We start from the raw sequence: 57406 nt of genomic DNA on the forward strand, positions 1-57406 counted from the left end.
ATTCCTTTACAAAGAAGAGAGAACAGGGAAAGATGAGGGCCAAGCCAGGGAGGATTTGACGGGACGATGGCGTCGTCACATGTTGTCGACGGCTGTTGTTGTTAGTATTGCTCTTTCAGCCCTTCAACTCTCCAAGATGGCTCGGCGAAGGCGATGTGCCCCCCGTCCCACCTCCCCTTCAAGCCCTACTGACTACTGAACTTGTACCTCAACCCTCCCAACCACCAACCAGGTCTTCATGGCCGATCCTCTCGGACGGACTGAGGAAAGAGCTATAGAAGGTCTGACGGACGGACGGACGGACGGACCCATTCAACTTAGATACAGGGAATTTTGGCTGCGAGTTGTGGACTTCCAGTTCTATCGAGCAAAGTACTCTGGCTGAGGAAGAGGGGAGGGGGGCAGTTGCATTGGAGAGCAAGAAGTTTTCTATCGCCACGGGTTTCCTCAGCTTTGCACTCTTGTGTATCTGGTGGCATGTTGCAGGATTGCAGCCCATCCAGAGGCAGAAGTGCAACTCCGTCCTGTGCTCTGGTGCGGCCGTTCCCTGCTTAGCCAGAGAGTGATCTCCTCGGTCCGTCCGTCTTTGACTACTGATATGGGTGCCATGGCAAATGATTAATGATATTTCTTTTCCCCGGCGAAGGGAATGAAGAGGAACTCTGTCGTTCGTTCGTTCGTTCGTTCGTTTTCGTTCTTTGGTGCACTGTTAACCAAGTTGGCCACCTCGCTGCCATAGCTAGCTAGATAGTAGTAGATAGCAAGCTAGCTTGCTTGCTTGCTCGAGATCTGAGCAACTCCCTTCTGTGGACAACCGAGAAGCTTTACATTCACAGCAACGAAAGAAAGAGAGGGAGAGAGAGAGAGAGAGAGAGAGAGTAGGGCCAAGCAAGCTGTTGGATGGAGTTGTTTTCTGTTTTCAGAAACATCCACCCCACTACAACACATTTCCCGACAGTTTTCATGAAAATGCTTCTTACCAGCAATGAGTAAAGCTATTCATCCATATTTCCAGGCTCGAAAGCCAATCCGATATTTGGAAATGTGCAATTGCAAGTAACGACAGGAATAAAGTAACACATTGAACGGATTTGATTAGGTGAGGATGAAAGTAAGTTCGTGGTTGAATTAATGTACTGCTCTAACATATCAAATATCAAAAGATGATAAAGCAATATAGATTCAGGAACATCCCAAAAGAGAAGACTAAAATTTGAAATACATTTTGGTATTCATTTGAAGAAGTAGCGTTTAATATTTTTATTCAGAATTTCAACGTTCGTACCTAACGCTACATGGCAAATATTACAGGCAATTAGTTGGGGAAAGTTTTTTCGCCGCCCAGGTTGCTGATGTGCAATGTCTTATTTCCTAAATTTTGCGAGTTATATCGCTTGGTTTATTCTAAAGACCAAATGATAGTTTTACATTTGGTACCAAATTTGGATGAGGAGGGTTGAGACTGATTTTCAATGATTTTATTGCTTGTTCCAGAATTTCACGGTCAACCAGAGAAACCACCACTGAACATACCATCGATCATTACATTATGACCGTGACTAATTGCTTTTTCTCGACTGAAAGGGCAATAACATTTAGGGCAATAAAACTTGTCCAGTTTCGATTAGGTTATTGTCCTTTGCGGAAACAAGGACTTCGTCGAGGGGGCCAAGTGCCAAGAAATAAGAGCTCCACTGCATTAAACTAAATCGATCTTACGATTTGTATTGATGGAACTTAACTTGGTAATTGAATTGATTTTCATGACAACGTTGTGCACATTTTTTTTGTCCTTAAACCACTTTTAGGGTATGTGCTCTAGGATCGATGTCTAGGATCGAGGGAAGGAGGAAAGAATTTTTTCTTTCAATTAAATTTAAATTGTTTAATTTACTACCTGTATTTACCAAACATATCCAAATTTGCAGGTCCTCCAAACATGATTTCAAGAATGATAAGCATCTAATTGTGAAAGCATGCCGTGAGCAAGTTTGAAAAGTATTTAGGCTCACCATAGATCGTTCAATTGTTCAACGAAATGCAAATAATTACAATTACAGGACTTAGCTTAAGTATGGCCACTCATTATCATAGCTCTAGCCCATTAACTTTGGGATCAAGAACGACAAATGTTGCGTCATCAGGAGTGCATTCTCTTTGCAATGAAAAAAACTACGACTAAACGAACCCTTTTTTTAAACATCGATCGCCCTTTTGATGATGATACTTTTTTCTCGTTGCCAAAAGACTTTTAGCATTCCATTTTTGACAGAGCTGCAATTCTCCTCGGTTCAGGGTGACGCCCTGGCTTGAAATCTATGAGGTTCTGGCCATATGGGTCTCTGGAGGCTATGTGCAATGCCAGAGACCAGCCCAACATAGAAACACTTAAAGGCATCCTCCTGAACGCAAAGATGTCATCAAAAACAGGCGAAAAGAATGACAAGAGTCGTTCGGTAACGAGACACAATGAATGCCATGAAAAAGGTGATACCTCAAAAAAGGTTAGTCCAATCGTCCAAAATCACCCCTGATTGCAGTTGTAATAACTAATAACATACTTTTTTGTTCTTGATCCAGTAGTTATTGGACTAGAGCCATCTAAACAATGACTTTTTGCACTTTAGTTACGCCCTGTGAAATCATTCATAATCTTCGAATTAAAAAAAACCATTCCGATAACAAATTTGTTGAGTCACATTCTTGTCAATTGAAATTTTCCCAAGAAATCCGTCTTAAGATTACATACAAATGTTTTGACATAAAGATCTTGATACAATTCGAACATTCGTGGCTTCAGCAGTTTCTTGCCCGGGAGAAGATAATCGGTTTTTTGTTGGGAAGTATTTTTTAAATCAAAATTGACAATTATTAGGCCTAAACATTTAATTGATTTGAATTGGGGAAATATTTTTGCCTTAAAGTAACTCCATCTCTGAGTCTGTTGTTATGTGATGACAAGGGCTCGGAGATTTTTTTTTAAATCTTTTTTTTAGGGGGGGGCTTTTTCTAGGCATTTCATTTTTTGTTTTCTCAGAGCCTCTAACTTTGATGAAAGGGGGGGGGCTAATGGATTGGAGGGCTCAAAAGTGTAAACCATGACATTCACTACAATTGATTCTGAATTTTGGTTGAGGAAAAAGCTCATGGATACTTTTGAAGTGGTATTGTAAAAAATACCTTTGCACCTCCGTTAAATACTCCATACTGCATTGTCCCAATCTTTCTTGGTTTGTTGCAATATAGTGGTCATTATTTCTGCTTGCCTTTTTGGCAAAAGCTCGAGCTTTTTTTAAAATTGCAAATAGAACCTCAAAACTTTACACGAAAAAGAGCAAATATAAAAAGATTTGCATTTTAGCCCCGGTCTCTTCACCCTGAGAGAAAGTTGAAATAAAGCACCCAATGGAACAAAATGTGATCTACGTAGAAACCTGCATGGTTTAGGGTATTAGTTTAGGGGTCCAACTTAGCATACAACTTCAAAGATTTTGAAATAATGGAATATATTGAAGCCTTTGGTAATTGCTTCAATCTTTTGCAAAATTAGTTTAATGTTATCTTTTTATGTGACTTTTTTGCTTTTAAACAGGCTTATATCTTTGAGTTTGAGAAATGTTTTTCCTGTGAAAATGAGTCATTTGGTGCTTCAAAACATATTTTTAGTGATTACTTGCCCCTCAAAAACAAACTTTTTTCTGAGGCATCATCATTATCATCAATTAATAGCCATGTAATGTCCTATAAGATGTATTCTCACAAATGAACACTTTAAAGATTAGATATCATTTTGGAAACTAGAAAGGTGGAAATTATTTGAATAACCATAAGAGGCAGAGAGGGTTGGGACCCTTGTATAATTAAAGACTTGTAGGCTAGGTAAGATTGTTTCCAGTAGGTTCATCGAAGCAAAATGTATCGCCCTTCCAATTCCCGTTAGTTTTTCTCTTTAAGTCCGTTTAACTTTAGGGCTAAGAGAGGGATTGTCTTTACTGGTGTTGAAACCAGCAAGTTGCAACTTTTTTTCAGCACTTACAAACATGGTTCTGTGTTCAGACTGAAGTTACGCCTTAATCTAGGGGTTACCCACATCTTTTGTTATACCATGTGGCAATTAACTATGGGACTCTGGTTATTTTGCTTTAAGTTATGAACGGTAAGATATATTTGACTGGCTTTTAACACATTGATAGAAAACACTACGGATTTCAACAAAAATTCAGACACTTTTGATGTGCCCATGAAAGTGTTATCAAAACTCTGAGACTTGCAAGGGCCTCCATCCCCGAGGACATTGTAATCCGAAACTATTCTCAAGTAACACTTTGAGCTCGACGGATGATTGCCCATAAATGCGAGTAACATCAAAAAGTGCAAAATAACCAGAGTCCCATACTTAATTGCCATACTCTAAATTGTGGAATTATCGTGGTCTTGAAAGGCTCTCTCACGTTAAAGTCTTTCAACTACTTGACCTTCACAGCAGATGCCACCTTGGATGTCATCAAATGGTCCAAAATACAGCTTTAGTTGTATTTTAAGAACTATTTGTATTGTTATTTTGCTCGAAGCGACGATATTTTTCCTGCAAAATCAGGCAAATGTCATTCAAAAATTGAATGTCAGCCAAAGTCAGACCAACATGTTTTTTGCCCTGGAAATGGCAATATTCAATGTAATTGGTTGGTAATCGGTTAGCGGATAGCAGAATCCGTGAAAATCCAAACCCAAAAACGCTTTGGTCTCGCCCACTTGTAAGAAAAAAATTGAAAATCTTCGTTTGACCCCTCGGTTTATTTCACATAGCCGTGGTAAACCACCACTAGCTCAAGTGGCCGTAACAATTAGAGGACGTAAGACGATGATTGATTTCAATCTGCTCGATTCAATCATCAAAATGGTCAAGGGTCACAACGGCCCCAATCATCAGTTGGCAAGATTTAAAAGCAGAACTTGGGGGTTACAGGGAGGGACAGCAGCATTTACATTATACGGGTATAATATACATATATATGTTTTATAATATATCATATATGTTTTAGTGGAATAGTAAACACCTTCTCCATCCCCTAGATATTTCAAAACTATTCAACATTTTTTTCTAGATTACAGATCGAAACCCTATTTGTTAGAATTTTTGGTGGTTTTTTCTTTTGGGTCCTATGCATGAGGACATGAGTAACCTAAGTATTTAGTCTTGCAAGTGAGTAGATTTATGTAAACGTGCCCTCTTCATTTGCTTTTCAACTTCGATGATTCATAGCCGTGTTCTTGCATCATAGTAGTAGACAATTTGTCTACATTTTTTAATCATGAAATTTAGTGATTGGATATTTTATTCATATCAATGATTTTAAGACCAATTTCCTAATCATTAGTACTGTTTCCATTCTTTTCTCTACAGGAAATTGGTTGCAACATCTGAATAGCCACTGTTCAAGACCCTTTTTGTCCCAGCAAGAATAATATATTACACCCAAAACGGGTTGAGAGTTGAGATCTGAATTGATCCAACAGACCCCACAGCAAAATTATAGGTCCAAGTCAGTCAAATAGCGAAAAAACATCCGTTCGAAAATATAAAGGAATACTTTCAATGCTTTCTTTAACTTGGGGTCTAAAAAGACGCTATAAACAGTTTACAGTGTCTTTGATGAATTTAATTTGGGCGTACAGGATCTAGGAGCATGACTGGTCCAACTTTCCAGTTTAGTCGAAGTAGCAACTTTGACATCTTCTTTCGCTTTAAAGATAAGTGTTGATGCTTTCTCCCCCTTGAGCTTCTTTGACAAGAGTTGCAAAAAATTCAGTGCCTTATTTCTCTATGATATTAGACTTTCTTCCAATAGTAAAGACAAATATTGCCGACGAAAGTTGCATTTTGGAATTGCGATCTTGTCAATCCCAAATATCGTCATCATTATTGTATCGTAAGTCAATCTGAATGCATCAAAAAAGTGATCAAAAAAGAATGATTGAGCCAGATTGTGCTTCGGGCCTCGACAAATAGACTTGATTGGTGGTCGATGATGTTAAAGAAACGAGTCTTGTCTATGTCTGGAACTCTTCGTTCTTTCTAATCGTCACCCGGTGAATAGTGCATTTAGATGAATTAAGCGGACTCAAAGTAAGTACACTGCAGCATTGTTAGTCAAGAACCAAAATATGCATGCGTGTACAAAGGGAGTCACTCTATTGCATGTGCCCCAATGGCGGATTGTATGTACAGTACACTACATACACGAATACGTCCGTCCGTAGTCTGAAGATGAGGGAACCGATCAACGAACCAGCGAACGATTTACTATCGAAGCCAGCGTTGTTACAGGCTTCTAGTTTGTCCATGGAGAGGGAGGGGGGAGCAATGGGGGGGCCAAACGGCATACAAAGAAACTCCCATAAACCACATGGAGTGCTGATGGCTNGGCAGTGTGTGGTTAAAAAGCGAGGTGGAAGGATGAGGGGGGGAGAGGGATATGAGAGCGCGAGAGTTGGCTGCTTGTTCTTTGTTAGCCGAGCTTGAGTCAGTGAGGCAGGCAGCGTTGCGCTTCTTACTCGGACAGATCTTGTCATTTCGCGAGCGAGACTCGAGGAGTGAGCTGCTAGCAGGGGAGATTCCGTCTTTTGCTCCTTCCCTAGTTCCGTGAATCTAAAATGATAAATGACCTCTCCCTGTCGAATTCGATAGTGCTGTGAATGCCCGCCAGGAGTGCTACGAAAGAAACCAAAGAGGCGGCCCAGGGCTTGCGGGCGGAAATTCGAGGCTGAGCCGGCAGAAAAGAGTGGAGGAGGCCTGTTCAAGTCAGTTCGAAGCCATTGTGTGTGCATGTGTGTGTGGGTGCGTGCGTGCGTGCATGCGTGCGTGTGAGTGAGTGGTGACGGCGGTGTTGGCGATATGCGATTGCCATATGCGTTCTCAGTCAATCTCAGCTCTGATTGGAGCAAGCAAGTCACGTGATAAGATGAAAGGTGGAGTTAAAGAAAAGTGAGGCGTTAAGTTTGAGCTAACGATAAATTTTACTACATCTGAAATACAAATACGTTTATAGTGCTTACCACCGAAAATGTCCAGTTTTCTAATGAACAGTGGGTCATACGTGGACCCGAAGTTCTTAACTGGTGAAGATTATTCACAAGCTGGTTACGTGCATCACCATCACAGCACCAGTGATTACTACGGGCATCAAGCCGCAGCAGCTGCAGCTGTAGCCGGAGTGCAATATCCCAATTACCCCGGAGTGAATAGTCAACATGCAGCGGCAGCTGCTTACTCCAGAGAGGCTGCGGCCATGGGTTACGGGGGTTACTACCAACAATGCGGCATGTCTCCTCACCAGCAGGCCATGCACATGGCCGCTGGCCATCTCTCTAGTTCCAGCTCACTGGTCTCAAATTCTGGTTTGGCATCGGGGGGCTCGGGAGGGGGTGGGGGCATGACCCGATCACCAGTCGCATCTCCGCAACCCCCGGGCTCTACGGGTTCTTCAAATAACCATCCACAGCTGCTTGGATCTTACCAATCGCCGCAACACAACTCAACCCCCCAACCTCAGTTAACTCCCATTGGACATGATGGGGGCATGTCATCAGATTGCTCAGATGATGATTGTGGGGGGGAGGGGGGAGGAAACGGCCAAATACCTGTTGTATATCCATGGATGAAGAAGATTCATGTCGCCGGAGCAGGTAGGAATTTTTCCAATACATTAGTAGCAATTAGTCCGTCATAATGAAACTAAACTGATTGGTCTCTCACAATCCTCTATCCAGTGGTGTTACTTGAAGCTATCAATACTAGGCCGACTAGCAGTTTAAATGATGTCGGACATCATTAACTATTTGTATGCCTCTGGGTCTAGAATATGTCGATCACAGGAAAGAAATCTAAGAAATTGCGGCACAGATTTGAGCAACAAACATACATAATTAAACAAGATCCACAAGGACTAAATATTTTTGTTCTTGAAAATCACCCTTTCTTATCTAAACTGGCTAAATTTTAGTTGTTCGTTTTAAGCAGTTTTCAGTAAGTATACCGATTTCGATCTATTACAAAATGAAATTATCGCACACATGTAGCAGACGGAAGTTACGTTAACATTCTCAAGCTGGAGTACAGCGTACCCAATGGCGTTTCAATGAATCAGATAGGAGAAAAAAGCGCATTGAAATAATTTCTTCTTGTGACAATTCGAAAAATGTTTGAATAAAGCAAATTGAAATGGTGTGATTGTGGGAAAAGGCGGCGAGAACAAACAATGTTTAACAAGATTTGGTATTCTCAAATAAGTGATCACGATACTCTCGGGACTAATCAATTCCAATTTCTAATCGATTACGACTGAACAGGATTGATCAAAGTTCGCGCCGGCAAAATAATCGAAATTACGTTTCTCCGCCTTCTTGGCACCGTTTGGAGCTCAAATGTTGAGGTTACAACTAAAATCTCGTTGATTTTTTGTTGATATCATTCGTTAGATGCAATTTTATAATATTTGATAGAAAAAAACGAGACAAAAGTGTTGAAATGCTACAAGCGAAAGTTAAGTTCTGGGTATTTGCTTTACAAGAGATTAGTTAATTTACTTCTAAACAAGGAGGTTAAATTCACGGTTCTACGTGAAAATGTGTCAACCATGTTTTCAGCTAATACTTTGGAACTATCGTTTTTTATTTGAAGGCTTCAATCGCCAAAATGGGGGTTGCAATTTTGTACTGAATTTTGTTTTATGTTATTTTCTCACTTGGTAAAAAGTGCTTGCGATTTTGTTCATGGCACATAGAAGAAATCATAACCGGTATCTTTGGCTGTGCCTGTGGCTTCCTCGCATTTTCCTGAAAAGTTCGTTTTTTTTCTTTGATTCCCAGTTGCTGTGTCTCAATTTTAAATCAACTACTTCACATTCATTTTCCAAATCAAAAATTGCATTTTGGGCCGTACTTGTAACGATAAAAATGGGAACGATCATTTCGCTAAGAAAGACAAGATAACCAAAAACTGCCTTACGCGAGAAGCCTAGGCTATATAGGATATTTCTAGTTTATGCACATTAAAAGAAGCCGAAAACACAATTGTCTTTTTTTCGTATCCCAACCAACTTTTGAATTTGGTGGCATAAAAAAGCTCTGTAGTAATACTTCATGACCTTAAAGAATATTAATTGTCAGGCCTTTTTATCAAATAACTCGGAACTCGTGATTATTTTGGTCCTGAGGAACAATTATGATGTATGGTACGCTTCTGGTTAGGCCCCTGTCTCATACTGCATAGGCACATTAAAATCATCGACCACTTCCAATCCAGAGAAGCTATTGATCAGTTCATCCGTTGCACTCTTGGAGCAGACCTGCTCGTCACGTACATGACATGGTAGGGATAAGCGGAAAATCAGGAGACCAAAAGGACCAAGTTTATTTTTGGTGGCACACGACGAATTCATTTGCATTTGAAAAGTGCATTTTATCTTTAAAACACAGTTTGTAATATTCAAGACCGTGCTTTTTCATCCATTTTGTACCTTGTGCCGTTGGGCTTTTGCCATAAAATTAGAAGAAGATTGATTGCCCCTTTACTTTGTTATAGCACATTCAAGGCATTAAATTTGCCTAATATTTTGATTTATTTAAATCAATTTTGAGAAGAAAACATCTCGCGGATATCTTTTGCATTTTTGGATGATGTGTCCAGTCACCCAAGCTAAAAGAGGCAACAAAAAACGTGTTTTAAAGAAACTTGTTCCTTTTAGTCGTGATTTTGATCATAAAGAGCACTTCCTCATTTGTTGGCCCTTGTTAAGCTAATAACTCTGCCACTAACATTTTCTTTGAAAAATGATAAAGAGAACATTGCATTCACATTTTGTCAAAAACAGATAATTTCAAAACACTTTTCAGTATTTCAGCTTCAAAATGGCTTCTGATCATCAGTAATAGCGATAGGCGAGCTCGGACTCGTCCAAAAAAAATATACATTTTTTCCTATCAATTTGCAAGACTTGCTAAAATTGACTGTAGTAAAGTTTACTTTTCCTCTCTCGAGTCCGGCCAAAAGTCAAAAAAATCAAACGACTCGTGCCGGACTCGTCCCAGCCCTAATCAGTAATGAGTAAAAGGTATGTTAAGAAAAATCATTCTTGAAATTATATATTGAAAAAATCATTTGAACCCTCTAATTGTCTAACCACCGAGGATTCCTAGGTTCTTATTTTTGTACCATTAGTCTAGACTTTAGGTACTTGTATCCCAATGGATAGAAATTACTCCCCAAAGACAAAGAGATAAAAGAGGTCAGATCACTCGGATGTCGGTAAATACATATTTCTTCTTTCTTTAAGTCTTCTTTTGCAAGTTAATAGAAATATTTGCATCGTAGCATTTTTGGAAAAGGTAGGTAATCATGGAACCAAATGAATCATAATAAAGTAGAAGAAAACAACTGCTTTATTTGCTTATTTCTTATTGCGAGGAACAAATATTTATCGATATCATTCCATTGCAGGCTATAGATAGCTGAGATGGTATAGCTATTATACATGTGACTGGTTGGTTAGCTATAGTTGTTGAGGCCTATTTTAAGTGGTTTTGAGTAGCCACTCGAGCTTTTGCTCGACTTTTCGTTTATGAATTGCACTGCAATCACCTCCTTTAAATTTAGGGTCCTAAAACATTTCTCTTGGATCGTTCAAATCATATATGTATTACCTTTGGCAATGAATATTGTCACGAATTGAACTCTTTGGGGAAGACAAGTGGGGATTGACGTCGTGAATCATCATGCTCCCACTAAAAGGCAATTAGTTACTGTTACCGAGTAAATTGGAGAACCAAAAGTAAGATATTGCCCAATTTGTTGAGTTTTCAGTGCAAAAAAAAAGATTCAAAACGACCTTGCCTTCTGTCAAAAATAAAATCAGAGCCATGAATTTGTCATCTAATTAAACAATTTATTTCGACTTTTTTCGAGTTAGGAAGGATGCTTGCCAATATCATCTTAAATTTTATCTATTATTATTGACCCCACGTCAAAAGCACTTCAGTACAACTCAAAATGCAACTCTGCACACTGTGAAGTAAAACTAGGGCTACGTCAAAGCTTGGCCTTGATTTTGCACGTTAGTGCTTGATCTGTTAAGGACTTTAATTTTCCTGTGTGAGGGCAACTCCAGTTTCCAACCTCCCATAAAAACCTTGAAGAATTTATAAGATCACATGCGTATATTCTCAGCTAGAGCAGTAAAAATCCTCAAAACTTTACTTTTGTCCCACTTGTCTTCTTGCCTATCGAGCAAAGTCTAGAACCTGAGTTCTATAATTCTTTTGTAGTTATAAAAGACAAAAGAAATGATGCCGAAGCCCGTGAGTCGAAACGTCAGTTGCCACTTCATTTTTCCTAGTGAAGGCTTCCATGTACCTGAAAGTTAATTCTACTTCAAATGAAACAAGTTATGTAGCGTTATCACCCGTCGTCATATCGATATCAGAAGTCCAAATAAAGAGACAAGCTTCAAAAGATATTTGTGTGTATTCATCCCTTCAATCAAAAAAAAGAGAAAAAGTAATGAAAAATTATCTGAAGAGAACATTTTGCTTCCAAAGATTTCATGCATTGGGGCATCAGTGGTCAGAAAATCCAACCCAGAAAAATATCTACAATCTTTAACGATAGTGTTTCTCCTTTACTTTTGAAGGATACATTTACATTTTTTTCATGTATTTTGTTCCTCAAGTTGTTTAGAAGTAAAATTAAAAAGGAAATCTCGTCATACGTAGAAATTGTTATAAGTTTGCTGGAATTGGGCTTTTGGTCAAATTATGCGACACCTTTCAAAATCTGCGCTCCCAAGTTATCTGTTTTCTTAAGAACCCTTGGTCAATCTTTAATCGAGAGGCACGAAGGATGGCCAATCATTGGATGTTTATCACATCTATACCATGGGGAATAGTTGCTGAATCATTTTATGGATTGTAATTTGCACTTGACTGATTTTGCCTTCCTTTTGTTTCAGGTAATGGTGCTTTCCAGCCTGGTATGGAGCCAAAGAGGCAACGGACAGCATACACTCGCCACCAAATTCTGGAACTAGAAAAGGAATTCCATTTCAATCGATATCTTACTCGTCGAAGAAGGATTGAAATCGCACATGCCCTTTGTCTGTCAGAACGACAAATCAAAATTTGGTTCCAAAATAGAAGAATGAAGTACAAAAAAGACAACAAATTGCCGAATACCAAGAATGTGAGACGGAAAACAAATCCAGCTGGGGTGACCACCCACATCAATCCCAAAACCTCTGCCTCGTCATCCTCGTCATCCTCAACTAGCAATCAAAACAACCGAACTACTTCAAATATTTCAATAAGTGGCACCAACCCTGCGAGTGGACAGCTTCAATCTCCGCCTCATCAACAACAGCAGCAGCAGCACCATCACCACCACCCACAACAACAACATTCTTCATCTAGTGATATGGGGGTGGGAGCCTCAGCTTCCATAGCCTCGTCCTCCAGTCCAAATCTATCCCAATCGAGCTACACCAGTAACCAAGTTCCTTCATCGCATAGCGCTCAAAACAACTGTCTACCTCCTGGAAATAATCCACCTCTTAAACAAGAACAGCCCTATGGCCTCACTTCGCTCTAATGATGATGATAATGATGATGATGATTAACAAAGAAGAAGAAAAAGAACAACAAGAAGAAGAAGAAAAAAGACGGAGGAGAGGAAAAAGAAAAAAATAAGAAGAAAAGCAACGGCAACGTACATCTCTCTACAAGCAAGCGAGCAAATGCTCTAGTAGGTTACTTTTCTCAATTGTCAAAAACACTCATTTAACTGATTGTTGCCTCTGTAAGCCCAACCAACAGCTCCATTTTCATGCTCCCCCCCTCGTCGGCCCCACCCCATCCCTCTTGAATAGCTCTGTCACACTCGCTTTTGATCGGTTGAACCAGGAAGTCAAACAGATACGGGAACCACAGCGACCAGGCAGAGGTTAGTTATGTCGAATGAAAACAGTGTCTCATATTGCTTGATTGAAGTACGGCTGCCCAAAATTGTATCGTCCTAAAAGTGCATGACTTTTATTGCCCAAAGTTTTAAAACATTATACTTGGTTTACTTCATCAAGCCAAGTTATAATGAGATGTCATGATCACTCCATTTTGATCAGTCAATTAGGCTCTCTTTGTCAAAGTTGCCCCGTTTATTATTAATAGTTAGGCATTCATTCAGTCATTTATTGGTGGCAATAATATTCCTTCAAAAATTTAACTATCAATTTGTCCGGGGGAAGTAATTTCAAAGCCAAAACCAATAGGCAATATAAAACTACGTTCAACCATTCTCCACCAAAATCATCTGAAATTCATGATGGGCATAGTGATCAGAAACAGCCCAGCGCTGTACCACTTGACAGGACGACAGATGGGGCAAAAGTGTTCATTATCATTATCCTCGTTATTATCGCTAGCCTGCTCTTCTGGCTTTGGCATTAAGCAAAACATTCAAGGCTACCACTTGGTTACGACAATGCCCTCCTGACGGACCCGTCTCAAATAGGAAATTCTTTACATGGGGGATTGTTTTGGGCACAGAGTAAAGATTCATTTGGCTTAAGGTCGATCTTATGAGTGAGTGTGACAAAGAAGATACGGGAATCTAATCAAGAGGGGGATGAAAAACTGAAACCAATTACCCAGGGAACATGGACGTTGGCAAAAGAGCTCCTTGATTTGGTCAATTCATCAATTCGAACACCCTTTTTCATTAGCCTTTTTATCCATGAAATTGCTGCCCAAAAATGTACTTGTTTTTCTTCTTTATCATTTTGACTATTGTTGTTACCATTATCATTATCCTCACTATTTCTGATGCTACCCTCCCTTATCCACAAACTTGATTCTCCCCCTCCTTCTCCCGTCATCAAAATTTCTTCCACACTTTTTGTTGCTTTACTTCTTCTTTTCATTATTGTCATATTTATTTGATGATGATGATTATCATTTTAATTATATGATTATTTTATTATTTTCCCCAAAGCCTTTGTTAATCTGATTGTCAACCACTTCCTACCAAACGGGTATAACTGATGTCTGTATCGAAGATGCAGTGAGCTCCCCTTAAAACTGAAACCAACATCAAACGAAAATGATGACCACCACTATGACGACGACGACGACGACTACGACCTTGTAAAAGCGGGCGACGGCGGCTTAATGACCCATCTACCCACAAACTCATACATAAAATGCCAATTACTTTTTCAACACTGGTACTGCACCTTGGTTTTATTGCTCCTGTTGTATTTCTTCACAATTTGGTTCCTTTTCTTTTCCTGCTATTCTCTATCCAGCAAACCTCTTCCCTTTTTATGGTGGGCCGTAATGCTGACCTGTTTGCATTCCCACAATAGTTTCATATTGTCAAAGCCGTCGCACCATTTTCGTTGTGATTTGAGTCAAATCACCGTGGGTCCAGCTAATACCTCGATTTGAACACTGACTTCAAGAGGAACTAAGCCATCATCGTACAGCCGGCATGGAGCTTTTATGACCGAATTACTATAAATAAAATCAAAATATTCTTATCGGGTTTCATTGCCGCTCTTTGTTTGTTTCTGTCCAATTCAATTATTAAACCAATGTAATGTTTTGTGGCCATATTCATGAATATATGCGAAAAGTGAATAAAAAAATGGCATTCATCATTCAGTGTTACTCATATCAGTTGATCGATCATGCTAATGTGCTGAAAAGCCCTCCCTAAGTCGAGGCTTTGAAGAGCTCAGGAGGGCTATAAAAGCTTTTTTAAAGTAAGCGTTGTAAAACACGGATGAAGTTTGTCGAACTGGACCAGTACTTTTAAATTATTACTGAGGCATTTCAAAACAGACAGGACATTAGTGATTGAAATGCTTCAACGCTTTTACAAAAACAACCCTTTTCGACTAATGATGTAAAAGAATATTTGGAAAACATGCACCAAAGCCATTTTTTTATTTTTTTATTGCAACAGATATAGTTGATATGTAGGATTAAGGGATGACATTTGTTACTTACTTTTCTAGCTTCTCAATTGAAATTTTGGTTTATGCTTCGAATCATTGACATGAAAAGATGTAATTTAATCATAATTTCATCAAATAAAGCGGCCATTGTAAATAAATTGCAGGAAAAAAAATAGAAATTGTTAAGAAAACCGTAAAAGTTGCAAGTCACAAGAAGGCATTGGAAAAGTCAAAGACATTCAATATTTTTTCTGCAAAAAGCTAATGTTGCAAATTGACCTTTGTGTGTGACCAATTTTGTGGTCCTTTCTCGTGTTAAGCACAAGAACATATTTAGGGATGCATTCAACTTGAAGCAATTACGTAAACATAGTTGTTTAAAAAAAAAACTCTTTATTGCGAGAAGCAAGTCTCATTGGATATACATTTCTTTAAACAAGCTTTCATGATACATGAAGATGATACAGTTTTTATCGTTGTCATTTGTTGGAGATTGAGGGCCCGTTCTCAGCTCAAGTTGTTTCATTTATATTTTGAATTCTTACGTCAACCTAATTTACAGATATTGAAAAAAATTATAATCTGAAGTAAAAAAATGGGTAACGGATCGTCAAGTTTAACTCGAGGAGTGAGATTTTGAAATTATTATGGCATAAATATTCGAAAATAAGGTCGTTAGCTAAACCTTAATCCATATTGTTAAAAAGTTATCTGGCATAAAAGAAATGTTACTAAAAGGCTTTCTATACTCTTTATTGAAAAATGTTTGTCTCATTGCGCAATACAAGTACATCTAGTTTGTTTCAAATAATTGGTGAATTTGAAGCTCACCCTGGTGAGTAGAATTGAAAACACTTCTTCTTTCTCTTTCGGTCACTGTTGAATCGAGGTTCCGTGAACATACAAGATACAAAGAACGGCGATTTTTCCTTTTGGTTTCCTCATGGATGGGTTTCCTCCATACAAAACGAAAAGAGCCGATAGCATGACAAGACATGGAGTGGACAAGATAAAAAGTACTCGTTTGTCAGCTAAACCTAGCTGTGACGTCACACTTCAGCTCAAAAAGGAAAAATATAGATGGGCAAGTACATCAAACACTTGTCAAATATAGCCCCGAAATTCTTAAATGGATCACTTTTTGGCAACTTTGAAAAGAGTTATGTTGTTCAGTAATGTTAGATGACCAAATTCATAAATCCAAAAAAGTTTTAAAACGGAAAGCATTATGACTGCATGGAGTGAATATACGAATTCAATTTTTACACCGGATTAACCTTGATGTTGATTCATGTCGCCATTATATGCTCAAAAAATTTGTTGCATTTGTCATATATAGTCTTAGGAAGTCACGGCAAGTAAAAGAGTGCAGATATATTTGACAAATTGTGCTTCATTAGGCAAGTCCCAGCTTTTTTCTTTTGTAACAGAAAAGTTGCCATCACCAAAACCATTCATCCTTAAGGGTTTGCCTAGGTTGGCCAGATCTTCAAGTTTTAATGGTTTTTTTTATTGTTTACAATTGAAAAAAACATGAAATTATTTCGTTGGATCATATTTGGATCAATCATGGATCAATTGGATCACAGACCTTTCAAAATTATCAAAACAAAAGTAAATGAATCTAATATGTAGATGAAATAACAAATTATATTTTTTACAATGCATGACCATTGTAGTAAGAAAAAATATTTACTTTTCGAGACGAGTGCATTCTTTACCCCCAAATCAAGACATTGTTTTGTTGATGTTGGTCTTCTCTTGGAAAATTGAGGATCAAATATTCCCCGTCAATATGCTCTCAGACCAATATTCATTAAAAGTCTGTGCTTGAACGAATGCATCAGTGTGCATGTGAATGCATGGCGGACTCCATGCACTATTTAGGCGTATGTAAGCTTTCTAGGACACACATATATGTGGACGGGCGTCATAGATAAACGCGAAATTATAATTGAGAGCTGCCTCTTAACAAGATAAGCTCATTGTGACATTATGTGAACGAAAAAAAGCCATTGGCCTTGCGTGAAATTAAACACAAATAAATTGTATTTAAGATGTTTTCGCTATATTTTACAAATAACTCATGCAAAGTAGGCATCGATGTGGAACAATCTGCTCAGTTAGCTCTACTTGTCCCAGAATAAAGTTCACAACAACAAAGATTTTGCACTCTGATGGTTTAAGATTTAAATCACTTTTTGTTAAGCTTAGGGACGGAATATTTTTTTAGCGGAAAAAAATATCCAACGCAAAGATGCGAGCCTACCTATAGGATAAAAAAGAAAAAAGACACATAAAGCAAAAACATAAAACTAATTTTGCAAAAGTTTGAAGCAATTACCAACGGTTTCAATATATTTCATTATTTCAAAATCTTTGAAATAAAAAGCCCTGAAAGCTGGCTCAATCCTCAAATTAATACCCTAAACCATGCAGGTCTCTAGATCAAATTTGGTTCCTCTGGGTGCTTTATTTCAATTATCTCTCAGGGCAAGACCTTGGCTTAAATGCAAATATTTTCTTATTTGCTCTTTTGTGTGTAAGGTATTGAGACTCTAGTTGCAATTTTAGGAAAAGCTTGAGCTTTTGCTTTTTTTACTTAAAATTGATTGTTTTTTCTCTGAGTCCAGTTATGAAAGTTATGAATAGGAGTCGGAAAAATAGCTTGTGATCAGTCATAATAAGTTCTGAAAACGTAAAGATAGGTTAAAAAGATGGTGAAAATAGTTTTTTTTTCTTTGGATATCCAAGTGTTAAAGTGCTATTCAAGGTAGAAATTGCTTGATTAATATTTTTCACGGGCTTCTTTCCTTTTCAGCTCATTGCAATTTCAGATCTTTGCCCTTGGTCTGATATGTTGTCTGTTGCAAAAGGATTCGCCTTTAGCTTAAAATTAGATCATTTGCGGTATGACACTACCATAGGCGTATGACACTACTGTATGTACTCAACAATTCCTCTTATTGAAAGCTTGAGGTTTCATGTCAAACAAATTTTTAAGTGGGGACAAACATTGCCCCGAATCTTTTTACACCCACCCTGTATTCCTCTTAAATTTTCCTTAAACTTGACCAAAGCCCTTCAATCGCCCCAAAAATCCTTGGCTTTAGGTTATTTTATGGTTCAAAGTTATGAAATAGATGTTTGCCCAAAAACGACCAAAACAGTTGAGAACTTAATTCAACATAAAAAGAAATATCTTTCCGACCCCTGGTTATGAAGAATGAAGCGTTTAATTGGTTGAATTTTTGCGCAAGTTAATTAAGCCTGGTAACGCAACCTATCGACAGTTTCTGCTCAAACAATGAATGCCCTATTTTGTTCAAACGGGCGTCTAGTAGGCGTAAGGGAGTTAACGATGTACGTAAAAGTTTTAACTGTTTCCTCGTCATAGTTGAAAAGTCTGGAAATGTTATAAGCGAATATTTATTCGATGGCTGGCTCCAAAGCTCCAGACTGATCAAGAGCACAAAATCCAAGCTGATATTAACCGTGGTTCTATCGCCATTACCAATCATTTCTTGCAACACTTCAAGCAATGCACAATAGCACAAAAATGGGAAGAAATAAGATGAAATTATCAAGATGATGCAGGAAGTGTGAGTAAACGGGAAAAGGGTCATCAAATTCGGCACCAATCCAAGACAATAAAAAAGCCAATTATAGGAATAACGAGGTAAATTGATTTGAAAGGTCAATAATTTCCTTTGTGAAGTCAGTCTACGAAGCGATGCTTAGAAGCTTAAAAAAAGGCATTTGAGAATCCCATCATTTTGTTAATGGAGGACGTGTGGCGTAGTGCTCACCTTTTGTGACAACTGAATCCCTTCGGAGTATTGGCGGTCATGCACCATTGTCCGGCTCCCGGTCTAATGCCATCAACGACGGGAGCTGACAAAAGATCTGTTCAATCTGACCCACCCACTCTACTGCAATAACCAAGATTTTCATCATTTACCTCTACCCACCTGTTTATGTACTATCTGCAATTTCCCTCTTCACTTTTTTCATGCGCACTGAACCAATCCTAGTCAAACTTACTGTGACATCACTCTCTAGTCAGCTATTTTATTGCTTTTACCGTTTTGACGTTTTGTTATTTATAATTTTTTTAGATAAATTCAACAATGTTTGTTAAATGCTTATAAACTACATTTATATTTAATTTTACACCATGACATGACTAAGAGTCACAAAAAAGATTTAAAAAAATTCCCAGACAGAAGTCGTGGAGGAGAATCGGGGATAATGAGTATCTCTCCCTCTTGAGAGTAATTCACGCCAACCACAACGTCACAAGTCTTTTGCAGGAAATGGAAGTAATATTTTTGAAAAAGCAAGCAAGTTTTTTCGGTCTTCTTGAATAATGTCACGCTACAGTAAGGCTGTAAATTGGCCAACGATTGACGGAAAGTCAAAAATATGTGCTATCGTCAATGGCAAGTATCCATCCACTTCTACCTAGTCAAGGACATTACAGCAAGGAAACTCTTGAAATCTAGTGAATGGGATGTTGGTATTACTTTGTGCACCTGGAATAATGCCTGACTTTTATGTAAAGTTCCTAACAAGCAGAAATTTAACTCTACTCAAAGAAAACTCATCCATTTTCCTCCAATGGCTGATATTTGTTTTGCCAAATAAATGAATTAAAATAAAATTAGCAATTGTCCATCCCAGATATCAAAAAAGATCAATATTCATGTATATGTACTTTCTTGCCTATTTCGTACATTTCTTTTGCTATTTGTCAGTTTTAGTTCCTCATGAACTGATAAATTAATTCTTGTTTCTGATCTTCTTTCTTTAACTGTTTTTGAGCAATTTTGCCTGTTATTTTACTGATTTGAGAGACTTTCAAATCGATTTTGATTGCTTTGCTGTTTATGGCTATTTCATTTATTCTATTGATTTATTAAAATAAACGTAGAAATATTTGGAATATGAACCGAGCTGTATATCAAGGAAATCAATATTTACTGAAAAAAAACACCACTTAAATATACTATTTAGCATGGCCAATCTTGTTTTATTGATACTAGAGCTATTGTCTTAATCCAACACAATGGCCTAACTTGGCGGGCCAAGAAAAGCCGTGTCGTTTCCTCTCTGAAGAGTCCCTGACCTAGTACACAACAACGCCTTTGGAAAATATGAAAAGTGTAACAAATTTTCAGAAAAAGGTCATTTTGAATGGTTGAACTTATGCATCGACAGGTTTCCTTGAAAAAGGAGTCTCTTTGAGTGTTTTCTGGGATCCATTTACTGCACGGATTTTCGACCTTTCGATAAATTTCCGATTGATTTATGTCGGGTGAGGCAATTTCTTTATTACTTCTTAATACAAGTCAACAGAACAGAACAGGGTGATCTGGAAATTAAATCATAACAGCGGCAATAGTATAGACCAATAAAACTGACGCAGATTTCTAGGGTTTATGGTGTTTTGAGTCAACGAGATGTTTTCAGAGTATTACCCTCTCATTGCCTCGTTTTCCACTAGCAAGTGATGGTCGTGATGTTTGTAAGACAGAAAAACAGAAACGGTCTATCAACGGGAAAATCGACATTAAGAGTAGGAGAGAGTAGTTGTGATGTTGCGCGGGAAAAAAACATTCATTGCCTACGGTCGTTATCAATTGCTTTGTTTGATCCCTTGAATGAGAGATGACTCCTGTGGTCACACGTGGTAAGCTGAATTTGATCAAGATGAGGAGGGGGCAAATTCGCAGACTCTCGACAACAAATCGGGAAGGAAACAGAAGAATTGCTTGCGGAATTGGTCGTTAAATATGCAATGAAAGTCATGATAGTAAATGACAGGAATAACAGCACGTAAACATTGGGCCAAATCCACGCTTTTTTGTTCTTGCGCCTTGAAATACTCACAATTGAAACAAAGCAACAACCCTATCTAGTTCAGCGATAGAAGATGTTGTTATATGGTTGTAGTAGTAGTAGTAGTAGTAGTAGTAGTAGTGGTAGTAGTAGTTGTTGTTATTATCATGATGATAGTAGTGGTTGAGGGGGAGGAAGAGGTGGTGGTGGTAATGGTAATGGTAGTTTTCATGATAGTAATGGTAGAAGAAGTAGTAGTCGCTGTTTTAGTTGTATTACGATGGGGGAAGTAATAGTAATAAAAGTATAAGTCTTGAAACAATACATCAAGCGCGCTCAAAAAGTTGTGCGAGTTGTGGCACCCAAATGTACGAAGTCTTGCGATGAATCCTATATTTGAAAGAAAAGAATGATAAATTTCGGGCCAATTGGTGTTGAGGGACCAATCAAACTTATTCGTCACAATCCAAGCGATTATGTGAGTGGGCCAATACATTTTTTTGTCCTGTTTGTTTGTCCATGAACATTCAAAAATCAGTTTGTCAGGGAATCTCTCTTTTCTTGGGGATAGATAGTCATCTGGTTGGGGCGCTGAAGTGCATTTAAACCCAATCAAGAAATGACACAAGGGAGTTTGTTCTTGCGAACCTTCATGACCAGTAAGTCCTAAGTGTGCGCAGTGAAAATCGCAAAAAGCCGTCAAGGGGACCGTTCGTTATTTCCTTGGTTTCTTTTTGCGCATTTGTTTGTAAAAGACTGTACAATTTGTTGTCGCTCCTTTTAGGGGGAACAACTTTTGCTCGCAGTCGCTTCGAATTAGAACCACTCCGCATCAGCGCGCTTGTAATATTGAGAGATCTTCAAGCAGGATTGGAATTGACAAGGAGATCCTTAATTTTTGTTTCTTCTCTCTTCACTATTGTATCCCATATCGGTCAAATTGAGCTTTTGCTTCGCTAGCGGCCAATCCGGAGTGCATGTGCTCAGCCGCAGCGGCCGCGTGAAGACCAAATCCATGCATCCCCATGGATTGAAGGTGGGCGTGGTGTTGATACGCTAAAGCGGGATGCATCTGATGCATGGGCATTGCGTTCATACTGGCCATCTTATGTTCCTTCTTCCATTTCATCCGGCGATTTTGAAACCAAATTTTGATTTGCCTCTCCGTCAAACACAGGGCATGAGCGATTTCAATTCGTCTCCGTCGAGTTAAATAGCGATTGAAATGAAATTCCTTCTCCAATTCGAGGGTTTGGTACCGGGTGTAGGAAGTTCTCTGGCGTTTGGTTTCCCCGTTCTGATTCACAGCATCTGAAAACAAAGACATCATGAGACATGATTATTGAGCTCGAAAAAGACCTATTCATTGAAAGCCTCTACAAATACGAATGTCTAAGACTAAGCCCATTTCCTCTGTGTGTAGAATTGAATTGCCCAATAAGAAAGAGGTTTAAAAAGTTCCATATTCAACCAACATTCAAACTAACGCCAATCGACAACTTTTGGCTGGAAAGAAATCTACTACTACTCAATAACATGTTGGTTGGGTGCTTTATTTATAATATAATATATGCTCGACGTTGATCAAAATTCAAAATTATTTAGTCCATAACACATCAAAATCTAAATTTGGAAGGTTATCGTGGTTCCGTTTATTCATAAGGACAACTCTATACGCATTAGCTTGGTTGGTGAATGTGTGTGTTTTGGCGAGCAAATACGTGCAACCATAGTTGTAATGTTAATTTAGCAACTGTCTTTTGAATGTGACCTTCTTTTGTGTCGCTCAATATGCTTCAAACATTATTTCTTTTGAAATTCGATAGTGTTCAATTAACCATGAAGGCAGGAAAGGTGAAGATGTTTCTGACAACAAATTTGTAGAAATAAAGAAGTGAAATTTCTTTTCCTGGACAGACCTGTTTTGATATCATGTGTTAGGATCGAGGAAAGCCATCCTTTATATATACATGATTTAAAGGAGAAAAGTGTTTTGGATCACATGTGCTTTCATTCGTGCTGAAGTACTGCGCTTGAGCTAATTTCAAAGTTGCATTAAAGTTTTCTCCTAAAGTACCAAGGCCAATTGTGGGATAGCTAAACAATTGAAGCCTGAATGACTTATTGAATGCTTAAAGAAGATTAATTGGCTGTTCGCAAACTAATAGAAACTGGAAAAATTTCAGACAGAGAAAGTATTGATTTAACCCTCCAGGTATTCAGTATTTTTCGTTTCTCACATTCAATTAGTGCACATTGCTTTCGTTTCACCTTTAAGACACATATACCAAAACCACCAATCCCGATTGAAACTTCGTCCACATGTTTTGCTTGAGTTTATAGTGACTGGAATTGTATGGAATGCCATTACTGGCAAAAACTTAAAATGCAAAAAGGGGATCTCCAAGTGCAATTTCAAATTTATCCTCTTCTTTATTTCTATTTGTGGAATTTCAAATTATGATAAGCGATATAATAGATTTTATACTTTTGTAAACGAAAAAATTTCATAAGGCAGTTATAATTCAAAAAAATGTCTGCACCTTCTTTGCTTTGTTTCGATCGGATACAATAAGTTGCATTCTGTGCCTACGCTGGATAAGATCTCACCAAAAATTGGGAGGCAAGCAGGAAAGAATGAAGGAAGTTACGAGATGGGTAGATAAAGGGCGCTACAAGTACAAAACTTGAAGGGTATTTGTGAGTAGTCCGAAACTTGGTCCAAACCCTCCAAATATATTATAGCGTTTGTTGGTCTCTCTTGGTGTCTGAAAACTCCAAACCGAGCAAGTGATTATTATAGCAACACGAAATATTCTGATTATGAAATTTCCAGAGTAAATACGTTTTGCCCCATTCATCTTGCTTGAGTTTGAATTTTGTTTCGTTATACACAATGTCTTGAAATCATAATCGATTTAGCGTGTGCCTAATACTGTCAAATAGTTTTGAAAAACGATTTCGGAATGAAATTCAAAATGCAACAGCTTACAAGTAACCAAATCATCAATAAACACTAGAAAATGAGGCATTTTATTCTTTTCATAAATTAGTCCAACAAAAAATGTCTGTCTCAATCCCCACTTGGGCTTACTTAAAGTGAAAACACAATGAAGTGACGAACTCCTAAAAGTGAATTTCGATTTAGGACCTTTTCACTCTGAATATTTTGGCAAGAAAGTCACGATTCGTCATTGACCTTCCCTAGCTTCATGATTTTCTTCAAGCGTGTTTGTCAAAGGAGCTGTGATTTACGACCTGGATGTTGCCCACCCTCCCGTTTCGATGGCCAACAGACGAGGCACCGAAATCACTGGGCCAAACAAAAAAGCAACGGTATGATGGACACAGCTCCAATTTCAATACCTTGAAATGTTCGTATTCACAAGAAAACATGAACTAATAGCTGTGCATAAAGTAATAAAATTCAACTGTACCTAAACATCAACATATTTGTCTACGTAAACGGAAGATTCCTATCGGTGTAAAAACGGCCATGCACGGTAATTTATACTTTGTTTAGTCATCCAATTCGCCTACTCCACACTCTATTTGTTTCTCTTGATTGCTCCTCAAATCGAGGATTTGTGGGAAGATTTGGACATGATATCTCAAATTTTTTAATGATGAACGAACACCGCACCATATCCTATTAAATGACGCTATTTTTCCCTGTTATGAAAATTGATTGTAATTTCGCTAATTTAAGTGGCAAGTTGAATCTGGAATCTCAAAATGAATCTGATATAGTAAAAAAAAAAGTGGTTAGAATGTTAGTCTTAGAAAACATGTCTACCGTAAAACCCTACGTATGAATCTGCTAACCGATTTGAAATGAAATTTCGTCCCATCTCCAGGTAAAACAAATGAATTGACATAACGCCCACTAAAGATATATTGTGACTTTTGCCGAAAGTACACACATTAATCTTAGTAAGAAGCAGACTTAGTGGCATCTCAGCTCATTATATATTTTTTGTTTTCGATCATCAATCGACCAAAATACGCCACCATCGTTAAACATAGTGTCATTTCGAGGGCCAAGGTCAATGGAGCGTACAGCAGAAGAGCTTGAAATTCAGCAAAGAAGACTTGCCCGGGCAAATCATGAATTTATATGGTCTGATATTCCCGTTATTACAAGAATATCTTTCTTCTAAACTTCCACGAAATTAGAGTTCCAACAGCCCTTTATTGATTCTCCATTCGGCTTCATAACAAATGCTAATTCGGTGTCGATATATATTGTTTTTGTTTGCTTTTGTTTTTTTTTGTCTTTTTCTTACACCTAGATGTAATATAATCCCCCCCCATGGACATTCATTAGCATTGAATTTCAAAAAAATTAGAATTTTTTTTTGGGAGATTAGGAAACCTCGAGGAACAATTCAGGCCTAGAACAAATACTTTTTGAAGAATTGAAGAAGGTTATGGAAAAAATAGAATGTTAAGAAAGAGTTTTAAAAGCTCAGGAAGAAAAATGAACATATGCAAAATGATGTTTTCATCTAGTTTAAAAATGCGTAGGTATTGTTTATGTAATAAAGAGACTCAAAATGTTTTATGCAATACTGTGAAAAAAATGGTGATTAATGTGAATTGACATGATATAACCCTGGTCACATCTTTTTACTATTTATCTCGTTTATATTGGTCCCTAGGATTATCAAAAAATATGTGAATTTCTAAGCTAGAATGTAACTGATACTAGGCCATATCTTTGGGGCTGAAACAAGCTCAGTAGATTCCACTAGGCTGCAGAAATTTCCTTCAAGTTGTAGTGACGTTTCGACGAAGTTGCGACCCCAAACAAATAAGTCTCGGAACTGTAACGTAACCGAGGTTCCGTGACAGAATTTCCGATTTCCTGCGCCAGTTTCGAACAAGTCAGAGACCCCTCTATAGGCTTAATTACGGCAAATGTGCGAGACATATTTTACATCAGCTTATAGCTTGATTGGGAGTGAAGAGTCACTTCAACCAATACACTTGAGGCATTTTTAAACATATTTTGAACTGGTTATTGTTGTTCGGTATCAGGGTGTAGGGCCGATCTACTTCCTCAAAGTTACTGGGTTTCAACTAGGGTGACTAGCCCTCTAGTTTCAACCAAAGCAGTCTAACAAGCCATCAACCCACTGGCTCCCTGAATTCGGAACTTTATTTTGAGTATCACGTAACTAAACGTGTTCAAAGTCAATCCCCATCCCACAAACAGTCCAGACATGGTAATTGGGGAAGCCAATTTCTTTAGATTTAGAATATGATTGGAGCTACGGAAAGCTACTAGAGAGCTGTTTTTGTCAAATCTCACCCCCAGGATTTCAGATTGGTGAATTTGATTTCGAGCTCCCAAGAGCATGAAAGAGGGTTGGTGTCTGTAAAATGCTTCATTTCGAGCACTTTAAATGTAAAAGTAAAAGAGTTACTTTGTTTTCTTTTACATTTCTCCACAATAAAAAACGTTAGGCAGATTTGCCAACTCTAATTCGTTGGTGAATCAAATATTATATGAATATAAAATCAAGGAAAATAAATACCTTGATGGTGTCTTTTCAACGGAAATGGGATCCCCAGCAGTTAAAGACGGAAAAATTAAGATAAATACCTTCTTCTGTCTTGAAGTGTTGGGGGATCTCATTCCCAGTACTGGTAAGGAAGTCCGCAAAAAAATAGAAAAAAAGTCAAAAGGCCACTTTTTCCTTAAGTGAAAAGACATGTAGATGTGTAGAGTCAGGAAAACCATTTTGTTGCCCCTTCATGTTTTGATCAACACAGCCCCTTTTTAAACAATTCTTTCCGTCATATTTTTTTAAAGAGGGCTATTGCTTGTATCTGCCACTATTGACACATTAGGTGTTATCCCTTACGATATTTATTACACCTACCTGACTACCTTGATTAATTGCAATAGGAATCTATCTCAGTACAAATGTAATTAAATACAACTACTGTAATGCAATTACGCGAAGGTAATTTTGTTACAAGTACGTCACAGGTCAGTTCACTTGATATGGATAGTCACCTCAATTAAGAATATGAATATTTTGATGCTGATGAACAATTGCATGAGAATACTTGTTGCAATCGTTTTCCCAAAATGTTCTGTTGTAACCAAGGTATGCAGAAAATAAAGAGAAGCACGGCAGTGCATGGGTGTTGCAAAAGTAATTACATGCTCTGAATTGTTTAAATGTACATTGATGTAATAAATCGAAAGGTTATTCTTGGTACACAAAAGAGGTCACCATTACTTATTAGCACTATAAGCTTTGAATTGATCTTCTTTCGGACCAGTTATCTTAAAAGACTAATGGTCAAAAATAATGTCTAATGGAATTGGTCACCAGGCCATAACTTTTGCTCATCACTCTCTGAAGACTCAAAAATGTTTTGAATGAATTCGAATAAGGTTTTAGGACGTTTGTGAGGAGCATGGCCATGCGTCATAATTTTTGCATCTTTGAATGCTTATAACTTTGATGGTTCAAAGGTTTCCAATTGTCATAAATTCGGAACCTCTTGAAAAGCACCTTGAAATGGTATGGTTCAAAATTCATCCGTTTATGCAATCAAATTTGGTTTTGTCGATGTCTAGAGGGATTTAAAGGTGTTACGGACAGAAATGCGAAACTAAATAGCAATTACGTTTATCATTCTGCTTGCAACATCTACTTTTTATCAAATAACTTTGGGTGGTCCACTTCTTTTAAAACACCCCATAGAAACGAGCAATTAGTTGATTATTAAAAGCTGTCACGTCAAAAAGAGGAGAAATCATGTGGTAAAACACGTACCATGCACTTCAAAAATTGGCTTATCACTCTTGAATTGGTCACTTTTTAGAATTTTGAGTTATGTTAGTAGACCAAAAATCTTAACATCAAAAAAATCTTGGAAGCTGAGCTTCTCTCCTGCATGCCTGCAGGGATAGTGTAATTCAAGCCTCATCATTAAGGTTTCTTCATTTTGCCAGTGAATGCATAAATATAAGAAATCATTGATGCTAACAAATGAAAAAGCACACATTTTATTCAAATCTGTCAAAGCCATTATTTATGCATTCAGACAATAAAACTCATTTTTCGAATGTACTGAAAAAGTGAACCAATATAATTTTTGTCTGAATTTTTGTCTGGCCAAAGTTTTCATAATTTTAATCACATCTTAAAATTTCAATATTCTTTCTATTTCTTTAGTTAAGAATTGTGAAGTTGCCTTTTTTGGATCATTATACCTTACCAAACTATATAAAAACAAGGTTTTTGCTCTGCTAAATGTAGATGTAGTTACAATTTATTTCCTACATTGACTATTCATGCTTTGGCTAGAAGCACAAGAATGAGCTCTGAGACGTCTGATTTAACAAGGTATTATTTAATGAAAAAAATATTGCTGATGCATTCTAAGACAGTAAATACATCAATAACTATTCTGAAAGAACTTCAAATCCAATAAGGCTAAAATTACAACACTTTTTACATCCAAATGTGAATAAACAGGGAGCTATATATTGCATACTGGTAGCATGCCAGCAACTTTTCAAGATCAGTTTTTTCCATTAAAGTTTGCCTAAAAAAAGTCAAAGGTAAGTTTAGTAAAAGTGTTGTTTTTAAAGCTAGCCACCAAAAATGCACCAATACTGTGCTTTTCCTCATACCACTGTGTTGGAAATTATTTCAAAAGTGTTGCCGTGTTATCAACAATACACTACATATACAACATCCTATTTCATTCTTACTCACATGTCATAATTGATTGGAATTTTACCCATAGAGGATTTGAAAGGTCGCCCTGAAGAGCTGTGTCAAAATACGTAAGCAATGAATTGTCCATTTGATAATACCTTAATAAAATCTGGCATCTTAGAGCGTATTCTCTCGTTTCTATGTTTGTTTGTCCGAACCTCAACAAAGCAGAGGGCGGTACCTCTGCTCAATGAAAAGGACAATTGCAAGTATTGTTAGTGCAAAAGGCATCAAATTTGTGGCCTGCTATGGGAGGACTGATGATCAAATCTACACAATCATTCCGTTCTTAAACCAACAATCTTCGAGATTAATGTTATTGCTCGAATAATTACATCATTTGGCAAAAGCTTCCCAAGACAACAGCGCAGAAAATGAAAGTCATAAAAAGACCCGTGAAATTCTCCTTCCTCCTTTATTGCCACCCATTATATTTTGTTGTTATGCCACTTAACCGATGAACTAAAAAGGCTTGGTATTTTGAATTCAGTTCTGCTAATCATATATCTAGCTGAAACCAAATAAGCCGTGCGAAAATGACGTGAATTGCTCATTGTGGTTGGATTGTTAACCAGTGCATATTTCTTTAAATTTAATGCCACTTGAAAACCCAAGCAATTACTTCGGTTTTCATTCTTGCTATTTTCGAGATTAGTCGTAGTTTGGTTGTTTGCCACATTAGTTAGAAACCAGGTTCGCATAACTCATTGCCAATCAATCAATTGATTATAAATCTATCTGCGTAACTGATGTCAGGATTGTTTCCGGGTAAACATGAGGGCTGCAAGGGGAATTCAAACTTGTCAAACCGTCAGCGAAAGAACGGATCAATCAAAGTTTTATTCTAAATTTCTGTAGTGCACCTTTTAGGGGGTAGCAAACGAAGAAAACAATGATCCCTCTTGGTACCGCCCTAAAACGTCTTTCTACATACCGTGCATAAAACATATTTGTAAACGTTAAGAGTTCGAGCCGAATGAGGAGGAAATGGGGGGAAAGAAATTTTAGAGAAGCACCTTTAAACGAACTGATCTCATCGTCATCGCAATTAAAGTAACTAGCCTAGTGGGCTGGTCTTGGAGGAGACAATGATCTACATTAGGGCATCAAACCAAGATTTGAAAAAGGCGAACGTCCTCAAAGTCACCACCTGACTTAATGTACAAAAACAAGTTCTTTCATTCCTTTTCAAGTAAAGGCCTTGTGGCGCAGAATTGTTGTACAGACATGACAATATACTTCATATTTAGAGACTTGTGTTCACAATGCTTAATGATGATCGAACTTTAATGAAAAAATTCAATGGTTATGCTAATGACATACAAGCAAAGCTGATTTGTTGTCAAATCGAATTCATCAGCATTGCTTCGGCATTTTTGTTCCTGAGCATTCGTTTTAATGGATCCACATAGAGTGCACTGAAACTCATACTCTTACTTTGGTTGTTCCTGGGCAGCTCGAAAACACATCCTTAGGTGAATGTCACTGAGCGCCTAAGTCACAACATACTTAAACATGCCTCAATGATGTTTCAAGACTTCAAAAAGACCTCAAGCCAAGCTCCGATAAGATTCCAATACCCAATGGTGATCGATAAACATAGCCAGGGAAAAAAGTTTCTTTGCAAAGCTTCCTCTCTCTGCTTTTGATTTTACTATATAGCTTTTGTACTTTGGGGTCAATCAGACAAATCACATCTTTTTAATGACAGATCATTGGCCAGCATTCATAAAAAACTCATTAATGGATATTTCAATGGGATTTGTAACTGCAATATCTCACTTGCGCTAAAATGTATTCAATTACGATTGCGATGAAGATTAGTTTAAATGCTATCATTGATATCAATTATCATGCACATGATAAAGGCCTAATTGCAAACTTGCAGAGGTTTGTGTCCTGATTGTCATCGAAACAAATCTCAAGTTTGAAGCCTCTCACGTCACTACATTGATGGAATTAATGGATAAATCGGTTACGTAAGGTGATAACTCGTTTCCCTTACTAATACGGTACATGGTCACTTGACCAAGATAAAGAGAAACAAGTTTCAGGCTTGCAACAAATAAATCCCTCCAAGATCATGCAAAAAAGTTATCTTAATTCAACAATAATACACGAAACATCAATCCTTTACATCATTCTGGATTTTATCTCCCTTTAGTATCTGGCTCTAAGATAAAATTCTAAAATATTAGAGTACTTGAACGATTGTTTGGGTGGGTTTCGATCAGTGAATATGGATTCATCACAAAAACAGCGTTATAGCATAGTTGAAACATTGACCTATGTGCGATATTATTACATTAGCAAACTGTCTGCCACAATGACGTTTTTCCAATTTCAGAAGCAATATTTAAAAAAAGTGGGAAGGATAATCCACAGGGTTCAGCGTCTTGGACAATTGCGTAAATGGGCAGGTCCATGGACCTATAAGCCAAAGCATACCGCAGAAGGTCAACACGAGGGGAAAATTGCTAAAAGCTGCTTGAGAAAGGCCAATCCTCGAATAATGCTCAGTTATTACCAAAGCAAAGAACAGATTTCTCCATTTTCAATATTATGCCTTTTTCTCCAAAAATTAATCTTAATTTTCAAAAGTTGAAAAACATAACACGAGCATTATGAAGAACTCTTAACTCAAAACAAAACTAGGATCTGATTAAAGAATATCACATCTCTGGAGCCAAAGGCCTAAACTGACCCTTTTAGCAAGCTTGAAAAAAGCGACCAGTTAACATAGAGTAGGCCCTAAAATCTCAAGCCAGCTTAGACAATGCAAGGATCTAGTTTTGGGTATTTTCTTGACCTCCCTTTTCTCATTCGTGGCATCCTTTTGGTACATAGTGGCCCGTTTCAAATTGTTACCCCCTCTCAAACGCACGGGGAAATAAAGACTTTATTTATGTCCCTAAACATTTGAGGGAAAACGAACATTAATTCAAAGTCTCAAGTCAACTTGGCATCAACTCTGGATAAACATTAATGGTCGATTTTGATTTGACATTCATCTGTGTGTACATTGAAGAAGCTTGTCAGATAATAAAAAGAAGTAAAGTGATTTCTGTCATAGCAAACGTTTGTCAACAAATTCAGTGTTAATCAAAACTAGCTCCACCAAACTTTAATCATAAAACCGTGTCTATGGGTGTAAACAAATATCATTTAGTACTAAGGTTGAGTTGAGATGTTGCAATGCTATTGAGCGCTTTAAAGTTGCAATTAGAAACTTGATTTTTCTGACATGAAAAATAGACCTTGACAAGTCTCGCAACAAAAACCAGGGTAAGTGCAAATTGACACATATCAACTTTTATTTTCAGGGAAAATTGCTTGCCAAAAAAGTAAGATTATGTCCTGTTCAACTTAAAATTAAATGCTTTTGGCTATTTGAAAAATGTAAAGATCATGAGCTTATGGAAGACATTGAAATACGTGGAAACATTTTGCGACAAGTTTGAAGCTCCAATTCGTCCAAAATTGCTTCATGCAAATTTAATTTCAGATGTTATCAACACCCAAAATATCTTCAAATTCGGTTAAGACAACTTGTTATCTTCGTAAAAGAAATGATTTTTTTTACCATATTTTAGTGAACTTATAACCAATCTCAGAAAAGTTGAAATTTCCAACAATCCACTCGAAAAGAGTTTAAACAAAGAACTCCTTAGGATTCAAATTAGAACAAGACGTTGACCATTTTTCTTTGAACTTTTAACTGAATAGTTAGTTTGAACGTATCTGCTGGTGTGAGCTGGTTCATCATCTTGCTAAGGGATCCATCAAAGGACGCAATCCTCAGCCTTGAAGGCTACCTTTTTTAGCGCTTGAGACACTCTTATTCTGAAATGATGTGTATTGTTTGCCCATAAGTTCCCTCGAGACTACGGCTTGTTTTTTTAACAGAAGTGGTTGCTGCTAGTGGCTACTTTATCCAGAGTTCATCAGAATACTTTTGGTAGTTTTAAATTGAGGAAGCTTCTGCTTGATTTTAGCGGTTGGGAAGTTTTGGCGGACCCTGTAATTGACCAAGACGTTGATAAATTGGAAGGAGACAGCTTCCTGGGTTAAAAGAGAAATGTAGAAAGCTGAATAACTATTAGTGACTTCTTATCTTCATCACTTAATAGCTAAGAAGTTCTAAAGAGTTGTTAAGTCCAACAAGTGCATGCAGTATAATGATATTTTTGTTGCTTTTGATTTAGGCTCAGAAAAACAACTGACTTGGCCTTAATCCTCTTTCCGTTCAAACTTGCGCAAGCCTATAAGTTCTAATAAAAAAGTCATTCATTGCTAAAGCAAAGTATATTAACAGATTGAGATTTCATTCGAGCCGATTATTTCATCACCAGAATGAGAAATGAGCATGAGGTTATGAACCTTATAATGGCAAATATGCTCCTCACAAAAAGGCAGAATTCTGCTGATATCTTCCGCAGGATTATCGAACGAAATATTTGATTATCATCAACTCATTATGCTCTTTAAACACATACTAGGGCCCACAAAAAGGTAAATTGTTCCCTTTAAGGGGGTTATCCATGGACCCATCAGAGTGAAATAGCGTACTGAGTGGCGCCATCGTGCTTTTCAGTTATTCAGATTTGTTCGGAAGTAACTCTGGAGCGGACATGGCGTTGCAATGAATTTGTTCATGAAATATGTAGGACACTATCATATGGAAGTTAGAACTTTCCCCTCCACTACAGAGGAATGTTTTAATCCAAAGTTGCCATATCATGTTGCAATTCCATCCGGAAAATGTCAGGCCAAAAACAGTATTACTGAGAAATATTTCATGTAAACGCGCTTTATTGATGGCTCTTTGGTCCCCATGCTGAGATCAAATGTCGTGTGGTCAAAGATGATTCAGAGAAAACAAGAATGGTCAGCTTTTAGTTTTTTAAAAGAAATTGCATGTAGCATTGCATCTGGCCGTCTTTCAACTACTTTTGATTTTTTTATTTCTTGTTGACTGCCTTCTAAGGCAATATTGCGCAATTTAAAAGTGAGCCTTTACCTATGCAATATAAGCTGATACTTGTTTGGGATTAATTGAGTTGAAAGTTGAGGAAAATATGACTAACGACTAGACTTGTTAAAAAAGTCCATCAATTCAAAAATATCCTAACCAGAGGCAAAAAAATTGCCGCCATATATTTTCCGACCTATAAAATTGGGCAGTGCAAGAAGTGCGAATTTACTTTTGGGTTTTGAAAAAAAAATCTACTCTGCATAAACAATCATAGCAATGAGCTGGAATTTACTTTACAATAAAATGTTTTCCTTTGTTATTATGAGAAAAAAATATTTCTTTTTTTCGCCTAAAACGGGACGATTTGTCAAATATTCCATACTCTGATATTCTGAAAAATATCAATCCGCTCCCTTTAAATAACCATGTAGCTTTCAAATCAAGAGAGAGAGACTTTTTTGCGGCATTACGTTTTGGATTTTGCCAGGGACTCACGGCTTAGAAGCCGAGGAGCCGACCGACCCTTTTCAAGAATCTGGCGGGAGCCAACCCCTCAGGAAATAGCCGGCCTTGCAAGAAGCGGCTCCTTAGTGGTGGTCTTTTGACGTTTATGTTACCTCACATGGCGTTTCCAATATTTTTTCAGGCATGTCAAATTCTCTTCATGCCAAACACAATCGATTGCTATCACCGTTTGTTGCAAAATCAAGGGTTTTTTCATTTGCTTGGATTGTGTATTTATCAAGATCAAAGCAATGGCTGTTTAAAGGTTTGTTTGAGGGCTTAATAGCAAACTGAGAACGGCAAAATATGTATCCGATTTGTGCTGTTTAGTCAAAGGGACACATTTTGGAGCGTTATAGTCACGATGAAAGAGACATGGAAGTCGGTAACATAGGTGTCGATCCAGCTCTTTTACCAACGGAAAACCAAGTTACATAGGCTAAGAAAGAGGCCGCTCAGTAACGACTAAACTTAGATTACGCCAATCTTAAACAAAATTTGAAAGAAACTTTTCATGATTAATCATTAATGGGTTGCAAAAAACACATTTGGACAACCCACTCACTCAGGTCAAATATCCCAAGCCAAGGACGTCGTCATCACTGTATCAATGTGGTAACCGGGGAAAATCAGCAAATTTTACCTCAATTAATCAAACGCTTTCTCCTTCAACTTGGATTGGGTCTTTTGGACTGGATTTTCCCAATTTGAGCTCAATCAAATGTCACTTGTCAGACGTAAGCTACATCTAAACCTCAGCCCAACGAAGGCACTAAACGATTGAGCTAGCACCATGCCGTTGGTAAGATCTTAACAACGTAGGACAAGCTAGTTCACCTTTTGCCCTCGTTGAGCTGAGTCAAAGTAGAATGGCACATGTCAGATATTATTTGGCCGTCAGAGGTCGCGTGGGTGGAAAGTACCCAGAAACCCAGGACGACCCAATGATCTGCTCTAGAAAATCCCAGACTCGGGAATTGTTAGAGTAACAGTTCTAGCTTGAGGTAAAAGAAGCTAGATTGCCAATTTCAACACCCTGGGCATTAAACAGGCTACAACAGGCGCAAAAAGGTAACCTGTTTAGAAATTGCGTTCCTAGAACTTCACAAATCAACCTAAAGAAACCGTTAGGAAATTGCTTATTGTTATTGTTTTTATTGGTATTGCTATTGTTAAGTTAGTGATGCCTATATGAAACTTTCCATCAAAATCAGGTCCAGATGGTCTTGGAGGTGGTCTTCAATACATGAGAAAAGCTTAGCTTAGGTGCTTGGGTAAGGCGTTTTGCTCTAGCCGTAAGTGCATTTCTACGCCGTGCAGCTTTGCACTTTGTTGGCACTAGGGACTCTAGTTGGGGCATCTCTCTAGCTCACCCTTGTGTCAAACCTCAGAACGTGATCTCGACGTCTGCCATTGGACCCTTTGTTATAGGGGATATCAAGTAAAGGAAATTGAAGGAAAAATGTGGTCCGGCACCCTTATTTTGGGCATTATGGGAGAGAGAACAAAGACAAACATTAAAGTCAAGTTGCCCCATTCGCCCATTGAATTTTCAATAATCGAATGATTTAGAGCAAGTTGTGGTACAAAACCCTACTAAATGAGTATGTTTGGTGTTAATCAGCTAACGCACAACCAAATTGGCTCAATACCACACTGCTAATTGCCTAGACAAGCATGTAAAATGGAATAAATGTCAAAATCCAATGCATGCACAGTGCGGTTTGGCTGAGCATGTTGTCTTTGGTTTTACGCCATGGAATAACGTCAGTTGTCCATGAACGCGTTTACTTGACTAGACCGCGGACTTCTAAAGATATAGACTGCAAACGGAAGCAAAAATATCCTTTCTCCTAAACCGCTCATCTTATTCCAAATAAGTACTTCATACGACCACAAGGTCTTGTTGAATAGATGAACTCAGCCAAGTTTGAGCCCAAACTTATGCATAGGGAACTCAGGAGACATCTTCAAAGTTATGTAGTAAGCACCACATAAGATTTGAATTTTCGGACTGCTCTTGGTCAGCTACATAAGCTTTTGACGACATGACTTTGAAACGATCGACTTTGCATGTAAATGATATAAAATTGACCTACCGTTAATCAAAGAGATCTACGTATCTTATTTTATAACTTTAATTCGAAGGGTGGCTCAGAGTGGCTGACCAAGAGCAGGCCGATTTGCCGGGAAGCTCGCTCGCAGTCCATATTTCTAGAAGTCCGTGACTAGACCTATTGCCATTGGACGATTTGTTGTTAAGCAGTTGTTGGGATGCTTTTCGGCACGAGTCGGAAACTGTGCAAAAAATATTGCGCAACCTTGCCAAACAGAGTGAGAGGTAGAATGTTGATCAGAAATCCGAAAAACCTAACCGGTTTTCTTCCCAATGCCCCGGTTCAGCTCTGTCGCACATCCGACCCATCAAATTTCTGCAAATTTGGCTCGATGTGAAAACACTATTTTGTCGGAGTCCAAGTGATAAATGATATTAATAGCGCTCGTCACCTATTGAGACAGGACAGCTTTCAAATTTTAGTTATTTTGTTTTGTAAGTTTCCAATGGTAAGGCAAGCCCTTTTGGTTGCTGATACCCTAGCCGTGCCGTCTATGAGCCTCGATTAAGCTTTTCCCGAGAGGCGCACATGGTTATGTTTTTTCAGGAGGCAATGTCAAATCCCGTGTCAGATTGGTGCTCCGATTGAGAGTGTGAATCTAATGTCTTAAAATTTCCTTGAGAAGGGACTAAGCGCCATACAGTAGAATTGACCCAAGGGCATCTCAAGGGCAAGTAGTTTGTGCTAAATTGCGGTTATTTTACGGCTGTAAGTTTTCCCCCTGTTGCAACACAGAAATAAGAAACCGCCATTATTTTCTAGTTCCTACATATGTTAGAACAATCTTTTGGAAATGACCTAATGTGTAATGACCTCCAAACCAAAGACTGCTTGGCGTGCTGAGGGCACAAGACTCTCATCCGTGTTGCGCCATCTGTTAACCCTAAACAACAGTTAGACACCAAGCTTCATAGTTGCTGTTGACAGGTGAGATAACCGTTTTGCTTGTTGAAGCTTATCTAAATGATATTTAGCGAATAAATAAGATTATCTTTGCAGTTAAAGGCATCTATGAATCTAGATGTCAAGTTTTCGATTCACACCTATACGAACGCTCCAGGTCATAAGTGTATCTAGTCTGCTACGCCTTATATACCTATAATATATGTCCCCACCCTTAAATTAACTCTGAAGAAGGAGGCGTCAGCCAAATAGACCCCCTCAAGCGATTTCTCTTGACTATTAGCATCCGAGTCCAAATCATTATTCATTTAAGTACTTGGGGAAACTTTTTTTTGATTTGGGTTTTCACGGACTTTTCAACCGCTACAAGGAATGTAATCCCCAGTACTATTAAAATGAAAGGTTATAATTCTTCTACTTATTACCTTTCAATCTTAATATGATATTTGGTCCACCAACGAATTTGAGTTGGCAGACCGAGCTAGTCCTTGAATGTAGAGTTGATCTGGAACGCTACTTAAATATCTAAAATCCATATTATAAAACCCCTAAAATGAAACCATTGTCAAGGCAATCCTATGTTAGCTCCTAAAGGAACAAACACCCACCTAGAATTCTCGCGCTCTCAGCTGAATTCCAGCAATAGCATTTTTTGACCGCCTTTTCCCGTTTTGAGACTTCATTTGAGCGCGAGACGGTCAAGCTAACAGCCTTGGGTTGTCAGGAAAAGAAAACTCTTTGCCCTTGAATTGCGATCAAAAAATCCTTCCTCTTTCATGATATTGGTAAAATTTAAGGTAATTGTGGCAGAATTATTCCTAAATTAAAATATTGCCCCAGGTTTTGTGACTGGAATTTGTACTTTAACTGCATTTTTTGGTCTGTTTTTGCTTCTTTATCATGAAGACCGTTGAAAGATCTTAACATTATTTGAAAGGAATTTCGCCTATATCTAGGGTATTTTGAATTTACTATCTGAGGGCAATATTATAAAGCTCTGCCTTTTGGTCGCAATAGACACCCCGTGCAGAGTGTTGTATGAACAAACAGCTGACGGAAAGTGTTTGCATCTCCTGAACCATTCACTTAATCCAAAACAATTAGAAACCTCTTACAAACAATTAACTAACCAAATTAAGTCGGAAATCTGGTTCAGGGAACTCTGGAGATGCAGTCATATTATGATGCAATGTCTACAGAAATTAGATCAGTCACAGAAGCTGTTAAGAATTCAATTTCGGAACCAAACATTTTCCAAGTGATGAAATGAATAAATGATGTAAGAAATGACTAAGCCTTGAGTGCAACGGTTTATAGTTTTATCAATACATTTTAAAAAGAGACTTAGAGCTGCTCAACTCAAATAAAGCGCGTCAGAGTCTTAGTAAAGTGCATCGGTGAGTGTATGAAAAGTGACTACTTCACTTCATATGAATGAAAACAACAAAAGCAAACTCTTGTGCCCGCTAAGTTACATGAAAAAGGGCTAGATTTGCAAAGTAGATTAGGGTTCAAAGCTTCCACGACTAATGTTAGGATTTTTCTCTAAAATCTTGCTTGGAAGAAAGCAAGTTAAATTGAAAAGAGGTTTACAGAGATTGAGAAGTCCGTCACCAGCACCTCCACTCTGGGAACTCTGTGCCATTGTGAGCCCGGTCAAAAATTACAAAAAACGTCTTTTAGGAAGGGGAAATGGTTCATTATGTAGACATAAACCACTAAGATATGTGGGCCAATGTAAATATGACAAGGACACAAAGATAGGCAGAGAGGAAACCTTAATGTGGTTTCAGAAGGCTCTAAAATTTTGTTTTAAAGGTAGGTCACCAGGTTCTCACTTCTCCCTTTCCACTGATGACAAGTCAATTCAAGCTGCCCAAAAGAAGGATTGTCATTGCAAGTTGGCACATATTGAAAATCTTCAATGAAGCTTAAATGAGATAGTATTGTCACACTATATTAGTGTTTAAGCTAGCCTGGAAGGAAATCTTTGGAAAACATTGGTTCATCAGTTTTTTACGTCGAGTAGAGATTATAGAAGTTTGACAATTGCTACTTGGTTTTAAGGATGTGCTGAATATTTGAATAGACGAGAGTAAAAAACGGTGGATGCTTTATGTGCAGATTTCTATTTGACGCGAAAGTTAGGTAAAAGCTTTAGGCTAAAGATAATCCCAAAACACGTCCTATGAAGCAACAACTTGCTTATCAGTTAACTTAGGACTTGCAACCTCTCTATTTATCTTTTTAATTCAAATTTTCGATTTGAATAAACGTATTGCATTATTCCTCAAACTTAACTTGCGTTACATCACCATGGCTACGTGCTTCAAATTTCAGCTCTATTGTTGTCTCAGGCTTCAAAGACAGTTTAAATAACTTACTCAAAAATCAATATTTGCCAAAAAAAAGACTTTAAGACCACTCATGAAAGCTCTAGCCATACGAATGGACTTGTTAAGCTTTATTTGCAAATCTTACAAAATGCCAAATTTAGAAGAGGAGATAATAGATTCATTTAGTATGTTGATAAGAAAAGTATAATTAAGAAACGTAAAAAAAATACCTTGCCAAGAACGACAAGTTCGTTATTACTTTCTTCAAATGTCAAAATTACTCCCTAGTATTATTTTCAGGTATGAAAAACTCAGTGGAGGGAATTAGTTTCCTTTCCAGATATTATTGGTCAATTAAGGAATAATAGTGATCAAGTTTACCTCTGTAATGTTTTGCGTCTGTGGTTTATAAAAAAGGGTATGGTCTCTAAAATGGTTCTAAGAGGCCGTAAGACCAGACCCGTTCAATTAGGTATTTATATGCAAAAGGGAGCCGGCTTTTAAGATATATTGATTGAACAAGGGATATTTTCAAAGGGTATTAAAAAAATCTTTCTGTTAAGTCGGATGCGAGGTACAATGACTTTAGATTTCATTTCTAAGAGAAGAAACGTCGATTTTGATCGATCCCAGGTAGAGCTTCCAGTCACGTTGCCTGAGCTAAACGAAACGCCATGGTCCTGCCATTGAAACGCCATGTTTTCAAACGCCACGGTTTCCTCGTCTCTTTTTGCCTTACTCTGTCAAAACAAGACATGCATCTCCAATATTTGGTTCTTAAATATATCAAATTCGATACATATATGTGTTCTGTCTTGCCTGGCGGCTTGTTTTCTTTATTTCTATCTCTTTTGTCATCGCCAATGCAACATTCTTTGTACTTACGTGAAACATTTTTCACTTTTCTGCGAAGGCGCCAAATTAACGTTTGAGAGCAAAATGTAGTATAGAACGAATGAATCCACAATCCTTAATGCTAACTTTAGACGAATATTTCTTCTTAACCTTTTTGTATGGAAATTTAAGATGTTAAATTATTTACAGCTTTTTGGGAAGTCAAAAAACAGAAATAACGCATGCATTTGATAAGACAGTCCGATGTAAAATGATTCTTTGGATTGGGCAATGCAATGATTAAATCAATTGTTTGTATCTGCCAATCATCGTCATGGCAACCATAATTATGAGTTGATCCATTCTTGATGTCCATAAAAAACCAATGTCAAACAAGAGGATGAGGACGTGATAGATACTTTGACTTTGTTATGATGATGGCTTGTGGTATGGCAATAACTTGAGAGGGAGAAGGAATGCAGAGATAAAAGTCAATAAACTCTAATCTGCTGAACTTGTTCCTTTACTTAAGTTCGATACTTTTATATGACTCAAATTTTCCGACAAAAGATCCGATGGGGCGAAATTGTCAGTACCAGATTTCTACAAGGCCCCACATGTCTCGTCTCTAGCAATCATTTATTGGGCTGACCAGCAATTTTGATAAAAGTTAACGCAGAATTTGTAAATCCTTAAAAATCCGAAACATGTCATCAAAATGTTGTATATTTGACGATAGGGTTTTATTCCCAGGCAGAGTTCCTTTCCCTCTCTCTCTCTCTCTCCCTTCTCCTGTGCCCCAAAAGGCAACAACTTTATTTCCCCCCACGATAACGAATCAAGTTGAATGAGTCAAATAGACTTGAGCGGTTTTTAAGATGGGATATTGCTCTTCAGCCTATCACTCCCTTCACATAAATCAATAATCAGTGCTACAATAATAATCATAACGATCATGTCATTTAATGGAAGGATTGTATTGAATACAAGGGGCTAGACCCTCTGTAATCTCCCCACTTCCTCTTTTGCACCACGAAACACTGGATTTGTCAATATATTGCTCTGACGCCATTCTAATGTCTTTCCTAAACAACTCAACAATCTGTCATTTTGATATTGTTTGACCTAAGCCAACTCAAGTTCATGAAGGCCGTGGAACCTTAACGTCTTCTAACGTATCTAAATCTGTCGATTCTGATAGGATTGTTCTAACTAAACGTACATAAGAAAGCCAATTTTTTCGCTACATATTTAAGATATATAGCTTAGGGATGAAAAACAGATTTATCAATAATACGTGAGTAACCTTGACTCACATGCCAAATAAGCTACTGGTTTCTTTAGGACTCAATGCTATACAGTTGCGATACTTTTTTTTTAGTTTCTCTTGGATTACCAAAAAGGGACATGAAATACTTTGGATAATTTCGACAAGTACTGTCTTTATCAGCTTTTTGTTATTGTTTGGGAATTTTGATTCTTTTTCGGTCCTAAAATTGCAGATACGGTTGTCCCCTATTGTTATTTGAATAGTGAATTTTAATCATTATTTTAGTATTTTTTGCAGAATCTATTTAAATATTTTCACTTTTTTAATGTATTGATTTGTGGGTGGTTTAGTTTCAAAGCATTATTTCAAAGTACACATTTTAGGCTCATCTGGCCAAAATAATCCAAGTTAAAGCAAAATGATTAAAACAGCTCAAAACATGGGAAAAAAGTAAACTGACCCGGATTAGATTTGAAAAAACAAAAAAAAAACAGAAAGGGATGATGAAACACAAGCAAAGATGGTGGCAAACTAACTTTGAAAGGAATTTTTAGTAAAACAAAGCAATAACATTCATAGATAAACGATGATAGATGGAGAGGCAACAAGAATTGACAATTCCAATGAATAAAAATCATCAGTAGAATCAGCCAAACGGTTTGAGACTTCAGGGAATTTATATTGGAATTTGATTCTTCTTTGAACCTCAAAAGGCTTGGGTTATAACATGAAAAAAGATTTAAACATTCTGAAGTTTGTCTCCCCCCGCCCCTAATCTGTATTCGTTGGCGTTTTTTGAGAATATGAAAGAAATTATCAATAAGGCAATCCCTGTGGAGCACTTGTTCCATTATTAGTGTAGCACTATTACATGGTTGCTATTTGTGAAACATACACCATTTTCTGTCTTTACTCCGCTTTCGACGGCACCAAATTTCCAAATTTAAATCCCTATATGAATGCAACCTATTTCAGAAATGTGCTGCCCTGAGACAATGTTGATGCTTGGTGTCAAGTTTGACAGAGGTCTTTGGTTCGATCTCCCCTTTAATCTGTTTCAACAAAACTAGCTGTTTACCACAAACTAAACAATCTGATACAGGAAATTATTTTCCCATCTGAATAAATTCAAATACATGCGATGGCTCAATTCACTCTTGTGGCAAGGATCAAACCTTTTTACTTCATCTCCAAAATTGGAACTAATTCACTCATATTGCAGCTAATTTTACTCATTTTACATTCTTTTCATTACATTCAATGCAATCCCTTGGTATTCAAAACCAATCAAAGTATTAATTTGATAATTGTGTCATTTAGCATTGCACATGTGTTCCTAGTAAAAAAACAAAAGCCGTAAACAACAAATTACAAAAAGATTATTTATAATTTTGTGCAATTGAAAAGCGCACGTTAATACCTATTTCTAATGAGAGGTTCTTTGAATTCGATTTTCGGTTTTAGAGGACGTGCCTTAAACAAACATAAAAAAAGAAAATGACGAGAATTTTGTAACACATCCAAAATAAATATTAAAGATCAATGGACTACATTGAATTGCTTAGGAGCACTTTTTGAAATCGGAGCACCAAAAAGAAGTGTTTGATTGTCACATCATAAAAGTTAAAAATGTACTTTAAAAACCTTCGAAGCATTAAAGGCTAACTTTATTTCACACTAATGCTTTGAATCCTTTGGTATATTGAAGTGATATTGAAGACGTATTCGTTTGACGATTTTTACGTGTCATTGATCTGAAAAGGTGAGCACTGATGCAAATTCGATGGCTCTGAACTCCTATAACTAAGAGGCTCTTAGTTCATATTCTTATATTTTGGTCAATAAGCCCAAAGACCCAACTCGAAAAAAAGGAAAACCTATAACTAAGTTCTACAGGAAAATACGCTTGCGAATTAGATATGAATGTGTTTTGGTTTCCTTTTGTCAAAAATAGTTCCGGTGTACGATTTAGATTTGGTTTGGACGATGTCAGATTTGAATCATATCAGTAGTGCAAATATATATCTTAACAATTGCATACCTATAAGTTGAGGCCTGACGACAGGTTTTCATAAGCATTGAGTGACCAATTCAGCTGACGAAAACGTCACAATATCAAACTTGATGTACTAAAGAAATCAAAGGTTCCATCACAACAATAAATATGTATTAAGAAAAAATGCAGCCTGTTACTCGAAAGCAAGGCCAGCTCGTTTAGATATTGCTCTTAAACAAGGCCTATGATGCTAAAGCGTTTTGCCCGTGAATTTTGGTTTAATCAGTTGAACCAAAACGTGGTTATAACAGCCTGTCATATAAAGATAGCATGTGAATCAGTAGATAGATTCACGTGGTACTTACTTTGACCAAGATGCACCCTTTTCATCCAAGGATAGATATGTGGGGGGCCATTTGGGCTTGATTTCGAGTCACTGGAATTTGAACTGTTGGATTTATTTGAACTGGTTGTATTATTGCCAGTGGCTGTTGAGCTTCGGTGATCTATGGAATCATTTTGACTTTTAGTGGCCGAGCCAGGGGAGGATGCGGTTAAAGCTGGAGATAATGGAGGTTGGCTTTCCGGAGTCTTTGGGCCTAAGGACTGACAAGAGGGTTGGGGCGTTTCACTATCTGAGGCACGACTCAGGTCTTGGGGTGATCCTAAATTTGTTCCACTATCGGCCGAGCCGTTGAGACCGGGCGTTGCCGCACTGGGATGGTATTTACAACTTGAATTCACAATCAGGTTGCTACTTGAAGGACTTTGGTTTGCACTATTGCCTCTTTGGCCTGTTGACGCATAGTCACCACGTACATGAGATTGACCAATATTGCTCGAATTTGATCCATTTGAGGTTGGTCCACCCACATTCCCCACACGCCCATTCCCTGAGGCCCTACCCCCTCCCCCTATGCCAGCGCCACTCCCACCCGAGATGCTCGTGTTACCGTCCACCCCACCCTCGCCACTGACAGCAACGCCTCCTCCCGGAACACTGTTGGCTCCAGCACTCCCCACCGAACCCCCAGAGCCCATCATCAGGGTATACTGTCCATATTGTTGGGCATGAGCAGCCGCAGTTATGTTGGGGGAGTAACAATTCGGATAGCTCATGCCATAATAGTCTTGGCTTGACTGTGACACGGCATTTTGACCAGCTTGTTGATCGGCATAGCACTGGGCTAAGCTATTGACAAACTGGTACGAACTCATTCTATTCAATTGTTTCCACCAATCACTAGTTCATTTCTGACATGTAGTGCGGATTTCGTGACACAGACAATCACCGTTCGATAACGATGCCTTGGTTGACAACTGCACTGTGAGTGGTAGTAGTATAAGTAGTAGGAGCACCTGATAATTGTGGGCATATGACCGGACACAACAACGACAATTGCAAGCAGCTAGGACGAAAATGATTCAAGAAAGTCATTCCTTTTCTTTCTATCATGTTTCTCACTTTCCCATGAACCCTTCCGCTGGTATTGACAATCTGAGAATCCGTTCGTCAGTTGATTCCTCAAGCGGATCTTAAATCGGCGACGTCACTCATTTTTTGAGGATTCAGAACAAGAGAACGAACTTCTGCGACTCACTCGTCCCTCAGAAATTACTAGGTAGTTTGCGGAGCGATTGCTCTATAAGCAGGTCTTACATCCCATTGGCTGTGACAGCGGCAGTGGGGCTCAACAACGGGCTCAACACCGGCTCACTGCTGCCACCAGGAGGGGGAGGGAAGGAACCAAGTACCCAACGAACTAGCAAGACAGGCAGGGAACGAGTGAGGGAGTCGCCGAGAGAGGCAGCCAGACAGCGAGCCTCCGAGGCACTCAACGAGGGCGAGAGAGCGTCGTCGTCTGTCTGCCGCTCAAGAGGAAAACATGCTGTTCCTCGATCCCCATGCAGCTCTCGCCATACCAACCAGCTATTCCTCGTGATAGTAGCATAGTAGCAACAGGACGGCCAGTAGTCTAGCAGTCCAGAAGTCCAGAAGTCCAGCAGTCCAGCAGTCCAGCAGTCATCCATGGTCCGTCGGGCCTAATGACGATCAAATCAACATCGGCCGGCATCGGACTAGTAGTAGCACCACTGCTAGAAGACCTAGATGTAGTAGCAGAGTTAAAAAAAAAAACAAGGCAAGTCAAGCCACTTTGTGCGTGCAGTAGTTGAAAAACATTACCCGACGGAGCAGCCCAGGTCATGCAGGCTTATGAATGCTCGTTCGTTCGTTCGGTTAGGCCATTGATTTGATCTAGTAATCATTAGAACGTAAAATACGTAAGCATATCTGAGAATATGGTGCATCATACCATGAAGCGCATTCGTATCAAATCAGGTATTAAGTGTTCTTATCTTGGCGATTGAGATGGTTGGATCATTTCATCGATTCGATGTCGTTTGAAAGGTATGCAGGCGGTTGAACTCAGACAGGTTTTGATCCAAGCTATGAAGTCGCAGCAATCTGGCCGTCTTTGCTTAAAGGAGAGGATACAACGAATATACATCGCTTCAAGTTCGAGCGTCCCGTTAGTGGCAGGACTTTCTTATTGTTTTCAAAAAAAACCTCTCGTATTCTTAGTCTCAAGCAGAATTCAATCTTGTTTATTAATGGAATATGGTAGATTGAGAATATTGTATCAACAACTCCAATTACCAAAATAAGTGAACAAGGAGGTACAAACGGAGAACATACCTATGATTAGTAAATAAAGAACAAGTGCAAAGGCAAGTCAAGTAAGACCTACACTCGTAAGAGACATTTATTTAACTTAAAAGTATTTCAGAGAAACGAGCAAGTCTCGGCTCGAGTCTCTCACAGGGGCTGGAGATCGAAGCTGCAACAGGCTATATAAAAAGGATCTGAATTGCACTCAATTATTGACAAATTATTGATGATGTTGCCGTTACTAATATATTAGATAGAAGAATGATAATTGAAAACAACCTTGGTGGTGTGCTCTCGCAATGACGAGTTGAATTCGGCTTTTTAACACCTCCTCTTTTCTCACTGTCTGTTCGTTCTTTTTTCCCTTTCTTCCTCTCTTCTCCCCGTCACAAATATTCTTTTATCATCTCGCTAATGTTTGAGTGGTCAAAACATTAAACAATGATCTTGGTGTTGACGCCATTGATTACTCCACTCGTAATTAAATGAGGTCATGATATTGAGCAAGTTTCGTCCTTGTAGAATTTGAGGTTAGTACTCCAAGATAATAGTAATAGAAAGTTTGATGAATACATATATCAGTTTGAACGAGAGTAAGGTTTTCATACTGTGAATGGATATATTGAACGTTTAGAGATAAATCAAGAAGCTAATTCCATAACAGTCGATTCCTTAGACACAATTTGAATATGCTTTGGCTATTTGGGGTCGAATGAGTTCAACAAGTTATCAAAAGGTTAAGCACGTCCAAAGATGTTTCATCAGAAACATGGTAGGTGGGAGATATATCTCACATGGGGAGAAAGTATTCTAGTTTTCGCAAAAAAAACGTTGCGACATAATATCTTATTCTCCCCAAAAAGGTAAAAAAAATGTTATTTGAACAATCTAATCTATACATTTTTATTGCAAACCCGTGTCAAATTTTTCTGTAATAATTGTTGTTACTGGGCAACCATTTTAGTTTTATTTGCTTTTGGTCACCAATTATTGATGAAAAGACAACTATGAAGTACACGACTTTTCATTTTTTGAAAATCACGAATTGTTATTGATTTTTCTTGGCAAAAGGGGCGATCAGGTAAATTTACACCATTTCCAACAACACATAAAGCCAATTTTTGCTTTCTTTGCCTATAGTCTGTTCAAGGTGGTTATCGGTTCCCCTCAAAAAGTTCTCTGTCAGTGGGTTTTTTTTTCTGTCGACAACGATTTCCGCCATTGTAAACTCCACCAACAGGGACTTTCGCCCGGAATGACATCCGATGATGGTGATTTTCCTCAGCGGCGAACTCTGCCATGGTTCAATCCTACATCATGATTTCCCCCACATTGAATCCCGCAATGGGAAACTCCTTCGAACATGGACTAAGTCACAACGGATTCAAAACTGGCCATCAAAGTCTCGTTTCTTTTAAATCACAATCTAAGCTAAAATGCAATCTGACCAAATATAATCTACATGACCCACTTTTACACTATCCTTTTCTGCGACTTCCTTACCGCTGCTGGGATTGGAATCCCAGCACTTCAAGACATAAATTGATTCATTTTACTTAACTTTTATTTATATATATATTATTTGATCAACCAACGAAATAGAGTTGGCTGATCTGACTAACCCGTTAATAAAGGGCAGATCGGGAATTATAATCAAAAACTTGTCCAAATCTGACTTAAATCCTGTTACTGGATCAACGCTTACATACGACCTACGAATATTTGAAGGCAGCAAATTGAACAATGAAGGAGCCCGAGAAAGAAGAGAGTTGGACTTCATTGGTTTAACTAGCCTGGATTCTCGAGGGCTTGAAGGTGCTCTCAAAACGCACGTTCAGCCTCTACGGTCACTACAATTGACCCTAAATCCTGGGTTGGGACAAAGCTCATGAATGCTTTTGAAAACGTACAATATCAGATACCTTTCGTACCTTCTCTGGATCCTGCACAATCCCAACCTTTCTAACCTCTCCCAATACGAGAGCTCTCTCATATCCTCAATGTTCCTAGAAAAACATCATTGGACCTGCTCGAGCTTTTGCAAACCTGCTGAACTAATTGAAGCCCAAATGGGCGAGGCATGTTCAAGATGTGGTTGAACAATCGACTTGTACAGAGTTAGCATCGTGATACTATCTCTGGACTTAAACGTGCGATATATCCAACCACATGTTTGAAAAGCTTTACCAACTTTCAACTGGATATGCTCATCGAACTTTCCATTATATTGGAGGACTACACCTAAATCCTTCATGGATGAGACCTGCTCAATGTCCTTACCTCCATTATCTAATAGTGGAGTGTCTAATGGCGTCGACCCAAAGGTCATTGAGCGGATTCCATTCAGTGCCATATTACTCGCAGCAACCCAAAAGTAGATTTTGTGTAGGACCTCGGCCAGACAATCGGAATTCTGACCTGACCATTCCTAACAAATACCAATTTTGTATCATCAACGTAGGGAAGAGATACTGACTTTACTACTACCAAGCTTCTGAAGCGGAGCAATGAAGATGATGAAATGGAGAGGACCCAAAATGGAGCCCTGAGGAACACCCGACTTGACATCATGTATGTCACAAAGGGATCCCTCGACCTTAACCAATTGCTTAATACCAGAAATGAAACTTCTTAACCAATTGCCTTGGATCCCAATCTCATGGAGTCTGTTAACTAAAAGACCATGATCTACCTTGTCAAAGTCCTTGGCAAAGTCGAGATAAACTACATCAACTGATTCATGGCTCTCTAACCCCTCAATAACCTGCTCTATATGTTCAATCAATCAGTTTGGTAACCGTTCTAAAATGTGCTCGGAACCCATGCTGGCTCGGAGGAAGGACTTCATTGACCTCAAGAAATTCAACAAGTTTGGACTTAATGATTTTTTCAAACACCTTCGCAATATTCGAAGTGAGAGAAATCGGCCTATAATTACTGGGGAGTGACTTCTCCCCCCCTTTAGAAATTGGAACAACGTGAGCTAATTTTAGTGACGATGGAAACTTGCCCTGATCCAAGATGCAACGCATCAAGTACGAGAAAACAGGAGCAAGAACCTGTGAGCATCTCATCAGAAACTGAGATGTCACGCCATCTGGACCAGGAGAGCTCGAGAGTCTCAAGTCCCTGATGGCCTCTAAAGCATCTTGACCTGTGACTACAAGATCATCTACACGCTCAACTTGACAAGCCTTGCCAATCTCAACGAACTCATCAATAGAGCAATGGGTTGTTGCTCCTAAACTATTTGGAGTTGAAAACACACTAGAGAACTGATCGCCAAGTATGTTGGCCATAGACTCTACATTGTCTATGACTTTCCCGTTGACCTTAAAGGGCCCTATAGGGTGTTTCATCTTTCTCTTAGAGTTTGGATAAGAGAAAAATGCCTTCGGATTTGACCTCACCTCCTGAATTACTCTACTTTCCTTTTTCAAAAACTTGGACTATTTTGTCTAAGGCTACATCAATGGACGATACCTTTTTCAGCATTGAAATAAGATCAAGCTCCCCTAAACTTTCTTTAATCAACGGCCAATGTTCATCTTTGAACTTGAAATTAGCCAGGCCGACCTTTTGGTCGGTCTTACTCTAGAGCACGCCGGCTTTTGAGTAATGGTCGACCCTATCACGAGAACATGATGATCTGACAGATTACTAGGCGTCACATGGACGTACTGGATCAGATCAGGGTCATTGGAGAAAAATAAGTCGAGAACGCTATTCTCTCTAGTGGCTAAAAGGGTTACTTCCGGCGCCGGTGTTTGAACTCACGGCACCTTGAGAGAGGATTTTTGCCTTATCAACGTTGTCTCATAGACCCCTCGGCTACACCAGCTACATTGATCTTGCATTTTAAGTATTTGTTTAAATTAGAGCTTTTTACTTAAAAACCTAATTTTGATACTATTTGACATTGCACAATGTCTTTCAAATCATAAACTTTCCTTAATTGACTATCGCCCTGGGCCCGACATCCCTTCGGAGCATTGGCGGTCACGCACCTTTGTTCGGCTCCCAGTCAAATGCCATCAGCGACGGGAGTTGAAAAAGGATCTGTTCAACCTGGCCCATCCACTCTGTTGCAATAACCAAGATTTTCATCACTTACCTCTACCTACCTGTCTTTGTACTATCTGTAACTCACCTCTTACCTTTTTTCATGTGCATTGAACCAATTCTAGTCATACTCATTGTGATATCTCTTTCTAGTCAACTATTTTATTGCCTTTACCTTCTTGACATTTTTCTTGTTTTATCAACAAACCTTTGTATAATGTATTTACATCAGATTTTATTTTATAGTTATTTTTACGCCATGACATGACCAAGAGTCGCAATAAAAGATTATTATTATTTAATTAATTGTTGGCGGAGTTTGAAATTACAGAAATCGATGTATACCAAGGTTGACCATAATATAAATAATTATTGGGGGAGTTTACCTGTGCATGTTAATCCATTTTCTGATTATGAATGGTCTGAATCGTTAACACTCTCTCATTGGTGCCTTTCACCAGTCTTTTTCCTTTGTTCTTGAGACTGGATATCGGCCAAGGAACTTGTTACAGTTCCAAATGAGAGATGGGCTATGCTTTGTCGCCCAAAACCAGCCAGGGCCACCATGGTATTGACAAGGGTTTTCGTGTGATGGAAATAATGTACCCCTCGTTTTCGTTCCGGATGGTTTGCTTGTTTGTTTCGAAGTCGGATGGCACCTCACTCGCTCGGCCTGCTATTTGAATGATGGGTGTCCCAATTGAGGAATATTCTCGCTTCGTCATCACAGCCAACATTGATTTTTACATCACCCTCGCGAATGATCGCATATTCGCCCATTTAAGCTCTTAAAGCAGCAACTCATACTGTAATCTAATACATCCATGTCTAATTCCACGGAGAAGTTTGAACTTGGCTTCCCTGGGATCGAACAAGGAATCGCAAATTGGAAAGCGGATGCTCTACCCATACGGTACCCCAGCAAGCCTCATTCCGGATGGATCGAAAGTCAATCGAAAAGTTTACCAAATCCAAGTAGTTGTCAAGTAGAAAATGGTTCCTTGGTTTAATGAGAGGCCTGTGGACACTCTTTGTATATTGTTTCGTCCACCTTCTCTGGTTACTCGATCAACCCAATAAGCGAAAAAGCGTTTTCACACTTCCGAGACGAGATAAATTAGAGCCTCTGTCAAGAACTGACCCAAGAATGACGGAATACATTGATGTACGTAGAGGCTCTCAGTGAAAGTATTATCTGTAGATGTAAACAAGCCAATAAGCTTGTTTTGTAATCAACTTTGCATATTGCAATCTGATGCCTAGGCATGAATTTTCAGAGCTATTGAACGATTTTTGTAGAACTGAGGACATTTCAAAACCTACTACAATCATTGTTACGGGGCACGAACTACGTACAATTTACTACCTACAATCGTCATTTTGGACAATTGCAGTGTCAATTTTCCTTTGACTCACTCGCGCTAGTACAAAGACAGTACCAAATTTCAATTGATTGTTACTCGTCAACCGCAGCCCCGATCATGGTGAAATTTGCCATGTGAAGTCCTTCAACTCATAACTAACTGATCTTATCAAGAGAAAATCAGCGGCTTTGCTACGATCCCATATGATAAATATGCGCAGCTGAACGCCCGACCAGTTTATTTCGCCTTTCTTGGCTTACCGTAATCACACGGACTTCAGTACCTAATCCATAAAAATCTATCCCTAAAATCCTATAAAAATAACAACGCACTCAAGACCCCCCTTCAAGAATTGTGAGTTGGTATTTCCAATCTGACTGCCTTCGCTGCTTGCACTAATATGATTCCTTGCTTGCATAAGATACTCGATGAAAGGGTTGGATTTATCACCACGCTATGTTGCCTGCGAGAGAGCCAGGATTGTATCCAACTCAACAGTTCTCCCCCCCCAATCCTCCCCTGTTGAGCTTTAAAAACAAAAAGGATTAGCAGACCTTGTCGAAGATATTAGAAAAGGTTATAAAAATGATATCCACTGGCAACTTATTGTTCAAGGAGTGGGTCAAGTTGTCAGGAACACTAAACCATTGATGGTGCACGAGAGGCCAGCCTAGAGGCCACCATGATCGGTTGCTAAGAAATTGTTGCAATTGAAGAAGGTCGTGATGTTGTTGCTCAGGATGCTTTCCATGACCTTGCAACAACCAGATGTCAACAAAATTGGCTTGTAATTCGAAGAAACGAACAAGGCAAAAAATTAATCCAAAAGTCTTGCGAAGTCTGGCTTTGTCCGTATTAGGGAAGTCAAAGAGCTCACTTCTGTATCATCCTGGTGCTGAGCATGTTGCTTATGCTCATGTGAATCTATTCTAGTCATGTACATAAAGCAATGCTAGTCAGAAATACATACATGTCAGTCACAAACCACCTTTAGGATTTCAATACACGGCGCAGACGGTAGGATCCGGCTGTTCCCTCTGTCTTCCCGTGATGTCAATCCGTGGCCCGTAGTTGCGGGCTGATCTGTGGGCCCTGGGGATGGGCCACGCCTCAGGCAGAGGGCGGATTCCTCAGATGCAGGGCGGATTCCTCGGATGGAGGACGGACCCGTGACCAGGGTAGTGTCGACCCGTGACTCTGGATGGCCTGTGCCCTTTGGGAGGACCGGTGACCTTTGGGAGGACAGGTGACCTTTGGGAGGACCCGTGACCCTTGGGAGGACCCGTGACCCTTGGGAGGACCCGTGACCCTTGGGAGGACCTCCTATGAGAGGGAGATGTATTATCCTGGTGCTGCGCATGTTGCTTATGCTCATGTGAATCTATCCTAGTCATGTATATAAAGCAATGCTGGTCAGAAATGCATTTCAGTCACAAACCACCATTGGGGATTTCAATAAAACTTCCTGCTTCTGTAACCATCAATGGGGTGCCTACTGAGGGTAATGCAGGAGGTACAAGAGCTATGAATGACTTCTACAGTTTGTTGAGAGGGTTACAACATTGCGATCTGGCCTTCAACCAATGGCCCCTAGATATTGAAGTTGGCCAAAGAAAAGAAAACTTTCGTTTTTCTTTTGCCAATGCAGACTAGGTTGCACAAGTGATTAAGGCAATGGAATGCACGGATGCGCTAGGGCTAGATGTTATCCCAGTTTCCCTTTGGAAGAAAGGGGTTGAGGTCCTGGCATCACCAATTTTCCGCCTAATAAACCAATCATTAATTTCTGGCGCTTTCCCAAGCTCATTCAAGACTAGGGTGAACCCTGCCGACCCTGCTTCTTATTGGCCCATCTCCGTTCTCCTCGCCATGTCAAAGATACTTGAGGCCATAGTCAAGGATGACTTGGAGACACATCTTGCAGAAGTGAATGCCTTACCACGTAGGCAATATGGATTTAGGCCTGGTAGATTCACAACTACTGCACTGGCTCGTGCTCAGATTGAGTGGATAAGGGGAAAACAAGTAGGCAACGTTGTTGAAGAGGTGGCCTTTGATCTATCGTCCGCATTTGATATGGTTGAAAAGGCCCTACTCCTCCCTAAGTTTGAAGCTGTTGGGATTGGGGGCTCAGCATTGGCCTGGTTCCAATCTTATTTGTCTGATGCTTGAACTGGTATGTCACCAAGTGCGGGTTCAATAGAGTAAAATTTGGGGTGCTGCAGGGTTCAATATTGGGCCCCATCCTTTATTTGGTCCTGGTTGCCGACATGCCTGATTGTGTTGGCCGCAGTGGGGGCAAAACCGTTACATATTCTGATGACACCGCAATCTGGGCAGTTGCCAAGGATTCTCAATCCATAAAAGTCCTCCTGAATGATCGGGTGGATGCCTAGGCCCCTTAGCCAATCGGAACGGCCTTGTCCTTAACGCAGCAAAGACTCAAGTTATAGTTGGCGGCCACATCAAGCCCAAGGTGCCTGACACTTTTACTATATTGGTGAGTGGTTTAGTTGTTGGGACGGCAAGGGAGATCGATCTTCTTGGTATGTCATTTGATGACTCATTCACCACGTCCCCAGAACACGTCCATCTGGCCAGAGAAACCATGCAACAGGCTGGCATGATAGCAAGGCTCGCCCATCACCTCCCTAGGGGCGAACATCTATGACAGTTGGCCTTTGGACTTATTGTTGGGAAAATTAGTCATGCCACTGCTGTTGTACTTACCCCTTACCTCTGGGACGGGTGTGGGGCGCCAACAGGGGCTTATAAATCCATCCAAGTGGCCCTCTACGACCTGGCAAGATCCATAACTGGCAAGAAAAGGGCCGACCAAGTTTCAATTGCCGAGCTCATATACCTTGCCAAACTCTTATCTCTGAACTAAATTGCCATCAGGGCAGTAGCTCTGGAGTGCTGGAAAGCCAACAGTAGCATGGACGGTGGTAATGGCGATCATAATACTGTTGGGCAACTCATCATATCCCCCCAATACCTGATAGTCCTAAAAGATCAAGTCGCTTGAAGACGGCTGCCATAGTGTCTGTTCCACATTGGAGCCCTAAAACTTTTCCCATCCATGCTGCCAACATTTAAACTCGTTAACAGCCCTTGGGGATTCCCAAACAAAACGTGCTGTGATCTCTTCAGCTAGAGCTCTTTCCAAATCTGCACCCATACCTTTATTACTTATTTTTAATGTGCCCTCCTTGTTCAAATGCTGCAACCAGTACGAAAGTTTACTAAAGTGTTAATTCCCTGGACAAATTTAATGAATCCGATTACACACCCGCCTGTTAAAATGATCTTATCATCAATATAAGGCATTTTTCTGTATTTTCAGATAAAAAGGTATTTTGGGGAATTTATCCTTCAAATGTGCAGTAAATACTCTACCCCCCCAAAATAGGTGGAAATGGCATTGACAAGGTTTTATGCAAGCCAGAGTTTGACAAGTCAATTGCATGCTTTGCTCCTTTGCTGGGACTGCATCCCAGCGCTGAGCCCTTTGCACGCTTTGCGATTTGGACAAGCGTTTGCATGGTTTTTGCACTATTGGCACTTGTTAATGCACTTTTATTTTCATAATTTGTCCCATCTATATCCACTTTTTGAGCATCCTTAGTGATTATTACGTACAGGTCTTCCCTGATCTGGACGTAAGATAGGATTTCCGTGCTTGAGAAAATAAGGAGGTCCAGGATGTTCCCTCCAATATGAGTTGGCTCTTCAACGTGCTGGCAAAGATAGTCTTCAGATACTACTGCATCCAGGAAGGCTCTGTCATAAGGTGATCCTCCCTGTAGAATGGTCCTGTCAATTGAGAGGTAATTAAAATCCCCGAAAATACCACAGTCCGACCGACAGATGACCAAGGGCGGCTTTACACTAGGCTGGAAAACCGAGATTGGATTGTCCGGTTTGAGGATTGAAGTTGGACTAGTGCTGGGGCGAGTTCGGCAAAAGACTCCAGTCCAAACAAGGACTCCAGTCTTTCATTGTACTCACGTCGAACAAAAAGACTCGTACAGCAAAAACTCGCCCTAGCACTGGCCCTACTTCAATCCTCAAACGGACTTCAATCTCGGTTTTACATCCTTGTGTAAAGCCGCCCTAAGAAATTGTTGAGCTTTACGGGAGACGTTGAGTCCGCATTGGGCGATAGGTGGTACAATACACGAAAGTGCTACCCACTTTAATGCCACGAATGCTTGGCTTATCCACATCATGGAAACCAAGGGCGAGTCCTTGTTTGACTATTATGCCAACGCCACCCCCACGTCCATTTAATGTTTCCAGACGGTCTTCACAAGCACCAACGACATATTGAGGTGGCTCAATCTCCGATTAGTAAATTGTCACGGGAAGCCATATTTCACTAATGCAGGCACCATATTGGTGAAGCATCCGCTTTCCAATTTGCGAATCCTGGTTCGATCCCAGGCTAGCCAAGTCCAAGCTTCTCTGTAGATTTATATTACAGCCTAAGTTCCTGCCATAAGAGCTTAAACGGGCGGACCTGCGGTCATTCCCGAGGGTGAGGTTATAATTATTGTTGGGCTGTGACAACGAAGCGGGAATATTCCTCAATTGGGACACCCAAAATCAGATAGCAGGCCGAGCGAGAGAGCTCCCATTTGACTTCGTAACAAACAAAACAAAACAACAGGCCAAGCGTTTCAGTTTCGACCAAAGCCTTACTTGCTCAGTTTGATCATCATACCTACTCTGGGCGTTGAATGCCATGCCAACATGAATGGCCGTAATTGAATTCGACATTAGATTCAATGAATTGGTTGGTGCGTTGATTTACGGTTATTCCCATGGGGACTGTTAATGATAGTATGCAAATAGTTTAGCTGATCATCGTCCTTTGAAAAAAACAAAATGATCCAGCCAGATATATTCAACTTATGAAGAAAGTAGTTCTTGAGCCGAAGGTGGGCATCATTAAGACTGTTTAAATTTAGGCAATGATTTGAGGCCACAAACAACGAACTTGGGAATAAAGCAGGGCCCAGTACTTGGATGAATTCATAGACACCCATGGGTAAATTGTTGACCATGGCAAAATGGGCTAAAATATGGTTCAGGAAAGATCAATTCAACATGATAAGTCAGCATCAAAGGCCTCCATACCTACGTTTAGCAACTCTGTCTCAATACTTTCAAAGAGAGCTTCAAATTAGAGGCTGGCGAAGTTAAGAAATATCAAGAATTAGGCTTTAAAAAACAGAATTCTCCAAAATATAGAGCTGGAATTAAAAGCATCCCTAGAGTTTTTTCCTTAACAAACATGATTTTAAGATCCTTCTTTAAGTTGCCTTTTTGCTCGATATAACCTCATTTGAAAGTGTAAAATTTCAATACGCATTATGTATAATTATATATACTGTCACATTGAGAGGCACATTTCGAATCCAGAGGCCTGGGCGTTACCCATAATGAGCATCGGCTCACCACCTTGGCGAATGTATTTTCATACCGGTTACCGTCTAAGCCCCTAAGTCCGAGGTACGAGCTTTAAAAATAGGCCTCAGAAATGAATTCTCTATCTTTTGGTCCCAACTTTGTCACATATAGGAGCAACAGTCCATTGCTCTATTGATGAGTTTGTTGGGACTGGCAAGGTTTGTCAAGCTGAGCATTTAGATGATCTTGTAGTCACAGATCAGGACGCTTTAGAGGCCATCAGGGACTTGAGACTCTCGAGCTCCCCTGGCCCTGATGGGGTGACATCTCAGTTTCTGATGAGATGCTCACTGGTTCTTGCTCCT

General features: G+C 39.0%; 2 protein-coding genes across 2 annotated transcripts; one reads left to right on the forward strand and one right to left on the reverse strand.

Annotated features, from left to right (window-relative positions):
* The first annotated feature begins 6568 nt into the window (after positions 1 to 6568).
* Positions 6569 to 14705, forward strand: LOC131879399 (homeobox protein Hox-B4-like). Its single transcript, XM_059225716.1, has 2 exons — positions 6569 to 7686; positions 12006 to 14705. Exons 1-2 carry the CDS (start codon positions 7065 to 7067, stop codon positions 12638 to 12640), a joined length of 1257 nt encoding a protein of 418 aa, XP_059081699.1. The 5' UTR covers positions 6569 to 7064; the 3' UTR covers positions 12641 to 14705.
* A 5592-nt stretch (positions 14706 to 20297) lies between these two features.
* On the reverse strand, positions 20298 to 45320 carry LOC131879410 (homeobox protein Hox-B5-like). The gene is made up of 2 exons (XM_059225726.1): positions 43895 to 45320; positions 20298 to 22157 (listed from the first exon to the last, which is right to left on the reverse strand). The coding sequence occupies exons 1-2, from the start codon at positions 44745 to 44747 to the stop codon at positions 21763 to 21765; spliced, it is 1248 nt and encodes a 415-aa protein (XP_059081709.1). The 5' UTR covers positions 44748 to 45320; the 3' UTR covers positions 20298 to 21762.
* Between the last annotated feature and the right edge of the window lie 12086 nt (positions 45321 to 57406).

Source organism: Tigriopus californicus, chromosome 1, assembly GCF_007210705.1.
Source record: "Tigriopus californicus strain San Diego chromosome 1, Tcal_SD_v2.1, whole genome shotgun sequence".
Taxonomy (NCBI): domain Eukaryota; kingdom Metazoa; phylum Arthropoda; class Copepoda; order Harpacticoida; family Harpacticidae; genus Tigriopus; species Tigriopus californicus.

Bases quoted from the DNA above. Each gene is read 5' to 3' on its own strand.
- LOC131879399 (XM_059225716.1), top strand. From the start codon at position 7,065: ATGTCCAGTTTTCTAATGAACAGTGGGTCATACGTGGACCCGAAGTTC. The intron at 7,687-12,005 runs GTAGGAATTTTT...CTTTTGTTTCAG, and splicing joins GATTCATGTCGCCGGAGCAG to GTAATGGTGCTTTCCAGCCT.
- LOC131879410 (XM_059225726.1), bottom strand. From the start codon at position 44,747: ATGAGTTCGTACCAGTTTGTCAATAGCTTAGCCCAGTGCTATGCCGAT. The intron at 22,158-43,894 runs GTAAGTACCACG...CTTTGTTTTCAG, and splicing joins AAGGGTGCATCTTGGTCAAA to ATGCTGTGAATCAGAACGGG.